The 72,089-nt window shown below is 38.3% G+C and overlaps 2 protein-coding genes across 2 annotated transcripts; one reads left to right on the forward strand and one right to left on the reverse strand.

The window, feature by feature from the left end:
* Window positions 1-6,834: 6,834 nt before the first annotated feature.
* Window positions 6,835-32,901, forward strand: LOC139720443 (BTB/POZ domain-containing protein kctd15-like). Its single transcript, XM_071631802.1, has 3 exons — window positions 6,835-6,903; window positions 18,856-18,921; window positions 32,005-32,901. Exons 1-3 carry the CDS (start codon window positions 6,835-6,837, stop codon window positions 32,899-32,901), a joined length of 1,032 nt encoding a protein of 343 aa, XP_071487903.1.
* A 27,666-nt stretch (window positions 32,902-60,567) lies between these two features.
* LOC139720517 (neuropilin and tolloid-like protein 2) lies at window positions 60,568-69,770 on the reverse strand. The gene is made up of 7 exons (XM_071631870.1): window positions 69,663-69,770; window positions 66,194-66,445; window positions 65,375-65,434; window positions 63,948-64,081; window positions 63,247-63,475; window positions 62,611-62,727; window positions 60,568-61,143 (listed from the first exon to the last, which is right to left on the reverse strand). The coding sequence occupies exons 1-7, from the start codon at window positions 69,733-69,735 to the stop codon at window positions 60,578-60,580; spliced, it is 1,431 nt and encodes a 476-aa protein (XP_071487971.1). The 5' UTR covers window positions 69,736-69,770; the 3' UTR covers window positions 60,568-60,577.
* Between the last annotated feature and the right edge of the window lie 2,319 nt (window positions 69,771-72,089).

Raw genomic sequence — 72,089 nt, forward strand, 5'->3', positions numbered from 1 at the left:
GCCAACAAAAGTGCTTTTTGGGATCTAAACGAAAACGAAAGGACACATCGCCGCTGTCATTCGCAAGGTGATTCTTTTCATGAGAGATTCTTCACTGATTACATACTTTTTGTCTGTTTGAATCAGCGTGTTATACCGTTATTAAAGGGGTTAGGCCTACTGAAAACCAGAGCGAAAAAGATAGTGGACGGGTTGCGCTTTACTACGATGAAATGTCTTCCGTAATGTTTGGGTCACTTAAAAATTCACATCCCTAGTCTAAACATTTGCATTTGCTTTGCTGATAGTTTGGATGTTAACAGTATTATGTCACGACTTTCACCTTATATGCCAGTACTGTGATGTCATGATGGGAATATCGCTCCCAATTATGACAACATGAGGATGTCAATGAGTTTTAGTCGGAAAACACTCATGTTTCTTTCCGATATTTCAGTAAGTGTTGTAAGTAAGCCAGTTAGTAAATGAATAAGTAGTTTAAAGTCGATGAAAACTAATGACGTAATGGGAATAGTTTGCAAGTAAATAGCAACATGGGATAGTATTATTTTGACGGTACGTTTTATGACTATTCAGTCGGAGATCTAGCCTCCCGGCGATATTTTAAATTTTAATATCAAGATACGGTACAAAATAACAGCTGACAGGCGTGGTTATTTGTGTATGTTTTGTTCGTGGTTGTGTTTGTGTTTCTTTCTCTCATTTGCACCATGAGATAGAACGTCTGTCTTCAACTTAATCCTCTCAGACCACGAAATGACGATGTATTGACCATTTCATGCAGTCGAGTTGTCAGTGGTAACGACGGAGTTAAATCTGCCTCCTCCGTGACGAGATAAGGAACTCATAAGCCACTGTATCGTTTTTTTTTCTTTTCTTATCTTTTTTCATTCATTGCCAATACGAAGGGTATTCAAAGACTGACCGAAATGAAAACCTTTTTTTTTTTTTTTTTTTTTGCTCAACAAAGTGTAATGACAGCAATGGTATCTTAGCAGTAATTGCATTCAATTCGTTTTCCAAACAGACCGCAAGGAAAATATTGATAACGCGTAGAGATAGGTGCACGGGATGGCTGTATTAATGGCAGTGGTTTTCTCAGACTTTTCAAATTGGATGCAATTTTTCATTCATGACTGCCGACTCATTTGCGGCTCCTGACTAGGTAGAAGAAGAAGAAAAAGAAGAAGGGGAAAATAATAACTACCCCCTCGTGGGTCAAAAGCCGAAAACGCGACAATGCGAGGGGTCAGTGGATATCACCGTCAAAGCCGCCGATTTCTCAAGCGGCTGACTTCGCATTTAACCCACCGACATGACAATGACTTAAATAAACGTACTTTTGCTCTCCAGTGACAACAACAACAATAGCGCATAGAGTGTGGAATTACCGGAGAACCAAGAATTAAACGAACACGAGGCACGTTACCACTAACAGTTGCTTTCTATGGTTTATGGGATAGGGAGGAAAGGAGGAGGGGGGGGGGGTATGATGTCTGCATATTAGAGTGTGTTCATTATTATGGCCAACATGAGTGCAAGTGAACAGTACCATTGTGATGATGTTATCTGACTCCGAGATAACAGAGGATATATTATTTGCTTGTTTGTTTACTTTCTTTTCTTTGCTTAATTTTGTTTGTTGGTTGGTTGTATGTGCTTGTTTCTTCGTCTCCTTCCTTTTTCCCATTTTTGTGTGCGTGTGTATATGAGAACCTGAGTACTGCAGATGAGGACGATTAGATTTAAATGTTATTTATAGTAATGATGATATTCCCTTGATTTTGTATTTATTTATTAATTGGCTATCTATAACTTTTATCTGATTCGTTATTTTCATTTCTATTGCCCAAACTCTGGTTCCGATATATATATGATCATATTTTTATGTATATACTTATGTGTATGTATATATTCTCTTATGTATAACTGCTGAGAAATACGTTCTTCTTTCACAATCACGAAAATTATTTTGTCCCTTAGTGAGTACTTTCGCCTCCTACTGATGGCTTCTTCAGACTGTTTATATCAAATTATGTTTATATTGTATACTTCATATATTCTGCACTCTGGAAACACATTTTCAATCTAGCTGAGGAGTTTGGTAATGATTTCCTTCATAATGTTTCGTTTCTTCCATTGATTAACTCTCTCCCGTAACAGTTTTGCTGAAAGTCCCTGTACCCAAGGAGCTTGAAGCTCCTTGCTGTACCCGCCCTTTCAACACTGTGTGTAATGCTTGTCTGTCAGGAGTAGGCCCAGGGACAGGGGCATTCCGCAAGTGGCGTCGAAATTAATACGCACTTGGCTATTGTGGAATGGTGAGGTCATTGGTGGCAAATCAAAAAGAGGCGCGATATCGCATCCACGGTCTATTATAACATCGTTGTTATAGGCCGCTTTTAAAGTTCACTCTAAGTATTACACCCTCTCCCCCACCCCTCACCTCCCCTCCTCACCCCCTTCCGCCTTTCCTCGCACATAATAGGCCTTATACATTCACCTTTTAGGCCTATGCTGGAAAAAAATAACAACGACGGTGTGATCACGTTTGAATAGTAAGGCGGCACATAAGCAATTTAAGACGTTATTGTTGGCATTTGGTATAGTACTTTGCCTTTAGGTCTTTGACTTTCAACTTGTTCAGTATCCAGTACGTCACTATCTTACCCTTCCCAGTCCCAGATGTGTAAGAAAATGTTAGATGGCGGATGAACAACAAACTCTTAAAAACAAACTGAGGAAATGTCCGTAGTCAATAGATATCACTTTTACCATTTCTGCGGAATGCTGTTTTGTTTGTTTATTTGTATCTTTTCTCATACTGGCGCTTGAGCTTTAGATGAGAAACCGCTGAAAAAAAGGTGACCTCTCTTTCCTTCCGTTGATAAAGTGTCTTCGTGAACTCTTAAGTCAAATTACAACAACAAGAACTAAATAGGACGGAAATTTCATGAAAATTGGACAAAGAAAAGAGAGCATATTGGAAATGTAACGATTCACTGACGTCCGATGTCAGACGCGTTTGCAAGTTACACATTTATATTTATGATATAATCACTATAGGCCTATTAATATATGTATATGCAGGGTGCAAACGCGGCGAAGTAGTCCCGCCTCACATCCAACTGGGCCCCATGGAAAATCAGCTAACGCAGCTGAGTATGGGCTATCTAGCCATCTTATACAAATGGAAAATGAAACAAACAAACGAGCAAACAAACAAAAAACAGACAAACTTCTGTCGGTTTGTATCAAACGAAATTTTTGCATCTTATCAGAATTATTATTGCTATGTCGTCACAATGTCATGATAATTTTGTGTAAAGCGTGTAAAATGATTTTTTTTTTTATTTGATCATCGATGGCGAGAAGATTCAGTGCATGTGTATTTTATTGTGTGTGCGCCCAAGCCAAAGGGGTCGAGACTTGTGGGGTGCTGATGTAATCGCCTCAAAATAGCATTTGCCTATGAGCTCAGCCTGCCACCAAAAAGAACTACTGTTGCTACCTGTGAAAATGCGCAACTACAAGATCACGTGAGTTGCATATTCCTCCGCCTTTATCAGAACTATTATCTTTGTAGCTTTCTCTTTTTCCTTGATAATCACAACCCAACTTGAACATGAACTGAAGAACCTCATAAGGACCGGACTTTGATTGAGTATCATGATTGATCTATATTCGGTAGTCTTTTGATGTATTTATAGCTCGAAAGCGTCATCGATAATTAGGTCAATTCATAAATCGTCAGAGTGAGAGCACAATAGAAAGAGATATCCATAAAACAAAAATCACGTTCAAAAGCAAGGTAGAAAATAATATCAAAAGCCGACTATTCACTGTGTTGGATTTCGTTTTTAAGGAGTGGACGCCACTGGTACAGCTTCCTTTGGTTTCTGTATCATTTTCTACAGCTCTTTCCAATCCGATGGGCATTTTCTTTTTCTTTTTGATTGTTTGTTTTTTGTTTGATGTTATTTCTTGTTGTTTAAAGGAATGCTAAAGTTTTGGTTGAGATGAGGGATTAAGATTCTAACTTTATATAAGATAATGAGAAAGCTCTCATGAAATATTAAAGAGCATACAATTCCAAGAGGATTTCAAAGTTTATTTGATGAAAATCGGTTTTGGAATGACTAAGATATCCAAAAACAAAATAAAACAAAGTGGTCCTGCTGAAAGGTGGTTCCCCTTTTATTAAGACGTCTTTGAATATTGGATATCTCTGTCATTTCAAAACCAACTTTTGTCTCATAAACTTTGAATTCCTCTGAGAATGTATGCCCTTTCATATTTCATATAATGATAATTTCTCATTATCTCATTACAAACGTTGGAAACCTAAAGCCCCATCTCGACCAAAACTATACCATGCCTTTAATGTTTTTGTTTTTGCTTTGTTTGTTTGTTTGTTTGTTTGCTTTTTTTGCATGCTTGGTAATCAGGTTATAATGTCTAAATAGTTTGTGATCTCAATGCATGGTATCATGGACAAGAGAAGAAGCAAGCACAGAACGCCGTAACCGTGTCTTCAAAAACAGGGATTTTTTTTTTCATAGCTGTTTTCACTGCTAGGCTGTGAATTACACTGCATAACACCATAATTATCATCGAATGGCACTCTTATTGCCTCCTCACATTTTCAACAATCTCAAAACAGTCATAATAAAACTTTAGATGAGCGCTAAACTTTATAGATGAGCGCATGGTTTGTGTTGTCAGATGTACACGCATACAACTATGTAATACCAAGAAACATGTTGAGCCACTGCGAGATTGACCTGTACCGTTGCCAAACAAGGAGAGAAAAAAAGAAAATGCCTCTGTTAGTAAAAAAAAAAAGTAAATATGGTAAGTAAATAAAGTTTTCTTTCGTTGAATGAAAAATGGGGAAAAATGTTGGGTAGAGCGATTTATATTATGGAATGCTTCAACCAGTACGGAACGCGGAGCGTGTCCCTGTTTGTTTGTTTTTTTCTCTCTCTCTCTCTTTCCATTTTAGCCAAGGATAAAGAATCAGAAAGCGTTTTATACCCTTCTTATGCGTATGGCATTTGACTTTTCCCCTCGTATCCATTATAGCAGACTAGCCTAAGGAATTGTCGTCCGTCCTCTACCTTGTGTAGCATCTGCAAAACGGCAACTTCTGTAGGCGTCTAGGCACGCATCATGAAAATGAGTTTATGCAATTCCTCATAATCGCCCGAAGGCAAGATTAGGAGGAAATTGTAAAGGAAGCATTTATGCGAACTCATCGCCAGAGAGGGATAAGAGTGAAGGGGCTCGAAAGCAGATCTGGAAAAAGAATAAACTTTTCCCTGTTTTTCAAATCCCCCAAATCTGTGCTCGCAAGAAATTCCATATCGCGATAAAAAGTATATGGCGCGGGGGATTCGCGTTATGGATAAGAATGATTTTAACCAGTCCTTGGCCATCTCCATGTTGGCCTTCCAGAAAAATCCCTGCACAATAATGCTTCTCAGGAATCCTTTTTAGAACTATTTACGTATCAGCACCTTAAGAAGGATTTGTAATGCGTAATGATGGTAATAATCATTTCATGATATGAATAAAACAAAATGCACCGTAGTTATAAGCTGTAAGAAACAATATTATGAATTATTCAGCGTCGATTGTCATCCTGCTCCAACAGACAAGATTTTCTCACGAAAAGTGAGGAGTATAAACAGGGAGAGGGGAAAGTTAGTTGTTCACTTCGAGTGCATATTATGAGGGCGCTTAAACACATTTCTTTGAAGGTTATCGCTTTTCGTTTGCATCTTGATTTAGACTTATACGTCCGATTTGTAACAGTACAAATTTCTTGGAAGGGGGGGGGGAACCCATGCTGGATAAAGTATACTGATAAAAAAACACAATTCGAAATGGCAGTTACATACCATGCGCATCATATTCATTGGTCTTGGAATGAAAGATAACGTTTTCTTGTCTTAATCGATGTTGGAAAGGCAATCGCGCTGTTGATGATATAGATGACTATGGTAACAAAATTCGAGTTTAAACAAACATATAAACAAACAAACTAGTGATGCCAAAAAGTTCGAGAAACACACATTACGTACTACGTAGTTACTTCAATGTCAGTGTCATGCGGTTTTCAATACATTGTTACGTAATAACTATATGTTGACATAATGTATGTAGGATGTACATATTCATATAGGAATGCACACACAAACACACACATAATTATGTGATATGTTATTTGTTTATCTATTTATTTATTTATTTATGTATTTATGTATTTATTTATTCATGTATGTATTTATTTATCTATTTATTTATTTATTTATTTATTTATTTATTTATTTATTTATTTATTTAATTATTTATTAGTTTATTTGTTTATATGTTTTCTATTGAAGGACATACACCAATGATAAAATGATATCGCCAGAGATTGAATATGGATGTGTCAGCGATGCTCACTCGAGGAAGTAATGATAAGATTTGTCGGTCACCCTTCTCCGGCGAAAAACGATTACATTCCCCTCTTTAAACATTTAAAAGGCTTGGCCTGGTATGTGGCTTATTTACGGAGCTCACACAAGTGTTAGAGCGACGGATGTATTGTGCCTTCGTAACAACCAAGACAATAACATGTCCTTGCTCGCTGCGAAGTTTGTATCAAGTGACTTTTTCGTTTTTCATTCACTCTTTTTCTCCTTGTGTCCCAATCATCTCTGCTTGTTTTGCCATTAACTTGTTTCCTATTATTTTTTCCATCTTTTATTCTCCTCACCCGAATAACAACTCCCCTTTTCGCTTATTTTTCCCCTTATTCTATCTCGATGTGTTACAGATTCACCAATGACCTCTGTGTGTGATTCTCGTGGACACAGCCCACTAAAATCTACCTCAGAATTCACGGAAACAAAGGTAATACCTCTCTCTCTCTCTCAGTCGCATTCATTTCTACAACACCTCACTTCGGGGTATAACCACAATTCAGAGTTTTAAACCATGCGCCTAACATGGAGATGGAGAGTTAAACGGATGGTACAGTTTCGGTTGGGATGGGGCTTCTGGTTTCCAACATATTTTATGATGCTTTTTTGAGGTAATGAGAAACCTCTTACGAAATATGAAAGAGCTTATATTCTAAGAGTAAGTGAAAGTTGTTTTTTTTTAAGTTTATTTGATGAAAATTGGTTTTGAAATGGCTGAGATATCCAAAACAAAGCAATCCTAATAAAAGGTGAGACCCACCTTTTATGAGGATCGCTTTGTACTACTTTCAGAGTAAGTGAAAGTTGTTTTTTTTTTAAGTTTATTTGATGAAAATTGGTTTTGAAATGGCTGAGATATCCAAAACAAACCAATCCTAATAAAAGGTGAGACCCACCTTTTATGAGGATCGCTTTGTACTACTTTGTTTCGGGATATTTCTTTCATTTCATTTTTTCAAAACCGATTTTTATCAAATAGACTTTGAATTCCTCTTAGAATTGTATGCTCTTTAACATTTCATAAAGTGGTTTATAAGTATCTTGCAAAAAGTTAAAAGCTGAATCCTCACCTCAACCAATACTATAAAATCCCTTTAGTTTGCAAACGTTCCTTACACTGTTGTATATCGTTTTCTCTTAGTTGTTGTTTTTGTTGATGTCTGTCACTGCACGCGTGCAGAGATTCGTGTGTACGTTCTTGAAATTTCGTAATAGCTTTTTGGTTACAATAGGTCCTCGATAGGTATGAATTCAATCTTTATATTTTGGGTTAACTCTGGCGTTTTGCATTTACCTTGTCCAATATGCGCACAAGCGGGCGCACTCCCAGACAGTCGACATCGAGACAGACACAGACCACAACACAGACACACATGCACGCACACCACACACACACGCACACACACACACACACACACACACACACACACACACACACACACACACACATGAACACACGCACGCCATCAGCCGTAATCTTAAAAAAAACAGACAAACAGAAGAACTAAAAGCGTCAGTTGACATAATCAGTCCATTACTGGCATTGATGTTTTTTTTTTTTCTCATTGTCATGGTATTCTACACCAGCGTCATCATTATTTTGTTGTTGTTGTTGTTGATGTTGTTGTTGTTATTGGAAAAAAAATCACGACAGGCAAGATTTGTCTTGAAATACAAACCAACTCTACATAGTTTCACATCAGTGATGATGGGTCCATACCGCTGATGTGGACTGGAGTGCCGACCTGAGAGTGATCAGGACGCGCCATAATTAAACTTCGGTTCCTCCGCGGCACCCAGAATTAAACATCCATCATTGGTTGTCATCGTCACTATGTCGTCATGAATATGAAGTGGACATGCAGCCTCTTTCCAGGCAGGCAGTGTGATGGTGGATTTTGCTTTTCGTAATGCACAGCTGAATTTTGCGCGCGACTGTATAGAGTACGTTTCTCGCCGTTGTAACTTGGTAACGGGGCCTTAAAGTCAGGAAAGCGTTCGACCGTGATGGCTCACTTCTTTTTCTGTTCTGTCCTTCTTTCTTTGCTGTCCATTTTGTTTTCTGTAAAAAAAAACCCTAGCATAGTCACCTGCTATCTAAACTGTGTGACAAATACTGAAAAAGCACTCTACCAACAATATCTGGCCTCAGCGACTTCAGCAAATAGCCCGAGGCCTGCACGGGATATTGTCATCGGAGATGAAGGTATGAAACGCCTCGAGCAGAATTCCACAAATAAGGGCGATGGTGGATATTATGATAATGTACCGCAAGCACTTCTTTATACGCGCTACCACGGGCATGTACATAAGTCTATAGCGTATTCAGTTACACGTAAATTGTATGTGAAATAATGGTGTGAATAGTCGTGTTGTATTGCGATCTGTGAACACGATGGGATGAATAATAATATACACGAGGTCATCAATGACGCAATAATATTCGTGCACGACGCGACAATGATACATGTACGGAGCGTTGAGTTTTCATGCTAAAAGCAATCTCCATGTCCTGAACACCATAACATGTCGGCCTCTTCTTGCTCGTGGTGTGTGAGTTTGAAACTGTCTCAGGTCCTACAAAATACAAATACATATGTTCACTTGCATTATTTATGATACCATGATTCAAATGAAATGAAATTCAAATGAAATTTTATTTCCAATAACACATGTTTGTTGTCGATACAAATTCAAAGAAAACCCAACGAACAATGTATTGTATATATCATATATCATTTATGATACCATGATTCAAATGAAATGAAATTCAAATGAAATTTTATTTCCAATAACACATGTTTGTTGTCGATAAGGATTCAAAGAAAACCCAACGAACAATGTATTACAACAACAAAAATATGCATATATTATGGAACTATATTTGTTCAAATTATTGCGTTAATGAAAAAGCGTTTATGATCATCACTTATCAATTTTGTTCTAAACAATATTTAGTAATATCATATCATTACTTTTAATACTGTAATATTTTATTGCTTTATAGAGTATTACAGCATCATACATGCAGTCCATTTGTCTATAAATATTGGTAGTTATTATACACTGACTATCTTAAAATTGTAAGTTATTTGTTTATTTGAGCTGCATTATAAACCACAATTTATATCATGATGTGTTGTTAGCAGATTACATTGACAACAAGAACACGGATATTCCTACGCCCCCGTAGCTCATTTTAAGAACATGAAAAGAAAATGAAACCCAATCACACAATTATGTGGATGAGTGAATGCAGCAATACTAATAGAACGCATGTCATCAGTCACTTTCGAGGAGAATCGGACAATCCGTTGAAACGTTTTGAATTTTTGAATTTACGGTGCAGCCATCGCTGGATGAGAAGTCTACGATCATTCATGACGTCACGTATGTACAACGATATAAAAATAATATAAAGACAATTCCAAAACATTTCATTTTTAATGAAAAATACACATTCCCTCGACTTCTCTTCCCCTCTTCTCATGGCTGAATTAGACCTTTACGTGCTCATAACTTTTGGACGGATTGCCCGATTTTCCTCAAACTTTAATTGCTGCATGGTGTTCTACTAATATTGCTGCATTCCCTCAATTCACATATATATTTGGGATTCATTCTCCTTCGAGGGTGGTTTGGAGCTCCTTTAAGGCTTGTTTGGAGCTGCAATCTAAAGCAAGTTTCAAAATTTCCTTGACCTCCTGTTTGCTCGACACCAATTACGTCCCACTTATCATGTGGGGAAAATACCCCCAATAACCTAGCTGCAAGAGTGGAGGAGATCTATAAACTCACTTTTGGTGTAACCGCAGATCAAATTGTATAGAGTGTTACCCCTCTCGCACGTCTAGATTCACCAGAGTTGATGGATTAGATTTTTAAGGTCATGTGACCACTTTGAGGGCAGTGTTACTTTCCCCTGATGTATAATTATCACGTCTTCTGTATATTTGGCAAATATGGCAATTAACAATATGACCTACTCAAAACGATTCATCATTAGGCCTAATCATTAATCGTGACCCAGACTCCCTGTATTTAAGACAACATAATTATGAGAAGGTAAAGAATCCAACCAGCCCCGGGCCCTGTTGCAGAAAAATATGCACTCAGACATAAAACCAAACGTAAGTCAGGTATCGGCCAATCAGAATTTAGTATTCAGAGACTTAAGTTTGATTCTGTGACTTACGTTTGATCTCAGCTTTTATGTAGCTTTTATGTAGCTGATGGGCCCAGCTGATTAGGTAGAAGGAATTCACCTTTAAGAATATTATGGAGTATCCTATTTCTTCATTTTAAAGGGATCATAACCAACGTATTAATATACTCTTGTACAAGATTCTGACATGTACTGCAGTTAGAACCGCATCTTTCAAACACCTTGTGTGCTTTGAGTGTCGCTTAGCACAGAAAACCCCACAGTGGTGTAATACAGTCCAAACTCCATAGCACAGGAAGGGTTAACCAAATAACATACAGGAATTCATTCTCTTTGATCAGCCTTCACAAAGTGAATGTGATTGATAATCATAATCATAATGATAATGGTAATAGCGATGATTATGATCATTCACTTTGATGATGGGAATCAAAACGATCATGCTGTGTCTTTTTGCATTTGTTTCGATATGTCAGATCGATGAAGGTGTAGATTCTATTTCCAATGAGAATATTCTTTGATAATTTCTGCACAGTAAAATACTCGGAATCAGTGAAATATTAGATGAAGATCACCCATCTTCCTTTATTCCTACCTGATTATATGCTATGATAAATGTTATCATTTTTCCTATTCGTCTAATACCAAAGTAAAGTTGTTTACTATAAGATATGGAAAAATACACAATGGTAGGGTGCTCAGTATCATTCCTCATTCCTCATTTCCTCGATAAAAAGGCGCGAATATTGCTGAAGCACATTATTTTATATTCATGCATGACACAATGCCCACTCCCTGCACACACACTCACACACTCACCTACAGGCCACTCACATTACATGTAGACACCCACACACACGCACATACACACAGACAGTTCTCTAGGGCTTGTATTTCTTACCAAATGTATTTCATCATCTTTAAAGCATGTCAGTGGCAACTTTGTAACTTTCTAATTTTCAGACGCCTGAATAAATAAATCCAAATGAATCGCGTGTTATCGGGCCGAGGGCAAAGAAAACATAAGATTTTCAAAAACACCCAAGTTACCCTGAGGGGCTAAGCTTTCCAGCGCCATGTTTTCCGTAGCCACTGTTTGGCGCTGCTCTGGTTGTCAGTATTATTCGAGGGGATTATGAAGTACTGAGGCTGACAGACTTCACTTAATCCCCTCCATTCTCATACCCCCTCCCTCCTTTTTTCCCCCTCTTTTACCCCCACGGGGCTTGCAGAAAGGGGAGGGAAAAATGATGCAGTAAAACATGTCCGGTGTTCACGTCCGACGTGTCAACCCTTGCGACTGTTGTTTAAAGAAATGTTAGCCGTTCCACTGTTTAGTTTTTTAGTGTAAATTCAAATCATGCACGAACGTTCAACTAAGCCTGGGCATTTTGTTTGTTTCGCTTTTATGCAAAACTGATATACAAAAAAAAAAAGCGCAGAAAGAGCGAAGCATGACATGGGTTTGTGTGCTTTGATGGATAAATTTAAGGAAACTGAGAAGATAATGGCGAGATAAGTATGCACATGCAGCAAAGTGACACCATTTCGAACGCGCTCGTCAGCGTCAGGTCAGGGCCTTTGATACTTATTACGAGTTTGGTCAATTTGTTACAATGACCGCCGTATCGCCGATGGCCCAAGTGCGCGCGTGTCGACGGCGAACGTGTTGCTAACATATCGAAAAAGGCTCGCGCGGTCGACAACATGAAGCCCAGTCTGAAACCGAGTCTGAGCAAAATCAAACCACACTACTGAAAATAACCATCGCAAGATATAATGACCCAGGCACTGACATGATCCAGTCGCTTTCTCTCTTCCCTCTCTCTCTCTCTCTCTTGTTGCGACTGTGAGTCCTGTCCGCTTTATTTGATTTTACTTCATTTCACTTGGTTTGTTTATTTTCATTTTCAATTAAGAATGTATAAGTGTATAAAACATATCATGCAAACAAAGCAATATACACATTCTACATATATCCAAATATGATATATAAACACAATAAATTGTGAAGCCTATAGATTCGTTATAATTAATACACTTTATGATATATAATAGTATAATTAATACACTTTATTGCTTCATAAATACAACAAATTGTGTAATTACAGACGAGGAATGTTTCGGTAATAATCATTAATGACTATAATATTGTATGATACAGTAAGGCAATATAAAACAGAAATTTGATAAACATGGTTTTTCATGATGAATGTTTATATGTTTTAAGAAGGGCATAAATTGTTGTAAACGAAAGTTATACACTGCATTACATGAGGAAGAAATACCGACTCTGATTTGTCTGTCCTATTCTTGTTTCTATTTCATCAAACTCTGCTAATTCTATATTAGAGTAGCAAACACTTTAAAAGGGAAACCGCTCACTTTACTTTATGTACTAAAGTCGAACAAAGTAATCAATGAAAGTTGCATCAGATTTGTAAAAAAATCAGAAAAGCGTAGAATTTTACAGTTTCAAATGATGTTTCCATACTGGCGTACCAATCACAATAACATAATATATGCCGATTTAACACATGAACTGCTGAAGGTATCTTTGACATTTCTAGTTTTTGTTTTGTTTTGTTTTGTTTTGTTTTTTTGACCACGGAAAGTTTTGGAAATTATTCAAAAATATAATCTATCATTAATATCATGTTTATGTCATGTTATGCACCATTTTGAGGACGATAAATTGGAAGCATTCGCTAACAAAATTTCCTTTCAATAAATTTCAAATATCATTCCAATTATTTATTCTCAATATGAACTTTCATATTGAAAAAAAAAATCCCCAATATGCAAAATTGAAATATTTACGAATTTTCTTTTATAGTTTTCCCATTTTTTTTCCCACTAAAAGTTTTAGAAATTATTCAAAAATATAATCTATCATTAATATCATGTTTATGTCATGTTATGCATCATTTTGAGGACGATAAATAGGAAGCATTCGCTTACAAAATTTCCTTTTAATAAATTTCAAATATCATTCCAATTATTTATCATCAACATGAACTTTCATATTGAAAAATCCCCAATACGCAAAATTGAAATATTTACAAATTTTACAAATTTTCTTTTATAGTTTTCCAATTTTTTTTTCACTGAAAGTTTGGGAAATTATTCAAAAATATAATCTATCATTAATATCATGTTTATGTCATGTTATGCATCATTTTGAGGACGATAGATAGGAAGCATTCGCTTACAAAATTTCTTTTTAATAAATTTCAAATATCATTCCAATTATTTATCATCAACATGAACTTTCATATTGAAAAATCCCCAATACGCAAAATTGAAATATTTACAAATTTTACAAATTTTCTTTTACAGTTTTCCAATTTTTTTTCACTGAAAGTTTGGGAAATTATTCAAAAATATAATCTATCATTAATATCATGTTTATTTCATGTTATGCACCATTTTGAGGAAGATAGATTGGCAGCATTCGCAAACAAAATTTCCTTTTAATAAATTTCAAATATCATTCCAGTTATATATTCCTAACATTAACTTTCATATTGAAAAAAATCCCAAATACGCAAAACTGAAATATTTACAAATTTTCCTATGTAGTTTTCCAATATTTTCCCTAATTTTGCAGATTGGTACCCTAGGAAACCAATAGAGAAATTTCTAGGTATCTATTTCTTATCATTGCTGAGATTATTGCATAGATGTCTGCAATGTCCGCATAGTCCCATATGAATATTTTCGGTGGTACTTTGTGAAAAAGCGCATATTTTTGCATCATTTGTAGATGTGAAATTTCATTATTTTGATAAAACCCATTTTTATTCTGCACTAGTTAGCTTTGTTTATGCGCAATGACGGTCTTGTATTCAAGGGGGAATTCCGGACCATTGGAACATTTTACAATCTCAACGCTGACAATTTATCGAAATCAATAAAAACTCAAAATCGACGATAAATTCATTGTATCATTTATATATATCAAAAGCAATAAGGGCCAAGTATCAAGCCTTGGGGGACTCCACATGGGATATTTCACATGGATGGATCGTGACCTTGTATGCACACAAATTGTTGCCTGTATCAGATAAATAACTGCTAAAAACAGGAGTGTGTAAGGCCTCGTATACCATAATTATCTAATTCTGTAAGAAGTGTTTTATCATCACTGGCATCGAATGCCTTTTAAGTATACTGTAATCCACACATATGGCAATTACATGCTCTTTTGGGGAGAGTTGTTTTGTAACCTCATGTATTAACTCCAGAATAGCAAAATCAGTTGATCAGTTGAAAATTGTTCTCAAATGTTGCTAACTGTCAAAAACGAGCTTAATCTTATATACACAATCCTTACTAAAACTTTCGAAATAGAAGATAAGAATGAGATAATTTCTTACCTGTGTTTTTATATATATATATATATTTATCACTTTTCCAATCTTTAACAGATTCGGGCATACTCCATTCGATAAGACATGAATATCATAGAAGAAGATGCACTTGAATAAATTATCTGTTTGAGTAATTTCATACTGAATCTATCATATCCAGTTAAAGTCTTAGATTGAAATGATTTTAAAATATTGATAATTTCATTTTGTGCTGCAGCGTTAGAATATTGTTTTTGTTGATGGACTTGACAAAAATTTAGAAAAATGTAAATTATCACAATGTGTCTTTGAAGCTAAATCAAATAAAAAAAAAAGAATACGAGTTATATGCATTTGCAATATCAGAGGGTTTTTCAATTCTTTATCATTTTCATGTATATCTTATGATATAATCTTTGATTTTGATGAACTTATTTCGATATTGTTGAGATTAATACAATTAAATACATTTGCTTTACACACACACACACACATACACATAATATGATACATATATACAAAATATAACTTATTACGGGTTTTGATTGAATTGAATTTTCCGTGTGTTATCCAATGATTTTTTTTCTTTTTTTTTTGCAGATTAACATGGCTTACTATTTACCAAAGGTATGTTGGCACAACACACACACACACACACACATGCACACACACAAACAAACAAACAAAAAACCAGGCAAATGATCAGATAGATCATAATTTTGATTTGTTTGATTTGATTTGATTTGATTTGATTTGATTTGATTTGATTTATTGGTTTCTGTATCATCATTGCACATGTACACATTCATGTACAAACATAAATATAATAATATATATAAGTATTTTCTTGTTCATTGCCTGTGTACAATGTACAGCAAAAGTACAACAAAACATACAACAATGAATAATACAGAGGGGCTACAGCATAAGCGGAGCTTGATTTGCTTGCAGCCCCCGTAGCCTAACATAATATTATTATATACATCGGAAGGAGAATAGGAGGGAGGGATGACTTGCATAGAGATAGGATAGTAGAAAGGAGAAAGGGAAAGGAGAGGTTTGTCTGCTTTCACTAAAGGTTTATACAAAGTAAAGTCACCTGTATCACTGGTTAACAAGACATGACAAAATATTTCCTCACCGAGGTACAGGTGGACAGTTGATACAGGTCATGGTCAGTTACATAATCATTATTACATAATAGATTAATTGCGTCGATATTTCTAAAAGATATCATTATTACCATCTTTATCAAAAATAGATATTGAATAATATATCATCAATAAGTGGTGAAAATTATGTGGATATCCTGATTGGTTTGTCAGTGCTTGGAAAAAAATAACTATATAATATACCCAAAATTTTACTGTTATCATTAACATTTTAATCAATTGAATTACTGACACTGGAAGAATTGATGGAATCAAGTTCAGTAGATTTCATTAAATAAATATTTTGTAAAAAATCTCACGTCATTACTATTCAATTTTCCAACTAATTTTTCAATTCAATTCAATTCAATTTAATTCGATTCAATGATTTATTGTCTGATTTAAAAAAAAAAAAACTTTGCCAAACTCATTCCTAATTTCTATAGAAACGTCTTTAATTTCTTGAACATATAGATATATATCTTTATTTATCTTGACCTAAATCTGTATCTTTTTGGAAGGAGGATAAAAATTCTTGAATAGTATAAAATTGACAACCTTTATGTTCAGGTTGACTATTCAAAAAGTCCATATCACCTAAATCTGAATTCTGTAAAAATAAACATTGCTTCCTAATGGCCATTCGTTGACAATAAGATACTGTGCATGCGTCCCGTAAAGAATATTGTGTCACGGCGAAATTGAGAACTAGGACATGAGAGAAATATGGAGGTTCAAGGCTTCGAAAGTTTTCCTAGAAAGCAGATATGGGCCACAATTTCTTCAAACATATTAATAGAGGTGGCGTCAAGGTCTGACAAGTCTCCCATTTGCTCGCACATAACTTTATTTATATATCTTTACCGATAATTGACCCCACCCCCTTTATATAGGAATTCCAAAAGAAGATGAAGATGCAATAACTTTGTATTCTCATTATGTTGATATGTTCATACATCCCTATAACACATAGAATTGTTTAAGATTTGTAACCATGTATGTATAGCAGGGATGAGTTTTTATATCAAAAGGGAATTAGGGGAATAAGTGACTGATTCGTTTACATTCAGATAAAGAATTCATAAGAGTATCATTCATAATCCCCCGGGAGAGTTGCAAAGCGATGAAATCATCACCACCTCATAACTCCCTTATTATTGTATCTGATATCTCTCTTTCGTGAAAAATATGCGAGGGCGTAGGCTTTCCTGACTCATCTTAGTTTGTTCAATTTTAACGAAACGTCTGCCGCTCTGTGTGCTTAATTTTCTCTATTCATTAAGCTCAAACTTGTACATGGAGTAGCATGTATACTTTAATGAATAATTCAAAGCAAGAGGTTATGCCCTCCGCTGAAAATCATTCAGGAATCACGAGTTTTAAGCAAGGCATTTTACGGCTGTTCAGTGTATCGACCCTCGCCGGAGCTGATTGTTATTGCATAAACCGAGTGACAAATTTAGTGATGAAAAGAGATCTTCACCTAATTTGAATAGACTATTCAATTTGGACCGATATTACTGTTTCATGAAAAGAACTGAATCTAAATACAATTTTTATCCGATTTTGTTGAAATGTACTAACTTTTTGAGTTTTTCAAAGTTTACTTATCTTACTCTGTATGAGAAGCGGAGTTTCTGTTCATTGAAAGAAAGTTGATGAAAGCTGGTCTATACTTGGATGACGCTATCTCGAGAACGGTCTAAGAAGATACGAAAGGACTTTCCTGGAATAGTTTTATGTCAATATCCCATCAAAGTTTCAAGGAGAATTGATTATTAATATTTCAAGCCTGTCATTCGTATGGTGACGTAAGAGGGTTTGTTTTTGTTATTTTTTCTTTGCCTTTTGATATCAAAGCTAAACACTTTTTCCTTGATGAAGGGCTGTTTGAAAAAATAATACATGTAGTAGTAAAAAAACTGTTCAACTATTCACATTTCAACAACATTCAATCATCAAAAGGCTTGTAGAATGAACTCAATCAACATGATCAATATTCAGTTGAAGTGTAACAGGGAAAATAAAGTGGGCACCATCGGTAGAGCTATAACAGGTGCATTTTGATAATAGTCTTTGGGAATAATGAAGAAATACTAGCTATATTGAAAAAGATCAAATCATGCGAAAATGATGATTCTTTGTTGTCAAAAGACATTCATTCAGAACCTGACTTCAAATAGCATTATCCCCTGTTGACATAGAAAAGAGGACATGAAGTTTTTTGTTTCATTCCGACACTCCCCCCCCCCCCCCTCCAGATCTGCTGGCTTTCAATATTCCTTGTTGGGGGAAATAAGAAGTGGCCCTATCGATTTATGATCCTCATCGGTCATTATAGAACACATGGAACAATTTAGGTGCATGACAAAGCTTCATTTATCACTATTGATTTTGATTACGAAATATATAACAAAGATAAGAGGAATGAGGTTGTGAATGCCTTTTTGAAACAAAGTATAGTGTTTTTGAGGAGAAAGCATTTGAAGATCATTTATTTTAATCTCATCTTGATCAAGTATTGACAAGTACAGAAATAAGAGTTAAACACGTAAAGTACTGAAGAGCACAATAGGGTAAAATTACCACTTGAAATCGTTAATGCTAAACACTGTTCTCTACAACAGTGGTGAAGCTGTCGTCTTTCTCGTGTTATCTTTACACCAACAAGTGCAATAACCGATGTTCCCGTTTTTTCCCCTTTCTTTTGCCAGATGTCGAATGGAAAAACTTCATCGGAGTTTTCCTCCCCCTATGCCATGGACATTGGCGAACAAAAGGTGAGATCCTCAATGGCCTTGTCTCCATTGACTAATGAGCTCTATCCGTCAGAATTCAGGTATTGAGCTCACTCCTTAACGAGATTCCCCTTTTGGCTAGTCGTGGTATGCTTCGTAGTTTAACGACACCGAGGCAATTCCCCCGCTGAGTAATCTGCGACAAAATGGAAACGTGGTCCGTGGCCCACTTGAATGTGCTCTTTACCGGATAATGATGATACGTACACTGTCATGTAATCGCTTCATTTGTGGGGCAAGTATCGCCAGTGCTATCCTTATTCCGAATTTAGACACTCCGTCGGCGCCGCTGATGCTCTGCGCGCGTGCTGCCCGCCTGCGTCGTTCGGAATCACAATCCACGTTGTTTAATTAAATCACGCACACGGGATACCCGGCGCACGCTCACCGCCTTCTCTTATTCGTCGTTTCTCGTTACGGCGTATAAGCAGTCGCAACAGCACAATCGAACCGCAATATACAGCAACAAAAATCCATTGAATTCGCGCGTGCGTGCGGTGGCGGGAATTCATGAAGATGTAGAGAAGGGTGGGGGAAATTTACGAAGATTGATAACTCTGAGTGTTTAATTATATTTTTATACCGCAACTCCACAGCAGCAGACAATGTTTTGAAACAGTAATCCCTGTCTTTTGGTACTCACAGAGTTAATAAGATCGGTTACTGCTAAGGCCACGCGTCTTTAATATTTGTGAGCGTAAGAAAACTTGCCTATTAGCTGTGTCGCTTACGAGGTCCTTATTACTCAACAGGTGGTAGTTCTTTCAGTATAAATGTTTGAAAAAAAAAACACCGACTGGTATGATTATAATTATCATATGCATAAACCAATCATAATATTTTACAGAGACAACGATAATCTCAATGCAAATTTCAAACTAAATTTAGAAATATACTTTCCTAGAATAAAAGTATAATGTAAGTCAAATTACATCAAACGTAAAATCAAACAAAATAATCAACATCATTATTCTATAAAGTTCTCTTGCACAGTGTATTTGTCTTAGATTATAATAGTATATAGGCCTATATGAATTTCACATATACGTGTGTGTGTATAATGTGCAAGTTTATAGTTCAGTTCAACTGACATTTATTTCCATTCGTCCACAAAAAGAGTTACAAAAATACAACACATACATAACACAATTATCTTATAGTTTTGTAGAAAACACGTAATAAAAGAATAGTGAAGTATTATTAACTATACATGCAATTTCATATTATATAATATACGTGTGTGTGTGTGCGTATGTGCGTATGTATGTATACAGAATGGAGTGTAGTGCATTACCATGACCTGTATCATATAATTATGTTATGTTTTGCTGTCTTCTATCATACATCAGTTCAAAATGCACTTGCCAGAAACATCAAGACATCTGTCACGAGCAAGTTAAATGTGAATTCAAAATCAAAGCTATTCATGTATCTACCAGACAATGATCGTTCAAATTGCACTAAAGGGCGGAAAGGCTTTAAAATTGACAAACTTTTGTGATATATCAAAAGAGAACCTTCCATGAGGCTGGACAGAAATTACTCTTAATAATAATCTTATATCTTGGAGTTAAAAAATATTTACCAATTTCAGTTGTAATATTGAGGTTGGAATCATCTGAATTCTTTGTACTTTACACAATGGTATACAAACGCACACAAGAAGAGAAAGACATAATGCAATATTAAACTATGTTGCACACATAAGCCAGTTCGGAGTTCGCGTATATGCACATAGGTACAATATTGACCTTTTTAATATTATTTAACAGTTGGCTAGGCTCTTCATTCGTTTTCAATATGACAATGCATAAGCTTGCCTTACGTAACACTTTATGAGATTCAAGGATTATGTTCATACAAAGGATGAACTTGCGTAGACCAGGTGACCAGAATGGGGAAATCATCCAATTCATTATTTTGCATCAACCAAATTTTTCTTTTAATATTGCCATAAAACATTCCTTGTTGTCAGGTGCATGTGCTGGCAAGCGCCATTCGTAAGGGTCACATGAATAATCATTATCACAGATTCTAATCTCAGTGAATTTAGAATACAACATAGCTGCTGGTCCAAAATGACCTTTTTTTCTGCTCACGTGCAGAGTTGAACTCTGTAGTGGCTTATTTGATAACAAAAATCGATACAAAGTGAAAAATGTGCAGAGAAGATGGACAATTTTTAGAGAGGGCGCCCCAGCTATTAAAGGTGCGATATGAGTGAGGACGAAGGGAGAGGTATTTTTGGATTAAAGTCTAAAGCCCCGTTTTAACAGATTCTTTCAAACTAGAGTTACCGCGGCAGTGTTCGGGTATTCTTTTTGTCACCCTGGCTGTTAAAACGGTTGTTGCTCGGACGTTGTCGCTGTAACTTTTGCTTTTTGCTTTCGTAATCTCCTGTTGTTTTATTGTCCAAGGCGAGAAATTGGTTCTCCGTACGTTGTCGCGATGTTGCCGCGGTAAGGTCTATTAAAACAGGACTTTAGTTTAGACTGGAGAGACATGTCGTATGATTTGAAAACGACAATTCAACGAAATTGATATTTTGGGCGTACGAGACTTCGAGGATAAAAAAAAAACACCGGAAAGTTTTCAAAATGAAATTCAACTCCAAATCGAAGATGGCAAGTGAGACTATTGCTATCAAACAAACATGAGTGTTATATAAAAACAAAAATATGAATAGAATTACACGTAGGAGAAGAAAGACATTATATTCTTAATATAGATGAGACACAACCGTATAGATTATGCAAATTAGATTAGATAGCAGCGCCATCGCCTTATTAATCCTCTATAGCCCTAACAAAAATTTCTCACATTCTTTTTGTGTACTGAAATCACAAGAGTTTGTGTCCATTGCGTGAAAGTATACTAACACATTTCATGCGTACATTCGTTGAAAAAAAAAATGTTGCTCCTGGCAACCAGAAAACCGTTCCAACTGGTTGCCTGGCATAGCAAGAACTAGGGAATGTAAACTACTAATATGCACCGGGCATTCAAAAAGGAAAATAATAGCCTGTTACTACATGTCCTCAGAGGAAGAATACCACCAGTACGAATACACTTGTAAACCGGTCTATTACAATCCGTGATGATGAAAGTACAAATCCAATCCAAATCTTCTTCTTTTTTTAATCAATCGAGACTTACAAAATTAGGAAGGATGTATAAAAAGAATATCATTTCAAAGAAAGTAAGAAAAAAAGGAAACCGAAAAAGCTACTTTTTGTCAAGCTGTCCAGGGCAGCGTTTCATGAAACTTGTCAGTCACTGACGACTGTTATAAGCTACTGAAATCCTTACATCTGATAGGATGAGAGCAGATTTGCCAGTGAAAATCACTGACATGCCCATCCCCCCCCCCCCCCGCCACTTCCTTGAAGAGGACATGGACTATAAGTGAAGCGTGCGCGCTGGTGATTTTTGTTCCATATATTATAGATCAAGTAACAAAACAAGAAAGCTGCAGAAAATTGCATTTCATACTTACTCATTTTAATTTCACAATAAATCGTAAGTGAATCACGAATAAGTTGTTATAGAAGGACAGCATGCACTCCTAACTGTGTATTGCTAGAAATCTCATTATACAAGCCATGTATAGTAATGATAGTATTTTCCCCTGCATGCTGCATTATGCACATTACGAGCAAAAATCGACTAGGCTTTGCTTGAAGCTAACGATTGCACATTTGTCTTTGAGATCCGAGGGTCACAAACATGTTAAAACATTGTAATGGTTAAATGACACCATTTATTTAAGAATTCAAGCAAGTGCATTATTTGTTTGCCGTTGTTTTTTTAAAGACAGTGAGTGGACCGTAATCACTGCAGAAAGTGGTAGTATAATGAGAGATTATGAGAAAGGTTATTGCTTATGGCGCTGTGAGTCAGCTCTTCCAGCGTGTTACAGGGAGGATGTACAAAGTCTGTCTTGGCCAATGTGACATCTAATTCATCATTATAGGCACGTCTATGACGTGTCTCTATCATGTTACAAAAAAAGGAAAAAAATGCATGGTGATGCTCAAGACACATCAAGGACGGTAATGTTGGCTGGCATCATGTAGATCACAGGAAGTGAACTCTTTCACAGAACTATACTGAACAAGCATACAAAGGAACACTCACGTATTAAAGGCATAATTTACCATTTGCAGATGACACAAAAACCCAGCATCAGTGCTTCAAAATAGTTCTAAAATGTCAGTTAGGGATAGAAACACCCAATGTAAAAATTTGAATCATGTTAAGTATATTGTTAAATATAAAAAATGTGAACAATAGTCATAATAAATATGTTTCCAGACTAAACCGTCTACAGTTATGGTTTATTGAGAAAAATAGTGATATCTCCTTATATTTTAGGCTTTATTGCGAAAATTTTATGTGGTAAGATGTTTTGTGATACAACTGACCTACATGTATGCATTAAATGTGATATCTTGAACATTTTTGAATCACTGTTCCCAAAGGTAAACAGGACCTTTCAGGTGCAAGACTTTTGAATAGACGTACCCAAGAGCACACGTAAGACTTTTTATAACAGATGTATATTTAGGATGCTGTGTGATATTTTGCATATTAGTTGTTACTTTTCTTATTTCAACCGTAGGATTTCGTTCCTATTTTAAATCCGCTGTTGCTCTCGTGCCATTACAGAAGAAAGGTCTATTTTTTGTTCAATTCACATTCCCTTTACAAACCTCTGCCACGTGACCGATGAGAGGGAAAAATGATTATTTTTTTTTTCCATAAGAAAGCTACCAAAATCGAATTAACAACAATTTACACGTTTCACACAAATCTCAGGTCGATTTGACCAATGGCCATTGTGTGCTGATACAGGTTGAACTAGGTCGATAGATTTTGAGTACTGTGCTGGAAAAATCCCGCTTCTTGCAGCACCGATACGAGAGAACGTTCCTAGATTTTATCCGGTAATGCAAATCAGAACCATGTTCAGATTTAAAAAAAAAATCAACGCCCATTTTAGAGCTCTCCACTCTCCACTCCCACCATCTCCCCATCTAGAATTTTTGCCTCCATCTCTCTCTCTCTCTTTCTCTCCTCTCTTTCTTTTTCCTTTCCCATTCTCTTTTCTCTCTCTGTTCTCTGTCCCTTTCTCTGTCTTACCTCTCTTTATCATTATCCCCCTTTACTCCCCCTCTCTCCTGTCACCCACCTTCTCGCTCTCCCTCTTCTGTCTTCTATTTTCCCTCTCTCTCTCTATCAATCTTGTTCTCTTTCTTACCCATCCTACTTTTCTCAACGACGAGTTCAATGTTCAGAGAGTAAACATGGATTAGGTTAGCAGATTACACATGTCATTTCTCCCCCTTTCTGCCCGGGGACAACCCAGAAAAATTTTTCCTCGAAAGAAACAGAAGCGCGCAAACACCAGGCAGCCGGAAAATGTTGAAATCGGGCTTGTCTCCGCTTATTTCATAGAGCGCCCCCAGGACATATCTGAGGCATATGCACATACAAAGCGCAGGGGAGATAAGATAGAAAGGTTTTTTTTTTTTTTCTTCCCCTCCCCCCAACTAAAGTCTGCTCCCAAGGTTTCTGTGTGGTGCTTTCCACAGGGTGTAGAGAGAGAAATATCCTCCCAAATCAACCCTCTAACCCTCTATCCCTACAATTCATCTCACAGTCCCACTCTTCCTCGGTGTGACCTTATATTAAAGCGACCTTTTTAAATCTTATTTTCCATCTAAACTGCCATCCACATTTATTTATCTTCCAAAGCATTACGTGGGACTTTAATGAAAGGATGTCAAATGCAAATGCATACACTAACCTGCTAACTCGGAGACAGACAGAATACATAATCATTTATATGTATTATGTGCGGCTGCGGCATGTATATATCTGACACTGTTTCGCAGTAATATGTATTCTATAGGGTGCACGTCCCGAGTTCGACACACACGAGTCATACAGCCCATGAGCACGACACCAGGCAAATATGGCCCATGAGTCCGAAACTAGGCACACGAAGCCCACGAGTCCGACACTAGGCAAACAAGGCCCATCAGGTCGACACTAAGCAATAAAGGCCCACGAGTTCGACACACTAAGCCCCATGTATTGTCGGCGCCGTGGGGCCTAGTGTTCGTTTTTGCCTCTATAGTGTTGGGCTCATGAGCTGTATGACTCGTGGGCTGTATGACTCTTGGACATTTTTTTTTTTCAATGTCGAACTCATGGGCCGTATGACGCGTAGGTGTCGGTCTTGTGGGATGATTCCGTTATAATTACGCATATTTTATATAGGCCTACATACATCTATGCTTGTCGCCATGCGAAGTGATTAGCGAAAAATCTATGCCAGATTTCTATTTCGATAAGGCTCACTGGAGAATCTCATACCATGAAACTAATCAGCATGACTTAACCTCTTATTCGTTTAAGTTTTCTTCTCTGATTTTCCTGGCATTGTCAAATCACCCAAAGATCTGCACCCCTGGTGAATCCAGTGACGGCATATACAGTCATTGCGGAATACGTTTCGACATGCGTGTAATCCAAACAGTATTCGTGTTATTACACTGACATACACCTTGAAAAGGGGCGCGTAACACCATCGCTGTACTATCACAATCAGTGAAAGTGCCCATACAGGCTGTGTCACGCAGTGGAGTTACACTGACGAGGACGAGGCTATTTCTTCACCCCAGTGTATAGAATAACAACTCGTCTAGCTTCATAGTGCCATTGTCCGGACTGTCCAATCCGTGACGCATTCTTGAATTCAGCATGGGTCGACTCGGCGAGGCTGGAGGCTCGGGACGAATCATCATCGCACCCTCTCTATAAAAACCACCCAAGATCCCCGCCCCTTCTTAATCTTACCCCGATGAATCAAAACCGGCCCCGTGTTTCGTCCACTGACATTGGGATTGAGAGATAGAGAAGGAAATATCTACAGATAAGAAGAGAGAAGGACAGATGTAGAGAGTGAGAGAATATTGAGAGAACTGCGAAATATGAGGGGGAAAAACGAATAAGTGTAGACATTGGGGGTGCACAGTAGTAGGAGAGTGTTACGAGTCGGTGCCGACATTTTTGCTAAGCTCTGACCTTAAAGCTGAGTGATAAATACGCGGCAACGCCACGGGCGCGTTAGAGGCAAGATGTCGGTGTTCGAGTCCCCTCATCCGGTATGCGACTTACTGCCTAGGCTTGTCTCAAGTCGGTTAATGGATTAGGCAGCGGATTGGCCCGTAAAGATAATTATGATAATGCGGAAGACTTGCACTACGCGCAAGTCCTGAAATATCACGTTTGTGTGAAAGCCTTACTCTGTCCTATGCTGCTTGCCTCTCTTTGACTGACAAGGGCACCAGTTTCAATGACGATTAGGTAGATAATGATGATAATAATCGTTATGACTTATCACTATCATAATAACTGTTATTGTTTTTATTTTATTTATAATAATGATAATAACAGTAATAACAATATTGTTACATATTATCATTATCAGCATCGTTATTATTATTATTGTTATTATTATTATTATTATTATCATCATCATCATTATCATTATTGTTTTTGTTATTGTTATCATGGATAATCTTATTACTTTATGATTATCATTGTTATTATTCCATCATTGATACAATTATTACTCCTACTACTACAACTGTTTGTATCTTAATTACCACTGCCATTGTCATTGTCATTGTTATCGTCATAATCGGGGACAGTAGGAAGAGTAGTAGCAACACCAATCACATCCTCTACGACAAGTACTACAACAATAACAACAATAGCATCCCTACCTTGCACTCGCCAGCATACCTTACAGCAGAAGAACACACCTGGTAAAACACCTTTACTTTGTTCTAAACCCCTCCTATAAAGTTTCATATATTTCTTTCTGTTTTTTTTCACAATTGCCCCTGCCACTGTAATGTTACCGAGGCTAGGACATCATTTCGCCGTACTTCCCCTCGGGTCGTAGCTCAATAGACATACCACTCGATTTGTGCGCACCTCCCACGGTCCATTTTTGTTTTGTTCTGTTTTGTTTTTGTTGTTTTCACTGAGGGCGAATGTAAGATCAGATGTAGCGATTGTGGTATCGATTGAGGAGCGCCCGATAGGAGCAATCGGTGCGCCATGGAACAATTCAATCGTTTTTTGTATTGCCTCGGTAGTGACCCAAAATACCTCATAGCAAAATGATTCAGGGTTAACTATAATTTCGAGAGTGTGCAGTAAAGTATTCAAAGGGCCTATAAGAATATAATTCCTGCTATACGGAAATGCTGGAAATGGGGAAGAATGGTAAAAAGCAATGCTTGTTGGATGCATCCCCCCCCCCACACACACACACACGCACACACACACACGTCATACAACAAACCACATGATTGGTATACTGCTATACATTAAAAAAATGAATTACGAAACAAACTATGGAAACCTAAGTGACCCGAAAAAACACCCTGGACAAATCCCTACACTAAGATTATGACGACCGAACAAAGTAACGTAAACTTCCTGAACTCATATTGCTTAATCAATTCTCTAAGACTGCTGCAGTCTGAGTCTTGAATATTTCAGACAAAGAATGCAAACGTTGACAATTTGATCTGCATGAATTACAAGGCCTTTACACTGAGATGTTTGAGCCTGATTATCATGATTTCAAATTTGCCGTTTACGATACAAAGCTTTACTTCAATAAAATTTTGCATGTCATTTCGTACTTACAGACGCTGAAAACAGCATGATCTTTCAATTATGATAGAAAATGTGGACGAACTTCATAAATGTGAAATCTTCTCTCAAAATCTTGTAGAAAAACACGTAAAAATAAAACTCCCTGTCGCTATACAATCGTAACAAATCGTGATAGTGGCGTCGTTATCATCCGGAAGTAAATTGTAGGGTCAAATATCTGATGACGTATACTTCCCTTTCGGGGATCGACAGCCAATAGTATGCAGCCTCTCTTCCACGTGACAGAACTGTCCTTACTTTGCCTGACCCCTCCCTCGTCCCTCTTCTTTCTGCGACACATTTTGCCCGACGGTTTCCCGATGATGTGTCAGCAGCGAGAGGAGAAGGCTGCGGGTCATTTGCTATCATACCTGTCACGCCTTCCCCTAATGCATGATTTTGCGTCTTTCGCGCGCTCTGGCCAAGGGCAGAACCGGTGCAGTTAGTTTCGAACCGGATTGAATGCCTTGCTTCGTCTGTTGTTGTTTTTGTTGATTATGATTTTGCTCTGTCGATTTCTTTCTTTCTTCTATATTTTTTTTTCTCGTCTCGTTCTTACGTTTTTCTGCTTCCTCCTCATCTTCATCTTCATCTTCGTCGTGGTCGTTGTCTTGTTCTTCTTCCATCTCCAACTCACTGTTACTCTTCATCTCCTGTTCCTTTATTCCTATTTGTTATTCGACTCTCCAATATGATTTGGTGGAATCTGTTCACATGATATGAAGCATTGTTTTAATCGCACAAAAGTGACTACAGATTAAAGAGCATAATTCAAACCTCTTTTGCCAAACTAGTCTACGACGCAGCCCATTTAATATTTGTAAGGAGCAGTGTCACTCGTTTCAGAATAATATTGCGGTTTAACATCTTGAAAACGTCATTCAGGAAATTTTCAGTTTCTTAGATAAAAAGTTAAAGTACGAAATGATAAAGAATAATCTGAATATTTACAAGAAGGAGAATTGAATACACATGTGCCAAATTTGTATCATGCCTTTCAGCAACAAATTTTATAATACAATGTAATTATGAAAACTTCTCGTCAGGCCTTATTAGCTGCTTAAATTCGGACGCTACACACTCTAAGAGATACTGTATCCCATGAAATCAAACATTCGTACTAGTTCACACACATACACAACACATATCCACACACACACACACACACGCGCGCGCGCGCACACACATACACACAAACACACACACATACTACGGTCGCGAGTCTTAGGCTTGGCGCAAGCCTCGGGTGTTTCGCTGGCGAAATGGGGGCAGGAGCGGGGTTCCAGAAGCACTGCAGCAATGCCAACAATGGTAAGAGAACCGCCTCCGTAATGCGGAGGTCATTACTCGATAATGACCCGTTGCGACGAAATGTTATCAGTTACCCAGTCTAATACAAGGGGTTGATTGATGCGACGTTGCTCCCGTCACAGTTCGAAAATAGCCAACTTGAGAGGAGAGAGAAAGGGAAAGAAGTGATATGATATGTAGGAAATGGACAACAATTGACTGGGGAATGAGACTAAGTCCATGATGCGCGTTTCGAAAGGGGCTGTGGGAATCCGTCTACTGTTAATGGTAACCCGACAGAGCCCGATAGAAATATCGCCGCGAGGGTGTTTCGGGGGGAAAGGATTAGCTATTCATACGATGAAGAATAAATCCCATAAAGCGAGCTGAATGCGAATGCAGAAATAGCCCGTATGAATTATTGCCGATTGTGTCAAGAGTGGATGGACTGTGCAGCGCCTTATACGTTTTGTCCCTTACTCCTATTTCATGTTTATAGGGGTTATAAAGTGGTATTGGGGATAGAAGTATGTATGAAGATAGGCCATGTTATCGCGTCTGTTGAGATGCGCTGGTTATTGGCGACGGCTTTTGTCGAGATGGGGGCGCGCCCCCGGGGCAGACATTTTGCCACGGAAGTCGTGGTGAGAAGATGTCACGGGGCCCTTGAAAAGAGTCTTTGAGAGATGACGATTAGTTATCTATCTCTCCTTCTTTCTCGAGATGTTCTCGCGTATTAATGCGGTTCGGAGAGATGGGCCACGCGAGGCTGCCGAGCCAGATGACTTGGAAATTAAGGGAAGGAGGAGAGAAGGCACTGAAAGTGACAAAGAGATGAAGTAGATGGATAGATAGATATATTATAGAGAGTGAGAGAGAGGGAAGGAGGGAGGGAGAGAGGGGGAGTCAAGGAATAGCGAAGCAGTCAATCAGTCATAGATGAATAGATAGACAGCCTGTTCGTCAGTCGCCCCAAAACAGACAGAAGGACTTACAGTCAGACAGTCAAACATGCTTTCGGGGAAAAGGAAAGTATGGAAGTTTAATTTTCTTTATTTTTTAATCATTTGATTGTCAATTCAGTAAAAAAAAATGTCATATGGTGATTGGATTTTCAAGGTAATTCATTGACCCCCCCCCAAAAAAAAAAAAAAAAAATGTGAAAAAAAGGTAGATTGTGTCATAGTTTATCCTATCCAAAACAAGCAAGCAAACAAACAGAACTTTCAGTGCATCAAGGCAGAGAATCAGGGAATATGATATGACGTGCATTTGAAGACAAATAAGAGGGAAGAGTCAAAACTAGTTGCATCCGCCAGGTTGTATTGATTCAAACCTTAGTCGGGTTCAACTCTCGTGCAACTGTTACATCATTATATAAGCTGCGCATGCGCTGCGTTAGTCTGTAATCCAGGCGCTGTGAGCTACACCCAGCGTTTCACCAGGGGAACTTATCCGCTTTGTTAATAATAATAATTCACACTATTTATAAGTGCTTATCACATTGAAATGTCTCTAAGCGCTGATAAATATTCTATAAACCCTTTTGAAAAGGAACAAGTCGCATGGCATCCGCGATCAACAGCCGATGTGAAATAAGCTAATAGCGTTAATCTACGAATCATACACACTGCAGATTCCAGAGAATGCTGTTCTACGTAAATAGTCCTTAAATCCGCCATGTCCGTACCGGGAGCTAAATGTCACAGATCTACCGCAGATCTATAGATACATTCTGTATCAAACTGTATAGATGCAACGCCTCTACATACATTGTGCCAATGTTATCATATGAGCGAAATATAATATATCTGAGACATCTCTTTGGCGATCAGTGCCAGTCTGCAAGTCACCACGAAGCCATTAAAGAGAATGTTCCATACTTGCCAAGCGTCTTCAAAGTAACATCGAAAAGGCTTCCAGTGTTCCGTGTAAATGTCGAAGAGCGAGGAAAGACAGGGAGAGAGAGAGAGAGAGAGAGAGAGAACGATGGACAGATAAATAAAGAGATAGATAGACGGCGTGTGAGGGTATTACCGTGACGTAGAGTAGAAAATGAAATAATTTATGGACCTGGACACGAGAAACATGAACTGACTTGACATGAAAAATCTTACTTCCTTGGTGTGGTTGTAAAATATGAAAATGGAAAATGGATATGCAGATGTGTAAGTTTGATGATTATGTTCATGCATGGAATGCCAGTTTTCACAGTAAACGATTTCAAGGTAGTCGAATTTTGGAATCCCCAATTTTAAACTGAACTGTCTCTTTCCTCTGTTTGTACGGGATAAGAACTTTCTCATTATCTGTCTCGTTTGAGGAAATCGTAGCTTGTCATTCGCATTCAGGGGTTCTACGGTGTTAATGATATGCAAATGATATGTATTGTATGCAGAAAAGTGTTGTTGAATATCCGTGTATCCTCGAAATAACGACTCATTTACAGAGACGAGGAACACACATTATTCAAGAATGAACTTGCGAGGTCTAATGAGGAAGTATTCTAACTCTGAGTATGATTTCATTTCCGTCACATTATACAGTCGGACCCATGAATGTGTATTTCCCCCCTGTAGAACCTTGAATGGTAGCCAGAGCCACCCGCATACCCTGCGGCCAATCTCCCCACTCCGTTTCCCCTGCGCCCGCCTTGCTCTCTCCCTCCCTCTCTCTCTCACCATCTCCCCTTTCTCCGAGTGGGCGAATAGAACTCATGGTGATACGGTCGTGTACATTGTAGGGCCGCTAAGAAACACTCAATTGGTTGTTAGTCACAAAAGGACGTATTTATTGTCTGCTTCCTCTACTTAACTTCACGTATCGGCATCAATGCTGAAAGCGATACAGTGCCACCATAAGAATAGAGAGCTAGATAGAAACTAAGATAAGGAAGAAAGAGAGAGAGATGTAAAGATACAAATCCATCTAAAATGAATCCTTATGACACGTCTGGCATGGATGTCTCTTTGACGTATGTTACATTCTCCTAACAATACGTTGCTTCTTTCTCAATCTTTTGTGTTGTGACAGATATCTACGTCATTCATGTCGGGCGTCAAGCGGAAGATGTCTTCATCTCTGTCGCCCTCACCGGTGACCACACCCACTGGGAATTCGGGGACGCCCCCACCCACCTCCACTGGTATGACGACTCCTACCACCACGCAGCACCAGTCGTCCACGCAGCACGCGGGCGTGCCCCGGGTGGCGCCCAACACGCGCTACACAGCACCCGTCCACATCGACGTCGGGGGCCAGATCTACACCAGCACCCTGGAGACCCTGACGCGATTCCCTGAGTCGCGGCTGAGCAAGTTGTTCACCGGCCACATCCCCATCATCCTGGACAGTCTGAAGCAGCACTACTTCATCGACCGTGACGGCCATCTCTTCCGCTACATCCTCAACTTTATGCGCACCTCCCGTCTGCTACTTCCAGACGACTTCAACGAGATGGAGGCCCTGTATGAAGAAGCTCGTTATTACGCTTTGACGCCGATGATGGAAGCCTTGGAACAGCTCAGACCATCGGCGGATAGCGCCAGGTCCACGACTGAGAAACGGGACAAGACCCCGGCCATCAAGGTGGAAAGCGGTAGCACCGGCCAGGAGTGTGTCATCGTTCACACCTCGCCTGACTGTGTCGAGCGCATCTCCCTCAGCGGCGACAAGAACATCATCTACGAGCTCTTCCCAGAGGTCGGTAGCATCTTCTGCCACTCTAGCCCCACCACGGCCGGATGGGCTCAGGACTGCACGTACGTCATCAGGTTCCCACTCAACGGATTCTGCAAGCTGAACACGGTGCAGGTTCTGCAGCGATTTCTCCAGAACAATTTCGGCGTGATTGCGTCGACTGGGGGTGGCATTGAGGGCTCGCAGTTCAGCGAGTACGTCTTGTGCAGGAAGTATGGACAGCTTACGTAACTATTTCCATGAGTGTGTGCGCCATGCGCCGACGTATGCACAAGTCCGCGCCTATCGCATTGATCAGAAACAACTGCACATACAGCACACGGACGCCTGTGGTATAGAAAATCAAAGAAACACCATAGGAAGGGACGTCTGTTGTAAAGGGAAATCAAACACTTACACAGAAATGGGGCTGTCTGCTGTTTGGAGAAGAACAATCCCATAGCAACATCGTTTGTTGTTTAGGGAAATCATGACAACTGCATAGCACGAGACGCCTGCTGTTGAGGGAAATCAAAACAAGGACGTAGCGACTTACGCATGTTGTTTAGGGAAATTAACGAAGCACCATAGCAATGGACGCCTGGTGTGAAGGGGAAGCAATGTGACAAACATCCTTTATCTACTTGACATCATCCGCGCAAATCATGTTATTCAATTATTGTTATCCGGGCTCCTCTCTCACGAATATTACTTATGAAAAAGGTTAACCCATCGTACATCATGCAGGAGGGAAAACAACAACAATTCTTTGAAAACTTCTGATAACAGTATTATGTGTCGGAAGCAATTGTCGTGTTATCTATTCATAAAAAATTCAAAAAAAAATTGAAATTGATGTGTTTTTTTGTGGAAAGTGAAAGTCCAGCTACAATCACAAACGCGCATACCAACAGGAATGTAATAAGTAGCTGTGAGGCCTGTGTTAACTGTACATCTTTGTGAAATTCACCACCGGTTCTGACATGGCAAGCAACACCGAGTATGGGGGAGGGGCAGGGAAGGGGGGCGAAAAATAGACGAAAACACACGTTTATCGTATTTATGCCTCTTGAAAATTATTATAAATCACAAAACTGGAAAGGGAACTTACGTCCTGCGACGTTTCGCCGATTAACAATCAGCTACTTCTGGCGTCCTTCTAGTGGAAGAATGGTCATTCTAATAATATATATAATATATCTATATATATTCTATGTGTGAAGTCGTCCAGTTTTGTGATTTAAAATAATTTTGGAGTTACACATCGACTGGATGAATGATAATCTATATCAGTTTATACCTTCTGTTTTGTCGCGAGAGATGAAGCTTGGTTCTCATTTTGGATATAAAGAGAACGATTTAAAGAAAATGACGATGAAATTACTTCTCACAGTCTTAATGATATTGGTGCACAAACATTAATCTAATGGGGATAACAGTTTAATTTCAAACGGCTTGTCAGTGTCAACACTTACACTACATAAGAATCACTTGACACTGAGGCATTGAATATGGGAAAAGGAAATAGAAAGTGATATTCTCCCGTTCCTATGAACGAAGCCTTGATTATAATATAGTCGATGGTACATGCATATGTAATTCTGTTTGAATGCAGAATTTATCTTCGTGCTGCCTCCAACGGCGAGTCATAGATTAATTATTACAAACACTATTAGGTTTTGCACTATATATTTGTATGACCAACCGCATGCAATGTGATCATAGTGAAAGATGTGCAGCTACAATCACACTATGCGATATAAACAAAAGAAAACAACTTCAGATTTAATGTCATAGTGTTTTCATATGAACTTATCAAAGTGTACTATATGTAACATACAAGCGTTTATCATAGTGTACATAGCAGGACGATTTATGCCCTAGCAAGCGTAGGTGTGAAGTGCAGTTATTTTCTTTTCTTTTTGTTTTTCATTCGTAGAATTTGTTTTATAACTCACACCAGAATTCAACGACAAGAATTCTATGATGCCTTTTCATTTACCATCTCGCAAGTTGTGAAGACTTCTTTATCCGTTACAACTCATTTTTTTTTTCATTCGTTGTCCGCCTGTGTAGATACGAGGTCACTGTGCACCAAGATTAATTGTATCTATTAGAAAAGAAAAAATAAAGCCAAATAATGATGATGATCATGTTTCTTTCTGAATCTCTATAGACGCTTTGTTTTCCACTACGAGCAATCACCAGATGAATAAAAAGCATTATCCGCATGTCAAATACTTTCAAGTGGCGCCCGATAGTCAACGTCTTCATCTTATGTGTCATGAGTGTTGTCCTCTTATGACTATCCTTTATCATCATCAATCCTATCACTTCCTGTCCACCCAATGTACCCCATTTCTCTACCCCTACTTTCCCCACTCCCTTCTCCCACTCCACTCCCACATCCAAATTTGATAGTCAGTATACATCTCCTGACAATCATCTTCGTTCCGTATATGAAAGATGTGCAAGCCACAAATCGACATTTAAAGGGGAATTCCACAGCAGTTCAATATTAGTCTTAACAGGGAGTAAAATTTTCAAAGCACAACATTGTAAATCTGATCAAAATCGGATGGAAAATAAGGAAGTTATGACATTTTCAAGTTTCGCTAATTTTTCAGGAAACAGTTCTTGAACAGTCAATGAGAGTATGTTAACAGTGAAGTAATGATGTCATCCCCTCACAACTTGCCATACTGTTTGTACATAAAATTTTGACATTTCCCAGTTTTCACTGAAACGAAATTAAGCTCCAGTCTCAAATTCTATATTATATCTTTAACTGATCATTATTCTGAAGTTATTCAGCCAAGGATAACATGTTTTAAACTTCAAAAACAGAAACAATGAATTTTCGTCAATTTTTTTTATACGCGATTAATGGAAAATTGTGAGGTGATGACGTTATCAGCTCACTCATAATTTTGTATCTTCATTTCAACTGTACTAAAACGTTCTACAGAAATTAGTGAAACTTCACAGTTTTATAACTTCCGAAATTTTGTCCAATGTCGGTCAAATTTTCACTGTTGTATAAGAGTCGTAATTTTTAACCCTTTCTTTTTAACATCAGATTATATAACTGGACTGGAATTCCTCTTTAAAGTAGACGAAAAGAATCACACAAATGACGTCATAGTCACCTGATAACGAAGACTCTTTCGAGATGCCCACTCAACGCTAGTCTGACTTTTAGACCCTCTGCTTGCACTATTTTGCTGTACAGAATATTGACGCCCTCAACGTCGAAAACTGGATCAGTTTAAGGGGCATTTTTGGGAAGGGACAAATATAAGGCAAAGGGTCTGGAAACAAGACTATGAAAAGTCAACGTTAGTTGAAGGATTCCGTAACTTATTGTAATCGTCCTAACTTTCTAGTGCCCGCATGGCTAAAATTTTCACAGATCTTTTGCTCTCGCCTCATGATGCACATAACATCTAACTCTCGTAGAATATCAATTTCCTCATTTTACTTTCTTTCTTCCTTTGGGAGGGGGGGGGGGTTGGGTGGGGATAAGACCACAAATCATCTAACAGCCATTCAATAAAGTTCTTGCTAAACAATCTACACAGATGCGTTCCAAACTCATGTGCTTATCATAACTAGAGAACATAACTAAAGAACATAAGACAACAGTGGTATACCAAATAATCAAATAACGAACAAGTTTAGCAACAATATTAGTTATCTATTTTAGCTCTGAAGAATCGAACTCCCCTGCACGTAGATGTGTATGCCTTATAAGTATATCTTTGAACTTAAATTCAAACAAGTTGAAATGATGACATTATACGATTTAACCCCGTCTTTGCTAGGGACTTTGGACGGTGTGTCCAACGCTATGTGGGGTTTTCTGTGCCATCCGGCACTCAAAGCGCACAAAAGGATTAAATTGATTTCATTTTGCGATGCTTTAATAAAAGAGTAGGTATTTGCATATACTGCATGACTTCCTCACTGTCAGAAATGATACGTCCATCGGAAAGATGAACATTGATGAAGACAATCGAGATATGTTAAAGCTTGAAAGATACATTTGTGCTATAAGGCCTATCAACATTTGAGGTGTGTCATGGTATGTAGTTTATTCAAAGTCTTCATGCCCGTTTTGGTAGAAGAATTTCAGTGTGCTTGTATTAACCCCAAGATTTGGTAGTGTCTAGGATGTGAAGTTGAAAGGTTGAAGAGAAACATAATTGCCATCGAAACTATACAACATGAAGGAAACATCTGTGCGTTAGCGTCGGATATACAGTCGAAAAACATTTGAAATTTTGTAATGAAAAACTACAAAGATATGTGAAGTCACATCTATACAGTGTTGTATCGGATCTTTCAGTCGACGAAGAAATGCAAAGTTTAATAAAAACTACAACAACAAACAGTAACATAATATATGTCAGTATCGGATTTGTAAAAGTCGAAGAGAGAGAGAAAAAAAATCATATTTCCATCAAGATGAACACAAAGTAAAGTCACATCTGTACATCGGGAAAAAGAGAAACACGGTAAGTGTTATTTGTTTGTTTTCATAGATGCTGAGGTACCCGTTGTGAACCATTCATCATGTTACTCTTGTTTTCCTTCTTTTCTTCTTTTTCTTTATGTGGGCTTCTTTTGTTCCCGCATGGGTTTTCTTAGCCCCCGGCCCCAGACGTGACTTCGGGCTAAAATGGGCTGCAGTCGCCGCCGCTATTATGCTCGTGTAATTCGTCACGGATGGACAGCGAAAATGTTACTAATGAGCAGCATCCTTCACTCTCTCTCTCTCTCTCTCTCTCTCTCTCTCCATCTCTCTCTCTCTCTTCCTCTCTCTCTCTGTGTCTCTCCCTATCTCTATATACTCTCCCTCTCCGTCCCTCTCAACTTTAAAAGCGATTGCTTTAAAATTGCCAAGAGATATGCGTTTAATTTTAGGAACAAATTGTTGTTTGCTGCATGTATAAACATTTTTGCCAAGACTATGTTATAGGAAGAGATATGATAGATATAAATATGGATGTATTTAAAGACATGGATATAGATTCTTGTTCAAATGTATGCATATTTATGCATGGCTTTAGATGGGCATTTACGGTACGTAAAGGAAAAAATCAGAGATGGAAAAGACACAGCATACTTTAGTGTAGCAATGGCCATACGTAGACATCCATGTATGTTTAAAGGAAATCCGTCAAAATATGAGACAATTTGTTTTCGAAGCCCTTATTCTGTGAATCACCTGACATGACGTTCAGTGGACACCTTGGAAGGATAATTCATGTGCCTAAAACAACAGTGAGTATATCAATATATTCTTTATATCTTCTTTTTTTTTTTGGTCTTTTATTGGGGGATACTTTGTAATAAGTCATTGGTATTCCTAAAACTATTGTCCCGATTACTTTGCTCATGAAAAGCCAAGAATCACAATTATCATAATACGCATTTTTGATAGGTTTACGGAGAGTATAAGCCCATCACTGAAGTTTAAGGAATCAATCATTAGTTTTTGTCAGAACGGATCAATTTTGGAATCATTTTCGCACAATTTCACCGTCACGTGGCCGTTATGTCATTTCAGGTTATCTTTTTATCGGGCATACTATTACTAGTATATACAGACAAAGATGGCTACACGTTCATGGTTTTGGCAAACTCTCTAACACTAGATATCCGTGTACTCTCACTCATTTGTTGATCTATTATTAGGATTTAACCCCCTTACAACGATCGTTTCCTTGAAAATAATCTCGACATTTGACCGTCTGGAAGTATTATTGCTCATTTGAGGTGTTGCAGTCTAAGATTTATGCGTATAAATCCTTATGGTTCATTATAATTTCACAAAAAGTAGATTTAGTTGAATGCAAATTCATTATTTCTCAATTCCCACACCAGATGAAATGTTTTCCTAAGCGATGTTGTATAGAACCTCTATTATAGTTCGGGATCATTAAATGACCGAAATATTAGCATTAGAAAAGGCTTTTATGATATCACACGTTAGCATGTTACAAAGTTGTTGTAACATCATCTAACTAGATATTGCACTTCGCCGCCAGGGAGGTGTCATAATGTACTCTCAGAAAAGACACCGATGCTTAGGTAGCAAGCCATATCATTCAACAGCTTATATTCTTCCAAGTCGCCTCATCAAGATTTCTCGTTGGAAACAGAAACTTGTTGCGGACGAGCCTAATGCCGTCACAGAGACGATCATTTTTTTGTTTTCCCTTTGCGACTGTGTTGGGCGTCGTGTTTACGGCAGCACGCGCGGTGGAACCTGTGTGTCACGGCACAAAGAGAGTGAATCACGAAGTCCCCATCATCGGCGAATCACCTGACCTTTCTATCAATAATTATCCCGAAAAATCGCTCCGAGCAAGTAAAGCAATGCCGAGAAGAATAGGAAAACAACCAGCGCGGAGTCTTTTGTATTGTTTTATTTTCTTTCTTTTTTTTCGTCGCTGTCTTGTGTAATGTTTCGTTTTCTCCTCCCTCTGAGCGTGAATAGCTGACTTGCCTCTTGTGTTCCGATTCGCTCGGTCGAATTGTGGTCACGCTAAATGTTCACCAAAGACCCGTTTGCATAGCGGTCGATGCATCGGTAGGGCACTTTGAAGATTGGGGCAAAATAAAGCCCTTCATGAGAGCACCTACAAGTTGCTGTCAGTCGGGATGTTTTCGTCCAATATTTACACAAACGTTTTTATATTTCCAGCAAACGGCTATTATACGGAGATGTAAGATCAAATCGGCTGCATTCTGTATTTTGTTCGGTAAACAGTTTTGAGCATCAGTCCTTGGGCATCCCTACGAAGGCAAGCACTAAAATCAAACAGCAAAGAAAAGAAAAAAAGAGTGTTATAGAGTGTCGAATATCTAGATCTTCGCTATAAGCTCTGCATGTCGTTAAAGTAAAGCGCGTTAAATATTCATAGGCCATGCTGCCCAGTCTTATGGCAGAAAGACAATACATTCCGATTTGCAGCTTTGAGTTCCAAAAACTGTGATTCGTTCGAAGAATGTGCTGAAGTAAGATTTCACTTATTATGCCTAACTTTATCATGTTCAAAAAAAACCACAGATCATCACAGGATCAGCAAGGTTGTTTCATTCCTTCTTTGTTTGTTTGTTTGTTTGTTTGTTTGTTTGTTTGTTAGGCTACAATGGATACTTTGATTCCCACATATTTTTTTTTAAACTCATTTATCTTTCGAGAAACTTCGCGCTATCAACATGCTCAAGCGGTTCTTACCACTGAGGGAAGAGGGTAGTCCGCCTCTTCAACTAATCTGTCCCCCCCCCCCCCACTTTCTGCAAGTGAGCTGTAAAACTCTTCCTGAGAACTAAAAGCTAGCATTTGTTTTATCTCCATATATGTTACACGGATAATGTCCATGATAATGATATCATCGTTATTACTGTTATCATTCAATATCACTGAGATTATTACAGGTACAATAATGAAATATGATGACAATCATAATGACGTATAGTAATAATGATAATAATATTAACAATAATATCTCCTGCTAATTACATTATTTTGTTCCTTATCTTTATCACTATCATCATAACCATCATCACCATCATCACCATAATTTTTTATTATCACTGAGGAATACAAACATGCCAGTCCAAAGACTTAATCAAGAAGGTCTTTGCTCTCACCTCCACTTCTCACATCAACTGACTATAATTCTATTAAACGTCAGTACTTAAATTCTGTGTTATTATTCATTCTCTTTTGTAGCATAGAAGAATGATGTAAGCAATACATTTGAAAATGCATAGAGTTTGTAACAATAGCTGAACACTGAAATAATGAAAAATTGTAAGAAATAATAACACTGAAGTGTACATGTAATGTAAGAAAAAGGAGGGACCCACTGAAAATATTATAATGCTTGTAAAATAGGTGGGACCCTCTGAGGAGGAGTAACAACATAGAAATAGATTCGGAAGCCCACTATAAGAAGACGTAACAGACATGAAAAAAAAAACAACAACGACATGGGACTTCTCAAATCATGCAAATACAACGACCCTTCAACTCGCTCTGTAAATAAGCATGTGACCGTGCATTCAACGACCACGAGGTGACATACGATCTATGCACTATAATTCTCTTTGAAACAACAATGTTTGCTGATGTTTGTGTAAGGGCGGTGACAATTTGAATAGTGCGTAACTCTCACATACACAAGAACGTTTCCTTCTCAAATTTAATCCCCTTTTTTCAATCAAATAAGCCTACCTTTTTCAAATTGTCATACATTCTCAAAACTGTAATACCTTGATCAAATTCAACACGTTTGTTAAAGTATAACTTTTCAAATTGTATTTATAGACCTACGTTTGTCAACCTGTAGTATACCTATTTCAAATTCAATACCTTTTTGAAATGATAATACTTTTGTCAAATTCAACACGTTTGTTAAATCATAACTTTTCATACTGTATTTTAGTTTTGTCAACCTGTAGTATACCTATTTCAAATTCAATACCTTTTTGAAATGATAATACTTTTGTCAAATTCAACACGTTTGTTAAATCATAACTTTTCATATTGTATTTTAGTTTTGTCAACCTGTATTACCTATTTCAAATTAAATTCCTCTTTGAAATTGTAATACCTTTCTCAAATTATAATAAGTTCAATTCACCCAGACAAGTCATCGAAGTTTCATGTCTAAGTCTTGTATCTTTACACAAGATACAAACGAGATCAAAATGTCGAAGTTAATGTTGTTGTTCTTTTCTGTAGCGTTGATAAGTAAAGACTATCATTATCTTTTTTTAATCAACGTTGAATTCTCTCGACAATAGAAAACATACTCGTGACAATGCAAACTTTTGACAACTCATCCTAAACTGGGTGCATATCAGTATTCTCCATACAGTTTTATGACACGCCTAGTCACAAGTTGCGCCCCGATTCGACGAAGTGACAACTGTTTTGTTCCCCTCGTTTTCAGTAATATTCTCTGGTGATAAAAGTTCCAGAAAGTTATTATTTGAGAGGAAGCAAGACCCTAATCTTCTCGAAAAGAGACAAAACAAAGACGTTCAAAACTATAAAAAAAAACAAAAAAAAACTATCTGAACTTGCTGTGTAAATGACTAAATCAGCAAATATACTTGCTGTACGTTTGGCACAACAAACAGCTTAATGATGATAATAATAACAACAGCAACAGCAATAATGATATTGATAGTAATGATAAAGATGATGATGACAAAGCCCTCTGGAAGTAGAGTGCTCACACCACTGTGTTTTTGGAAGGTGAAAAACTTCTTGAATATACCCAATAAGATACGTTCAAGTTCACAAAGTTCAGTATCCCATACATTGAGACGGACGTGTGTACAGCTCATAATTAACTGAGCACCCAAACCACCCAAACTGCATGTCGTCTGCATTGGTACTCAGTGATTGAAAAAATATACCACAACACGAAATAATCTGCTTTGGCCAGAGTTCTATTTAGCCTCTTATACCAAACTTACCCATGAGAATACATGGATAAATTCCCATTTTCTTCTCATACGAAAACTGATCCTGCATTTTTTTTTTGGGATCATAAGTATAGTCAAAGTAGGGGGAAAAGTTCTTATTGTGTATGTGCAGCCCTATCCTGTATATATATATATATATATATATATATATATATATATAGGTATATATATACACATATATGTATAGGTATATGTATATATGTATATAGGTATATATATACACATATATGTATAGGTATATATATATATATATATATATATATATATATATATATATAAGATATCATACCTGACTTATGTTTGATTGCATCTTTTTATGCAACAGCTAGGGCCCTCGATAAGTGGATAGATATAAAATAAATAGATAGATAGATAGATAAATAGATAGATAGATTGACACTTGTATACTAGTACCTGCAAAATACACATATTAGCTTTAGGGAGTTTCATATTGAAAGGAAAGATCATCTTCAAACATAGCGTAATCATGAATGTAACACGTAGACATAGAAGTTATTGGATTAAGAGAACGAATAATGCAAGATTTTAGAAAACAAAGCTTTACTGTAAAAAGAGTAATTTTTTCATGCATTAATGACTACGAACTATGATTAACAGCATTTACATTTGAGCAACTTCGAAGTAACCTCAAAGGCTCTTATGTCATGGACGCAGCAATTTGTTCAGGAAAGTGCAACAACAGTTTGATAACAAGATTATATTAAATGGTTTTACTGTCCTTTCTTTTAAACAGGTTAATTATTTCTCCTTTTAAATTGAACTTCGAATTGAACATAAATGTTGTCAAATGGACAGTGTAACGGTAATCACTGACGACACAAGTCATCAAATGTTTTATGCAATCGCCGCTCGAGGTTCACTCCAAGAAAAAAATCGGTGTTCATCTCCTGGACTCATGCACAGTCGAAAGTAGTCTTTAGTGTACAATCTGTTTTCTATGCTCTTGGGTAGACCGGTAAAAAAAGAAAGAAAAGAAAATAAGAAAGGAAGCAAGCAAGGAAAGCAGGGAAAAAAGAAATATTGTTCAGTGTAACTGCTGGCTAGTCACAAGTAGGTTAATTAGAGTCCTGTAACCGATTTTTTTTTTTTTTGTACGACTTAATTTTTCGAACTGAATAGGGTGTGCAAAAGAAGGCTTTATGGCTTTCTAATCAGATTGTATTCACACCCGACGAGGTTGTAAAATTAAGTTACGCCGTATTGTAATCTTCTCTGATATCCCATTAGAAGTCTAATCATAACACGTTAGAGCAGCGTCAAAGTGGATATGCGAGTCCGCAGTGGCAATGTGGGATGACAGGTGTCCAAAACTTGAAAGGAATACAGTAACGGCTGGTCTACAGGGCGGATGTCCTCGCTATATATGTATATAGCCTATATTGTGGTTGCGTGCTGTGAGGGGTGTCTTCGTATTGCAATCTATATGTTGATGATGTCTATCAATGGTGTCCTCACATTGCAGTCAATATTGATGATGTCTATCAATGGTGTCCTCACATTGCAGTCAATATTGATGATGTCTATCAATGATGTCCTCACAATGCAGTCAATATTGATGATGTCTATTGATAGTGTCCTAGCACGGCATTCCATGATGATGATGTCTATTGATAGTGTCCTCGCACTGCATTCCATGCTGATGATGTCTGTTGATGGTGTCCTAGCACTGCATTCCATGATGATGATGATAGATGTCTTCGGCGATGCCTTTGGTGATGTTGTGTTACGATGGGTGTGGGTTGAGTTTTCTCGCATTACATTCTATGCATGTTAACTTGATGGTGTATATTGATTTGAGTTTTCGTTATCAAGCCTGCAATTATGATGCTGTGTATGTTGGGTTCTCGTATTGCACTCCATATTGATGATGTCGATTGAAGATGGTGATCCCGCTTTAAGTCACTGGAGATGTTGTGCTTCGATGGATGTCCTCGCATTGCCGCCCATGCTGATGGTGTATATTGATGGATGCCTCGTACTTCAGCCAATGATGACACTGTCTAATGATTGGCATCCCCCTAACGTTGTGTTGCGATGAGTATCCTCGAATAGCATCCCTCTTTAAAGGGGACCTCCAGATGATTTTCAGACTTTTACATTTGAACAACTATAAATTAGTCAAACTGAGTACAGAGTTTCAGAATTTATAGTGATTGGGATAAGTAATGAGAATGTTTTCAAAATTTATTATGAATTGCAATGAACAAGGATGATGACATGACAGCCTCACCATAAGAATGCATGAGTTGGGGCTCAAGGAAGCAGAACAAAAGAAAAAGGTATGCATGGATTTTTCACAGGTGAACTCGTTGAGCAAGTGGTATTATAATGGAATTACACTGCTACATTTCTGAAATATATGAGGCTCTGATGTCATCATCACTGTTCAGTGTAATTTGTTTAAGATTTTCAATTTATTGGTTTCTCTGCTCAAGGACCACAATAAATTCCACGGATCTATACATGGAGCAGTTGATTTATGCACTCCATGATGTGAAATTATGAAAATCGTCCGGAATGCCCCTTTAATAATGTGTTACCATGAGAATCCTCACATTGAAGCCTGTGCAGACGGCGCGTGATGATGGCTGTTCCCTCATTCAGTCTTTTGGCGGTGCTGGATGATGAGGGTATCCTCGTTTGGAACATTTAACCTTTGACGTTTCTTTTTTTTTTTTGGGGGGGGGGGCGGGGGAGAGCGGGGTGTTTTGGTTACTTTTGATATGACCTTTGACGTTTCTTTTCTTTTTTTGGGGGGGGGGGGAGAGCGGGGTGTTTTGGTTACTTTTGATATGTATGTTTTGGTAAATCACTCGAAATAGGTGTCTGCACAAGTTCATAAAAACAGTTTTTGTGAGGACAATATCATTGTTCAATGCTAGTGTTTGAGTGTGACCAGATACGAGGGAGTACTTTTGCCCCCCTCCCCATTAACACAAATACAAACATATATAGTTCTATATTTTCTCCATTACTCATTTATATTCATACTTATAGTGGCGCTAAATATATGTCTTCTTCCCTAAGATGATTAGAAATTGATACCTGAACCATGGAGAGCGTTTTTTTTTTTTGTTAAACACAATTTTGGGAGTTTTACCGAAAAGACTGCATACCCATAGGCCTACAAGCTTTATGCTGAAGCTTGCAGGGAACATGTTAGCAACCATCGAAAGTAAATAAGGATGCAATAGTCTTATGTGAGGGCCGTGAGCATGGCAGGTAAAAAAAAAACAACAACAACCAAACGACTAGCTTGTAGCTAGAAGTTTTCAACTTTGCAGGTATGCATTGCCGCAATCTGACAAATTGTTGGTCGTATAAGTGTGATGCTGCATGATGCTAATTCGACTCTAGCAGATGGAATAAAATCGAGGGCAGACGGTAGAAAATTTCATAAATGTCAGACCATGATGGTCCCTGGGTACGGCCCATGGTCTGACAAACAACATGAAAATTGTGAAATTTTAAATCTACCCTTGTTTTCACGTAACATTGATATTGGTGATAATCATAATGCTATATTTTTATAGATGAGAGGGGGCAGTGTTATCACCATCTTAAATCACTTCTATTATTTTTTTATCACAATCTGATTATAAAAACCTTTTTTTCATGAAAGTCATTTTTTCATGAAAATTTATAGCAACGGCAACTCTTGACCAAGAATTTACAGAAGCCAGGTGAAAATGTATTTAAGAATCGAATAGAGGACAGTCCGTTTAGCGATGAAGGTAAAAGAAAATGGGATTTTGTCCAGGCACTTCTAATTTCTACAGTTTTTTTGCTTTATAGAGGAACACGGAATGTCAGAAGGACTCTCACGCACCCACCGATATCTTTTTTTTTTTTTTTGGGGGGGGGGGGGACAAAATGGTGTAAGTAATAATCATCAAATGCATATGGGCAGTCAATGTCTGACCATATCTGGGTTGAGTGATGATGAATCTTGAATGTCCCCGGAAAATAGAACAAGCTCACCAAACTGTGAGGTTAAAGATGAAATTCACGGAATGACCAAAAAAAAAATATATATATATATATATATATGTATATATATCTATTTTGTTGATGGTAATTGTGAATGATATTGTAGGGTTAGAATTAAAGTACATAAAACTGAACTTGTGAAATGTGATAATCGGGAAAGTGATACATCAAGGAGCATGTTAGTATTCTTTTGAGAATCCTTACATTTCTTGACTTGACCGCTCGGTATGGCGGCGTAAAGTGATATTCAAGACAGGACTTATACCTTTGTAAGTATAATAATGTCATAATAATAACCGGAATTAGAAGCGTCTGATCCGGCCGATCTCAAACTCATCATTCCTCATGAGGATGATACGTGCATTTTCTTTTAACTAGCTGGCTTTTGACTAAGGACTGCGATGTCGATATGATAAACCAAGCCTCTTTAGAGCATTCGACTCTACTCGAAAATGTTAAGGAGCTCTAAAAATACTTCTCCACTATTATCTGTCATCTTTGTTCGCGATTTATTTCCCCTCGCTCACTTTTCTCTCCCTTTCTTCCCCTCTTCCTGAAACCGAAACTGAAAGGAAGGCAAATAAAAAGAGGGTGGCGGGGAAAAATGTATCCATGTCAAATTTTGAGGTTGTTTTGCTGGCTCTGGCGCAGGTTAATTTAAATTAAGAGCTCCGTTTTGCCCGAATGCTTCACTTGGAAGGTTCTTATTTTTGTTCTTTTCTTTCCACTCTTCCATCATGTTCGTCCTCGTTGATTCCCCGGGCGGGTTGCGGGGCCTCTCCCGCTGCTGCAGCGCAGCCGGCTATGAAGGATGTCTTATTTTGAAAATTAGTAACATAGGCCTTATTTTCCCCCTGCCTCGGGACGAGTATTTATCACTGTTAGAAACTGTCACAGTATATCTTGCCGCCAAGGGGCAGCGCGTGTTAGCTATTATGCCCTACAAGCCTAAGAGCGATCGCTAGTGCCAGTGTATGTGTGCATGTGTATGGCTTCCCTTTTGACATCGCTCCAGTAACTGCAGCCCACGACCCAAAGGAAATAATTAGCTACATAGTGAATGTGTGTGTGGGTGAGTGTGTGCGTGTGCAACGGTACATGCGTGTATATTGCTGCTTTCTTGAAGTGTGTGTGTGTGTGTCGTTTACAGTTTTAACAGAATTGCTGGTTACTAGTACGTTTGATGTTTGGTTGTGTGTGAATGTGTATGTGCGTCTGTGTGTGTGTGTGTGTGTGTGTGTGTGTGTGTGTGTGTGTGTGTGTGTGTATGTGTGTGTGTGTGGGGGGTGTATGTGTGTGTGGGGGTGTGAACGTATGTGTGTGATGGAGTATGTGCTGTTGTTTTATTGTCACCGATGTTCTGATACATGTTATGTTGTAGCTGTCAACTTTGAGTATACTAAGTATTGATCAATACATTGGGCGTGAGAGCTAGAGTTTGGTGTATGTCGACATCAGGCAGAATTTTTGCGATCCATGGAATATTTATTTTTGTCTGTTTGTTTTGTTTAATGACATTTTTTTTTTTTTGTGAAACGTCCATTTCAGACAAGTCGAATCGGGGCCTTCCCTGGCGTAGAGGGCCCACTTTAATCTTTAACTTTCTTGCGATGCCGAAAAACATACATGTATTATGCTATTTATCAAGTACCGAATAGTTTTGTTCTCTCTCCAATTCTCATCGGGTTATGTTTTATGTCAAGTTATGCATGAGATCATTTTGATAACACTGATAACGTTCCATTTCAAAGTTTGTTGCTTTGTTTATTCAATTTCAGACCAAATCTAATTTACGATAAACAACAATTTATTTAACGTTTTGGGTGAATGATTAAAGACTAGAGAGGCAAGTCCTTTCGACCAGCCCCTTACCAAAATTAGATGAGAAAGTCACGGTCAACAGCGTCATCACACCAGGTGAATGGTCTTGAAAGCCGAGAATGAGACCCAAATATACATGTGGATTGAGCGAATGCAGAAATACTAGTAGAACACATTTGTGAATAGTTAGGAAGGAAGATCTGAATGGAACAGATTGAAAATGGAAAGAGATTGAAAGAAAAAATTTTGATTAGTTCTTAAAGTTTCGGTGCCGCCATCGCTGGATGAGAAAATTACAACATTTCGTGACGGATGGACAGCGATATAAAGAAAGCATAAAGGGAACTCAACTTTTTTTCCCCATTTTGTTAACAGAAAATGAAGAAGCACTTGGCTTATCTCTTTCAGAAAACAAGGGAAATACCATCAACACTATGAAAGTACATGTATCTAGGGAATGGAATGCGTACTTTTCATTTAAAAAAAAATCAAATTTTGTAGAATTCTCTTTTTATTTTCTTTCTATCGTTGTCCATGCGTGACGTCAGGCACTGGTGTTGTCTTTTCATGCTGTGATGGCGGCACCAAAACCTTAAAAATCATAACTTTTCAGGGGCCGATCCAGGAATTCCGCAAAGGGTGGACGCTTATGCAAAATTAAATGGGGAGGGGGGCACACGAAACCCCCCCCCCCCATTTTTTTTTTTATTTCTTTCGTTTTAACCAAAAGTAAAATGGGGGTGTGGGCCCGGTGCGCCACCTCTGGATCCGCCACTGCTTTTGAACGGAGTATTAGATTTTCCTCAAACATCACTGATGTGTTCTACTAATCTACTGCATTTACTCAATTCATGACTGTCAGTAGAGACAGAGCACTGTATTGGTTGTGATTAGGCCATCAGCAGGCCACTAGATACCATCTTGCAATCGCTCAAATGATTTAATTCTACAATGACTATAATCTACGCGAATGTGTTCAATATGCGTCAACAATATTGATATATTGTTGTCTGACCCCTAAAGTTTGCGACATTCATTGTACACCATTTGACTTGCACACCTGTTAAAAACACCTGTTTAAAAAGCAATGTCAACAACTCGCGTTTGAGTCCCGAAGTAATGATGCCACAGTTTTTTGTTTTAGCCCGGGATGGAACCAGGTGCGAGTATGATTAGCAGAACAATAGTGTTCATGAATATTCGGCCCAGGTGAGGTTGTTTTGAACCAGTTCGTTGAAATCTACAACTTCTCCGTGCCTGCACAATGTAACTCACGCATTCTTCTCACATTATTCAGCTTCCACCACCTGTTGTTACTTTGATTGTCAGAGTGACGCTCCGCCAAAACTTTAATACTCTTTATAAATAACTGTGTACACGATTTACACCACAGACAGTTTAACAGTTTTTCACAATAACAACTAGAAAGAGTGTAGGCCTGCTGATTTTCGATGCAATTCAGCAAAACTTTCAACTACACGGTCCAAATACTAGTATCTTGGACCATAAGCAGTTTTCCGCTCATTTTGCTCTATAATTGCTACTCGCTGTTAAAGGCATTATTTACCATTTGCACATGAAATAAAAACTGAGCTTTAGTGCCTGAAAATATTACGGATAGAAACAACCAATGTAAAAATTTGAATCAGTATTTCAATGTCAAGTATACAAAACGTGAACAATAATTATAATAAAAATGTGTCTAGACTAAACCGTCTATACAGTTATGGTTTAGTGAGAAAAATAGTGATATCTCCTTACATTTAGGTTTTATTAGGAAATTTTTACATGGTAGGATGTTTTGTGATACAACTGACCGACACATATGCATCAAAAGTAATATCTCGAACATTTTTTTTTTAATCACTGCTCCCAATAGTAAACAATACCTTTAATATACGACGACGCGTTTGTCGATTTGGCAATAACTAAGATTGAAATGAATGAAATAATTCCTGACCTCACATCAAGAGCGATATTTCGGTTAAAAAAAAGAAAAGAAAGAAAAAAAGAGCTGCACTGAGAAAGAGAGTGAGTGAGTGAGTGAGCGGGAGATGGCGCTATCCGAATATTGGCGTTCGCTCTCTTCGAGCCGAAGTCGTTCACTTGCCGACGGCTAACGCAAATGTGCCCACGTAATGATGTCAAGTAGGAATGGAAAAGGCTCCCCCAGCCTGCTGCTACTCGAAGAAAGGCTTTCAGGAAGTTGCAAAATGTACATCTGAGACGAAAAATACGGAACTACTTCAATCTTTTTTGTTTTGTTTCAAAGCCATTTTTAAAGTAAGTTGATGAACTAACTCCGGCCCATACACACTGCCGTACCAACAGTTGCGGAAGTTTATGACATAGAACATTCAGACAAGATTAGCGCTGTGGGTTTGCGACAAGCTTTCTACCAGTGATTGACGGGAAAGAATTTCTGAACAAAATAAGCTTTACATGAACTCTACGTAGTTCGTCTACTGAAGATTTCGAAGGACTAGATTTTTCTGTGGCGTAGGTACACTCTCTGTTCACATCATAATGGGCTAAGATGCACGTATTCTTGCCTTGAGTCCCTGCCTCGAGTACCGTAAGTAAAGGATTTGATCAAAGCCACCAAAACTCATGAAATTGTAATGACCGCGTGCAACAGGTCGATTTACTTGGCATCTCTCCAGAGGGGGAAAAGCAGATAATATACGGGCGTGACAACTGCACGATTGCATGTAAAGTCGCCTTTTGAGATCTAGCAAACGGGTCTAGAGCATAACTATGACTACCCTACTCACAGAAACATATTCTGATTTTTGCTAAACTTGTTGGCTGCCGTAATCAATGGTATGATTGTTGAGTTGTTGTTATATTACTCAGCAAGTAAAATGTAATAGTGTGACGTTGAATTGTGGCCTATATACGTATATATATATATATATATATATATATATATATATATATATATATGTGTGTGTGTGTGTGTGTGTGTATGTATATATGTACATATATATACACACACTTGTATACACACTGCAGTTTTGATGCTGTTTATGGAAAAATATAAATCGGGCCCTATTGAAATGTAATTTGCCCTAGGCAATACTTAGTTCAAATCAGTCGATATCATAACCTGCTCAACGTTGTTATCGGTACAATTGTATTTAGATTCATGCTAATAAAATGTCTCCACAAGGGAGTTCATAATGTCTCCTTACAGGGGCTTGTTTTCGTTTCCTTGTTCTTGTCCTTGTCCTTGTTATAGTCTTTTCTCTCTGTCCGTTTCGTCTGACGTCATGGTGCCAAAATTTTTATGCATGGAGTCTTTTACTGACATTGATATGCTCTTCCTTATCTTCTAGAGTTAAAGTTAAGCTTTGCTTTCTTGTGGATTTCTCTTTTCCATATATACAGTTAAACCATATAATCTCATTTGCTTACATACGTGTTGTTCATTTATCGAAATATACAGACAAAATCACTGTGATTGTATTATGTATTCTTAGAATTTGTGTGATTTGAAATTCTTTATTCATGAGAATTTTAGGTATATTATTGACCTTGTATTATGGAATTAAAATTATTTGAGTTGAATTGAATTGAAAAACGAAAAGAAATAACGACGCAGAAATAGATTGAACAGTAAATATTAGAAAAGGTTCCACTGAAAATCTGTTTGCTTGCTCAGGAAGAGTGCCGTATTTGTGTGTGTGTTGTGTGTGTGTGTGTGTGTGTGTGTGTGTGTGTGTGTGTGTGTGTGTGTGTACACGTGTCTGACTTCATACCCTCTTGTACAAGTGCGCATGATGGTATATTATACATGTGTAATTTATTGTGTTATCATCGTCCGCTGATGAACATGACGAACGGGATAATATTAGAAATAGATCAGAAAGTGATTTGATGCGAAAGAAGCAGAAAAGAGTTGGTGTTGTGACGTGACAATCAAAACTAAGTAATGAGCATTCTCAATATTCGCAAAGACACGAAAATTTGAGCTGAAGGCAGAGATCTCCAAGCGAAGAAAATCGACGCGCACAGTGTTGAGTCTTATACATTCCCTTCAACTATCTTCTCGACACTCCAGCCCTCACCGTCACCCCGAGGGTGTGGTTAGGAGGGAAGATGGGATGGCAATGATGCTAATGTATTATTTGTGTGCCCACCGATGTGGGACGTGAATTAAACATCCCGCCAAGCAGAAAGGGGGCCTGACTTAATATACACTTGACACTGTATCCCCCATTTGGTAATTTGATTGCATGTAAGAGACAGAAAGGGGAAGGGAGGTGTGTGTTGGAGATGGAGAGAATGAAGGAAAGAATTTGGATGCCACTAGCCGTATACATAATGCCCAGTAAGAGGAATTTTGAAAACATGAAATCTTAGCTACATTTAAAACCAATTTAATGTCCTCGTCCCATGGTAGCGCGACAAATGTTGAGGTAATGTCTCCGTATGTAGGAGGTGATGACACGACCACGGTCGATGTGTGACATTTTCTTCAACCCTAGTTAGATATAGTCAGAAGCTAAGCCTCACTATCACCGTCATGGACCCTTCCCTCTTCGGTCTATTCTTCACTTTTTCCCTCCGTTTTGGATTGAAGGAAACAGTGTAACCAGGAGGAGGAGAAGGAAAAAAGAAGAAGAAAGGGATACCTACTTAAGTTAAACAATACCGATAAATGGTAATATAATGAAAACGTTACTATACTTGCCTGCTAAATATTGAACTTTCCCACTGGGTTAATGAGCGCTACACCTGGTTTCAGTGAGTATAGTGCTACTTCATCTCTCGTTCTCCCTCTCCCTTTCTCCCTCTCTTTCTTTATATATATATATATATATATCTCTCTATATCTATCTATATATATATATATATATATATATATCTCATATGAACAAAAAATTGAAAGCATATATATTATATAGGAAAATTGATGGTCTTTCTATTCTGATGTCGCAGTACAGCATAAGACGATGCCATTTATTTTTATCTACATGGTGACGATTACCTTGAATGAGGTGAGCTGGTAAATCCCACATTCCAGATAATTCCCAGATAAATCCCTGATAAACTGTGCTATTAGAATGAAATTTGAAATGATAAAAGGACATTTCAGCCGTGATTTAGATTAATGAGCAGCTATCGTTATTTACTAGTACTGGGTGTTACAAAAAACATTTCCCACTTTTGATCCTTAATAGTTCGAAAACTGTGTAACAGATAACACTGTCACTGATATGAGTAACAGCTGAATGGTGTACAATTTAGTTGGAGGTAATTTCAATTTGAAAGCATTAATCAGTTTCATGAAATCCATGATTGATTTTAAAGTTAAGCTCCAGATTTTGGTCAAATTCGAACCCTCTGTACAAAATTGAACTTTACACAGGAACCAATGATATGTATGTGAGTGTGTGCTTGCAATGACCCTGAACAATAGACATGAATACCACGAATACCACCTTTTCAGAGCTCTGCTGACTAGGCTTATGGTCTCTGGCTCTAAGGCACATGAATGCTTTCTTGATAGTTTATGATGGACTGCCCTGGGCACTGCTAGTCTGAATTCATGGTAAGGGGTAAAACGCATGCACATGAAAAAGTAAGCACATGATTTCAAGTGCTTGCATACACTACATTTAAGGATGAATAAAGACTAGCTGTGATAGTCGAATTTCTCATGAATATGAAATAGAGCATTCAGACCCTGGGCATTGTTCAGGACCATTGTCTGGGTGTTAACCACACAGTCCCATACACACCAACTGGGGGGCATTTCATGAAGCGCTTTGGTCAGATATTTTTCCGACAAACTGTTACAAGCTACTGAAATCCTTGCATCTGATTGGCTGAGAGCAAATTATCCATTGTCCGACAACTTTGTCGGACAAAATGTTTCATGAAATGCCCCCCTGAACCCTGTGCAAAGTTAAAGTTTTGTACAGAGGGTTGAAAGTAGAGCAATATCTGAACCCTAACTTCAAAATAAATCTTGAATTTAATGAAACTAACTTAGGCTTCTTTCATTTGTAAATCACTTCCATCAAAATTGTACACTATTCAGTTATTGCTCATATCAGTGGCAGTGTTATCTGATTTGTAGTTGTTGTTTTTTTTTTCAACTATTAAGGATCAAAAGTGGGAAATGTTTTTTGTAACACCTAGTATATGACCTTCTGGCTCATCACTACGATTTTGACATTTCACTTCAATCTTGGTACCGCTGGACATTTATTCCAGAGGATTTTTTTTTTTTTTGGGGGGGGGGGGGATGACCATGGACAGAAAAATCTCTAGTTAAGATTTGATAGGTTAAAATAAGATTCACACCAAGAAAGAGAGAAGAAAGGTTGTGGTTGAGAAGTGAATATGCTTTAGTAGCCTGGTCTTATTTTCTGCACATGTATAGAACATCGAAGTGATGATTTCAGTCTTTTTAGCTCGCCAGGGGGGTATTTCACGAAGAATTTAAGTCGAACTTAAGATTTAAGATTGACTAAAAAATATGGTATGCCACCGGTTTCCCTGTTCAATTTTATTATCCTAATCACCATCCACTTCAAATGATCATTAATGTTTACAGAAACTCCTCTGTTATTTATTTCATCTTGTATTATCAATGGCTACATGAAAAAAGTCCCCAAAATATTCATTTTCATGAGAAAGTTTAGCAACATTGAAGACACACACAGCGTGCCATAATTTTTAGTCAATCTAAGATCGACTTGGCTTCTTTGTGAAACAGGTCCCAGGTGAGGTTGTTTAGAACCCGTTCCCATGGCGATGAATGGCTATGACATTACACCTTGGTACCCTTTGTCTCTCTGTGTGAAACGTGTAAGCATTACAATAAATAATTGTGTACCTTGTTAACCCATAACACTTCAACCACAAACTGAAGCCAAGTAGTCGATTCGGGAAGGATAAAAGCATCATTTATTGATAATATTGCATTGATAATTTTGTGTTTCATTTTTTTTTTCGTAAAGATACCATACACGTAGCAACATTGATTAATACACACCAGGGTGATAGAAAGAACCTGATTATCATAAGCAATTAAGAATCGATATCATTTATGGTCATGGCTGCTTCTTTCCGGCCCCATTACTATAATAAAAAGGAAACGATAGGAAAATTGATACATCATTGTTTGTTCACAGACACATACATCAACAAAGACCACGAAAGACATCCATTACATTAGTGAAAATACAACGCATCTGCAGTCATCTCTGGTTTAGCTATTTGCACACCAAGCCGTGCGTAAAGGGGACCTCCAGGTTATTTAGGAAGACTTTTGTTTCTCTGTTTGTTTGTTTATTCGTTTTTGCTTTAAATGCACATACCCATGAACTATCAGTGGCATGACCATGATTTCTGTACAGAGAAAAAGGAGAAACAACTGATAAAATTATTATTATAATTCATAACGGGCATTGTTATAAATTCCGTAACTGACTGTCGTCTGTTGTATCTTGTACGTATTGATACGCGCACGTTCCGTGTGTAATCCTTTTAAATTATAGGGTCCATGGAATCGATACTGTTTAAGAGATTTTGGCTCAGGACCGGCTAGAAGTGCTGCAGAAAATAGACTTTAAGGGCAGTACTCGTACAATCTATTTGTCTCTTCTCATCGCGCTTTCGCACCGACAACGAAGGAGAAACGACTGCTCCCGAAATCTAACATTTGCAGTCATGTGCCAGTAAATTGCATTTTTCTCCATTTTGCGCCGGGGTCAAAATGAATAACTTTGTCTTCTTAGATCACAGACATTCTTTTTAAAAGAGAAAAGTCTTGCAATGCCTACTTCGGCTCTGTGGAATCTGTGGGTGGCCAGAAATATCAGACAGAGGGAGCCCTTCAAGATGATTCATTGTGAAACTACAGCAATACACTGTCTCCAATATTGAGCAGCGGAATCGGGCGAGTATTCGGAAAGCAATAATGGTCACGTAAATATTAAAGAGTCACCTCACAAAGCCTTATAAAGTGCAGTGCCGCTGCATGATTAAAATTATTCGATTAAATCGAGTTAATTAAAAAACACAGAAGTTGATAGAAATTTCGTTCAAATTTCTAATTGATTCTCACTGGCATAAATTATCATAGTCAAAAAGTTTTCAACATGTTGACGAAATACAGTGTAGTGTGAGTCCGTCCTCAGCACGTCATGAATATGCAAATCATATGTTCCTGCTAATGGGGCTATGATGTCATCATTGCCCCACAACTCTCTCACTGGCATGTACGTGAAAATAAAAACAAAAAATACAAGGAAAATTATACTTTGTCGTAGAACTGGGAACATATATCACTGCCCCCCCCCCCCCCCCCGAAGTCATCATGCATTAATGTACTATTTAAGCACACAAAAAATTTGTAGTGAATTTTACGAGCTGTCGCTTTTTTTTTATTTCGTTTCTAAAGCATTGTGTGTGTGTGTGTGTGTGTGTGTGTGCGCGCGAAATTTTGTGTGTATGTCAGTGGGAAGCTTGTGAGGCTATGACATCATCATCTCATCTAATTTGCATACTCATTTGGTTCGCTACTGACATCGATGTTCCGTGAAACTTTCACATTCAATAACTTTCTTATTATTGTTTTTACCATTACAATGTTTAACTTGTAAAAAAAAATAACTCTCATTACCACATTCAAACTAAGTTTGGAGTAAACGCCTTAAAAGGAAAAACGCCTTAAAAGGAAAAAAAAACACTCTTTCTTACAACTCGATGGAATTGGAAGGAGGAAACTTAACCAACCTTCTTCCAGGTTACTACATGTAGATATAAATTATGTTTCTTAATCAAAGGTACTCTTATTCTTTTAATTTGATGCACTAAGTGGGGATTGTCTTCACAAGTATGTCATAATATCATTTAGATTATACGGTGCAACACGTAGGAGCGAAACGTAGCACACTGACATATCAATTTCGAGAACTCCGATACAAAAAAAAAATAACATTGAAAAAGAAACAGTCAAATAAGAAAGACATTAAAATTGTTTGGTGTACAAGGCTACAATCTTAGAAAAACAGTACAAAAACTGACTTCCGAGTACGATGTTGACCTCTCGAGCAATACTGTATGATGGTGTAGCTTTCACGATTAAAATCCTCGCCTGCAAATACGAACTGATACAAAATGACACACACTCACAACTCACAAACGAACGCGCATGCGCACGCAGTCATACACATACATGCAGGCATTGTTCGAAAAACTGGGACTTTGATTATAATAGATGCTTGACTTTGTTTGTCTGTTTGTTTTGCTGCATAGAAGTTGCTAAAAAAAATAATCGCTTCAAACAGTCTTCCGTTTCAAAGTGTATGTAAGCCTACTGAGTTTTTGGGGACCTGCCCTGCTTTAATACGCGATGAATGAAGGGTATGTTCCACTGTCTCTGTATGTCCAGAGGTGTATGTTATCCTGAAAGCCCTGTCTCTGCAAAATGTAGGACATTTTACTAGTAACAACGACAGGTCGTCGTCGATAGAGGGCTCACCACATTCATAGAGCGATGAAATGGTGAGTTTCGTTGCTACAGCTATCACTACTTCACTGCTCAACAACAGGATAGAATGTTAATATTACCGACAATAAGCTACTTTAGTCCTTGTAGATATGGATCAACTGTTTATCTAGTTATTCTTCTGCATCTAAGCATGTCCAAAGTCACGTTTTAAAGATTACAATCTTTGAAAGATTTTTACAGATAAAATCTACACGTAAAATCTTCAAATCACTCAATTCTTGGCTAAATCAACAGTTCATCACTTTCAACTCATTTGTTTTGATAATACTAGCCTCTGATAACCTGTCACATTTCTCCTACGATACTTTTCTCTTTCTTCACGTAAACAACGTGGCATATATTACTTTTGTAAACGTTGACTTTCGTCAGTTACAAATTTTGGCAATAACATAAGTACTGCGCCTAATGATAGGTACATGTACTACAAAATTGCAACTTTTTTGATAAGCTTTCATTCCATTATAAATCTTAGTCCTCATCCGTAAACCTATTTATATAGATATATTTCTATGTCTATACCATACTTAAACAGAGATACACCTGTATGACATGAGACATTGTTATGCATCCCTTTTAAGTGAGATCCAATTGCACAAAGTTGTTTTTGTTGTTGCTGTTGTTTTTGTTTTGATTTGAAAGGAACTCTGCCTAGCGGGCAATTTGCTCCAGAAAAACCTGATGATTAAATCAACAAAACTTATCCAATTATTTTATACATTGACTATTAAATATGGGACTGTCTTACCACGTCATCTAATCTCATTTCAAAAAAAAATTTTCCCCCATATATTTATTAGCAATAATGTTTGTCAACCAAGGTGACATTTGGCATTTGTTTGTATATCGATGGAAGCACAAAATTTACAGAAAAACAAATAACAATTTATTTTGTACTGTTTCTCTCTAATCTTGTGGTGTGTTTCACAGCCTGCAATCTCCTCTACCTACTTTTGATACGCTGCGTTTACACCATGGTCCCGGCGGCCACGGCAGTCACGTTTTAGGCCACCGTGTATTAAACGGGATGGACGTGAGAGAACGCGGAAAGACGGGATAGGCAAACGTGACAGGCCGTAATTGCCGTGGATGCCGTGTCAGATTTTTAAACTGTCAAAAAATTTGCCACGATGATGAACCTTGTATAGTGTAATAAATCGAGGTGAACGCAACAAAACACGACGGCACGTGATAGGCCGTAACATAACTAGGAGGCGGTCCGTAGCGGAACGCAACAGAAAATATTGATAGTCTAGGCTGACCGGACGCCGTGAGAACAGCGTATGATAGCTTAAATGGTCACCGGGGCGAGGAGATTAGAATACGAAGAGGGGGGGGGGGGGGGGGGGGGACAGGAGAATATCTCATTTTTACCCACGGCGCACTACGTTCCGAGCAAACGGGGCTGCTGTGGCCGCAACAAAGCGTGACAGCACATAATAGGCCGTAACAAAACTTTAAGGCGGTTTGTAGTGGGACGCGACGGAAAATATTGTGAGAACGGTGTCTGATAGCTACATGTTCACCAGACAGCTGCCGGAGCTAGGACTAGAACAAACGGAGGGGAAAAAGGAGAATATCCCATCTAGCCACGGCGCATTACGTTTCGGGAAAACGGGCCTGCCGTGGCCGCCGGGAACATGGTGTAAACGCAGCATACCTCAAGCAGGATGTGAAATGCTATTTCAAGGAGTTTATGACTAAAAGTCTTCAAACCCTTCAGGTAGGACATTCTGGCTGTTTCCGCTTCGATTATCCACCTAGTATCTATATATGTACTGTATTTTATAGTAACGACTTAATGTTCATGCGTCGAAATATCAACAGTACTCAAACAGACCATGTATTTTAATGCTGGAAAATTTTCAAACTAAGTTTTCTTATGAGAATTCCCATCACAATATTCCTCATTAAATAAAAACAAACAAACAAACCAAAAGCGAAATAATCTTCCCAAACGCAATAACCACAACGTCGTCATAAGACGGTAGCATTTCGATACCTTATAATCTCTAAGGATAAAACGGCGTACATTGAACATGATTCGAAGGCTTATATTAAACGAACCGGGAGTTTCAGGGTTGTACATAAACTTAAACCATGACTTATAACATCATATAAGAACAAGAACAAGAACAATATAAGAATTTACGGTACCGTTACGCAGATAGAAATCGTCGAGTGAAAAAAAAAATCGGAGAGAAAAATGTGGTTGCAGACGAATAATAGACGAACTCTTCCCGTTGGACCTGATAGTTTTCACTTGCCAAGCAATATAATCCTGTGCGAATGAGACATCCAAGAAAATATCCATTCGGTTAATACCGTTTTTGAAACATTAGTATATCATACGCACCTCTTCAACTGGCTATATTTACATTTCATGTAGGAAACGTCATTTTGTTGCCGAATAAGACCTGCCTAAAAACCCGTTACCAGACGGCAATACTAATTCTGATTAATCTGTGAAAACGTACAGTAAGATACAAAACGTCATCTTTGTCCAGTTTGCATGATCCAATGTCACTCTGTTGCTAGGTGACACACAATGCGTTTGTTCACGTGTGCATGTATGATGTGGCGTTTGAAGACATGTATGTTGCAAGTTGAGATTGTGTTGGCTAGCTCTGTTTCTTGAAATGTTTCTCCTCGCTCTATCAGGCGCCAAATGCTATCTTGAAACGAGAACAAGAACGCATTAAGTTTTCTTGGAAGATACGCGATGATTATGTGCTGTTCCGATTGGCAAACACAAGAGTTTGTTAACCTCGACAAACGCAGCGACGGAGCGCAAGCAAGGTGGTAGAGAGAGACGTACGAATGTCGTACATAATAACAGATTCGCTCTGTCATATTTCAGGTGATCTTCAACCCTGGCAGTTAGCGCGGTTTGCCACTCAAATGTGGCAGATCTTCCCATGTGCTCATCTGCATGGGATAGCCATCGCAACTTTTCCCCTTTGGTACCTCCATCTCATTCATCGAATTGCGTCGTTTGACCGCTAAGGACGTATCCATTGTAAATGCATCATCAAAGACTGCATCAGCGTGGTGTCACACGTGCACCTGTATGTCCTTTGTGGGGTAGGTGACGTGCGCAGTTCGTGGATGATCGCTAAACGACTGTCTCGTCCACACGTTGTTCGAATGGCCGGCCCGGCCCAGCCTCCCTTCGCCACCACTCCCGTGAGCGTGCGCACCCCCAAACCTGTCCATCATGTGCTCCACGTAGTCGCTGACCTGCGACGTCAGCGAGGCCCTACCGGGGGCGAGATGGCGACCCGACGACGAGGTTGTAGTCGTAGTCGTGGTCGCCCCGCGGCTGGCTGTGTCGTCGGAGAAGCCTCGTCCCTTGTCCCATGAGGTGTAGTTATCCTTGGCCTCGCCCATCGGTGAGAGTTCGTGCGTGTCGGCGGCCGCCTCGTTGTCCATCATGTACTGCACGGCCTGTTTCTCCGCTTTTCTTCGCGTCGACATCGCCTTGGCGCGCTCGCGAGTGCGGAGCCACGAGTGTCGACACGACAGGCAGATGGTAATAGCAGTGACGAGGAGAATGACGGACATCATACAGCCCAGGACGGTGTCGATTTTGCCATCAAGGAGCGCTGGCGTTTCTGTCTCTGTGAGGGAAAATGCAGACAACAGAGAGCTTCACGTGTGAGTTTCTTCAATTTGTCTCCCTCTACAAATTAAATTTGTTAAGATCGCAACTGCTGATTTGTAAATTAACAAACATGTCGGAAAAAAGGAACCAGTGGGACTCGAACCTTTCATCTACTGCTTTCCGGGCTGCGACACTACCACCAGGCAGTCCCTGGCTTTTCTGACATGTTTGACAGATCAGCAGTTTCGATCTTAACAAATTTAATTTGTAGAGGGAGACAAATTGAAGAAACTTACACCTGAACCTTCACCCCTCTGAATAAAATATTTCTTTCATTTATCAGAGAGCTTGTACGACACGAGGATTTAGTTGTTGTATAGCACTATACCTCTCCTCAATTCTGAGCCGTAAGTATCAGGGAATTCGAAGTAATGCTTTTCATGACTGAAATTAAAATTTGTTTCCTTTATAAAAATAGATTTCATCTTTACCTCACCGCAGATAAAGACTTTGCTTGATTTTCATTTCATTCTAATTTCCTTGTACCTTGTTAGTTATATTCGCTCAGGAAGGTAATTTTCGCATTCTTTTTCTTCCTACTTTTGTCTTTCATTCCTCACTCCTCCTTCCCTTAAAAAAAAGGCAACGTCTGTTTCACAGGGGACAGTGCATAAACGATGCCTTTGCCTTTTGGTGTGTCGTGTAGTTTATTCTATTAGTGTACCCATACAGTTACTATTCAGTAGCTGTATAAGTATAATAAGTCATTATCTCTTGCAAGTATTCACTCTCGTAGCTTCGTATCATGTTCATTTCCTGCAGATGATGTTTGATTTCAAAATGGCCCGAATTCACGAAGGTGGTACAAATGAAACCATGGTTTAAACCATGGACAAAAACCATCGAGCGCCAAGTGTCGCATGGAATATTTCGTTACGAAATCAGTCATTTCGTCGATGAAATGATTATTTTGTAACGAAATGACAACATTTTGTAACCAAATGAACATTTCGTCCACGAAACGATAATTTCGTTAACGAAACGGTCATTTTGTCGACGAAATATTCCGTGCGACACTTGGCGCTCCATGGTTTTTGTCCATGGTTTAAACCATGGTTTCATTTGTACCACCTTCGTGAATTCGGGCCAATGTGTCACAGTAGATTGACTCATTGCTGAGAACTAGGATAAAACAAGAACCACCGTAATTTCATCACTTTGCCCTCATCCGGCCACAATGAAAAGGATGGAATGCGCAGATTGTGACTAAAATAATAAACAAACGGTTTCTAAAAGAGTCACACAGTCATCAAGCTTTTTGAAACATCATTTTGAGTCCATAGTCTAGTCGTGCTGGACTTTCCTTTAAATACTTAGGTAAACAGTAGGTGAAGAAAAGGCCAACTGTTGAGTTACCGCGGTAATGACATTGGTAGTATACCGCCGCAGCGGTGAGGTTGCGGTCAAATGATCGTGATCTTACCGCACTCCTGTTCGTCGTAGGCAAAGTTGTAGCAGTTTCTCTTGCCGTTACACACCAGATCGTTGCTAATACACATATACTGGCCACAGGCGAAGTAGATGCTTTGATTGCACTCGACTGTTATGTACAGAAAACAAAACAAAAAACGGAAAACAATGCAGAGATGAACCCCCAGTGGAACATCAAAAACTTGTTATCTTCAAAAGCTAGAGAATAGCTTTGAAAAAAAAGGTATAAAGTCCTTGATCGTTTACGTTCAGTCATAATATGATTTAGACAATAATCGCTGAGAGACGATGAAATTAAGAGGTGAAAGAACTAGAATATGCTTAAAACAGAATGAAGCAATACTATGATTATGCTCAGCCCATTCCACTAAGCGGTTGCTGCGTAAGATATGTAAAAAGATTTTAGTGCGTCTGCTTATCCTTCTTTGATCTAGGGATGGTTCGTAACCGATCAATAGCATAACGTAATAATAGAGCTGTTTTCAATTAATTACACACGAATCGCAATGTTAAACCCGTAATAAAAGCCCAGGTCTTCTTATCTCTCTTCCTCACCCTCTTCGCCCCCATCCATTATCCACTCATCCCACCTACGACCTAAGACCCAACGACTGAACTCAAAACTCACAGTCCTTGTAAGCTGTGAACACCACGTGCCAGTAATTGTCCAAGTTCTCCTCCGTTGCTTTAAAGCGGATGTAGGCCCGGTTACTGGTTGTCATGACAACAGGAGCGGAGGTGCTGCAGAACTCCCTCATCAGTTTTTCCTTCATGGGATACTTGTCGTAGATCAGAATCTGGTTCTTGTGGCACTCGTTCAGACTTTTGAGAGAAAACTCGTCAAAGTCTATCATAATCTGTCAGAAATGAAGTAAGGTATTACGGTAAAGCAGCTTTAAACTAAAAAAAAAATCATATCATAATATATATGACACGTATTTACATCCTTAATTTGCCACATAGGTCATATTCAGGATATAATGAATTAACACAAGTCAACATGCACTTGCATAGTAGTTCCTTTAACTGGTGTGCAACGTAGGTTTAGCCAAGGCCGTTACGAGCCATTAGGTTTAGTGATGGTGTAAGTCATGTTGGGGTTTTCTGCAGTTGCTACTTTTGTTGCCTCGTTCACAGGAATCCGATACATTGTGGTCACTTGTGTTCTTACAAGGTTTCCGAAGTTGACCTGTGTGATCAAAGACAAGTGAAAAATGTTTTTCAAGACTTCTGTCGGGGCAGTTGCTCCATAAGCTTCATATCAATTATTATTGGGTACATTAGGACGCTACTTATTGGCCCATCTTCAGAGGAGTTACTCTAACCCACCTTGTTGTTGGGCGGAACGGTTATTTCCCAAGTGCAGTCGAGACCAATCGGCCATCTTCGGGCGGCCCTGAGAGAATCATAGACTACCTTCGGCGAGAACTCTCCATCGATGCCGCTGACGTTGTAGAAGCATTCTAAGGCGAGATGAAATATCATTGAACACCGAATGTATAAGAAATGTTGGAATTGTCCCACAACTTTAGTTGTAACATTCATTGAAACAGAAGTTGGCATGAAGAAAGTGTTGCTTGTTTATTTGTTTGTTTGTTTGTTTGTTTGTTTGTTTGTTTGTTTGTTTCATCATTTCATCTGAGAAGATGGCTGGGTAGCCCGTATTCAGCTACACTAAGCTGGTCTTCCATGGGGTCCAGTTATGGATGGAAGGCGAGACCATTTCACCGGGTTAAACACCCTGCTCTTTGCGATGAATAAATGAAGCGGGATCTTTTCAGTGCATGAGTCGTGACTCTCTCTCTCTCACACGGGACCTCCTTTTTATGTCCTATCCGAGGGACAGAGTGTTTTGCCTCTTACTAGAGGGGACGGTATGATGATTACACACAACATTGCTCGGTGGGACCCGGGAATCGAACCGGGGTCCTTTGGATCGTGAGGCAGACGCGCTACCGACTGAGCTAACTCACCGCCCAGAAACGCCTAAACAGAAACGCCCAGACAGAATGTGATGCTGTTGATAGAACGAAATTAATTACTCATCTCTAGGCATCATTGCAACGATCTTCATATTACACACTTGGTATCTGGAAGTAACAATAAATGTGAAAAAATAACAACAGCCACAACAAAAACAACGTCAACAAAGTCGTAATTTTTCATTACCAAACCGAGGTCTGCTCTCATAAGAAACTCACTTCAGATATTCAGAGGCACCACATCCCCTACCAACCGTATGACAACACAAACATCTTCGCAGTCGATTGGCTCTAGCAATCACCTGTTGCCGTTTTACGTTAATTACTTGAGATGAATTTATACTTATACTTCAAGATCATTTACAAAATCTGAAATGCCTTTAGAAATCAGGACAATGTTTGTATTCAAATTTCCATCCAGCACATCTTATCTTTACAGAAGGTGTCATTACAATGATATGAAACGAGGTGACCAACATCTTTAAAAAAGATAGATCTATAGTATCTGGGCAAGCTGACAAAGGTCTTAAGCCAACAAGAAGATCAATAAGTACTACAATGGACTTCCGTTATAACGAAGTCCTCGGGACCGGCAGTTTTCTTTCGTTATATCGACATTTCGTTATAAGCAAGGAAATAAACAATAAGAATACATGGAGTGGATAACGTTGCGGCCCGAATTTTTACTTCGTTGTAACCGGAATTTCGTTATAACCGTATTCGTTATAAAGGGAGTGCACTGTATAATTTAACTATTGATCCTTTTTTTATTACCGTCTGGCCCGTGAAGGCGCTTTCCCGTGTTGGTTCTGCTTCCATCATGTGGGTTGGGATCTGAGGAGTGGTGAGCATCAGTGGAGGAACAAGAAGAAAGGACAAAACAGAGCCATTTTACTTACAATAGCCAGCAAAAGGTACTAGAAAAAAGGAAAATGGAGACATACTGGAAAGATAATAGATATCTTCTAGATATCTGCCCTCTATTTCATTCAGAATTCTAACAGTAAATGAAGCGAGCTAAATGAACATAATATGCTGAAGTCCTCAGAGGAAAACGAATATCCACGACATTACCCATTAATTGATTAATTAATGGCCAATAGGAAAGGTTATTACCAGGTCCGAGGGGAAATATGACAATGAGCAACCTTGTGATGAAGTTTCACGTCAGGCGCCCGGCCTATGCGTCTGTGTATTTGAATATTCATCATGACCTATTTTCTCCCTTCTATATTCCATTTGATCCTATCTTTTTATTTGTTTTCTAGCTATCCTTATCTTTCAGTGAGTACCTCCATCTTTTCGCAGAATATATACCAGTGGTAAGTTTGTGTGTATGTGTTTTTTGGTTGATCGTCCGTAGACATGAAGGAACTATCATTTTTGCTTGCTTCCTGTGTATTAAACAAAGGAATGCCCAATTTTAATCAACGCTGATCAATGCTTTCTGTTGTAAAAAATTGAAATAAAATTTTAATTAAATTGAATCGGATCGAATGGAATTGAATTGAACTGAAGTAAATTCACCTAAATTGAAATAGTATTTCTAACAACAGGAAATCTTGCCCTACGTTGCAAATACTAATATCTGACCTGGCAGGTATCTGAACTCCCCGATGAAGCCCGAGTCTTCCAGCATACTGTCCGTCTTGAAAAACATGAGTAGAAACCGGCCGGTGGAGACGATGCGAGGGGGCAGGTCGTCGCCGCAGTACCGGTGGTTGATGACGGGCGAGAAGCCGTAGCGGCCGTCGTGCATCTCGATGTAGTCGAACTCGCAGTTGTCCGAGTCCTCCAGCTTGAAGGACGAGTGGAAGACGAGCTCGATGACTTCGTTCTCGCCAGCTGAATGTTGGAAATAATTTGAGGTGAGATAGATAAGTAGATATATAGATAGATAGATAGATACATACATACATACATACATACATACATACGTACATACAAGCAGGAGAATATTAATCAGAGGGGTGAAGGCTGAGGTGTAAATTTTCTGCAATTGTCTCCCTCTACAAACGGAATTTGTAAGATCGCAACTGCTGCTCCATAATTTTGACAAACATGTCGGAAAAAACTAACCACGGGACTCCAACCTGCCATCTATTGCTTTCCGGGAAGCGACACTACCACCAGGCCATCCCTGGTTGTCGGTGGTGACACGATGAACTTGGAACAAATACCCAAGCTCCAAAAATCCGACATTGTTGTGTTTAACTGACCAAGGCGGACAAGGCATTAATTAAAGCAAGAGAATATAAAGTAGAGGTGTGAAGGTTAAGGACTACGGTGAGAATTTTCTTCAATTTGTCTCTCTCTGCAAATTTAAGATCGCAACTTCTGATCTATGATTTCTATGGTTCCTTTTTTTTCCCGACATGTTTGTTAAAATTATAAATCAGCAGTTGCGATCTTACAAATTTCATTTGTAGAGGGAGACAAATTGAAGAAAATTCACACCTCACACATACATACAATGACAGGTAGATGGCACAGTTCAACGACACAGTCAGTGCGAGTACTCGGAGCACAACCATGCACTAAAATATTCAGAGCGGATACAAAAACGGGTGAAAAACAGAAGAAACTTCCAACTAATCTAGAAGGGAAATGAAATGGCAAGGAATGTTAAATAGCAGCTAGGCAGCAATGGCATATGCTAAAAAGTAAGTGTTAGAATAAAGCAGGGAAAGAAAAATAAATCTCATAATATGCATTTCGTTGGACCTGGTCAAGTTTTGCGTACTTCTAATGATGATAACCAACTCGCGTTAGTTTCACACTCGAGAACGTTCTATTAGAGTGAGCAAATAGTTTCCCACTCATTCCCTAAATAAATTTCTCATTTATTATCAACTGAAAATGGGTGTTGAGTTCTTACAAACAAAACAAGACACGTTAACACAACGTGAAACAAACAAAACAGCGATGTTCAAAAAAAAAAAAGGAAAAAAAAGATAGAGTTCTCCCAGAGTTCCGCGAACTACTAGTACTCCTCGAAATTAAATCAATCCCGTTACCATGGTTTCCACGCACAAAGCCACCCACGGTGGATTGGTGGAGATTATATCGATTATCATTTAGCAGGGATTCCTTGAACCCGTGTATGCTGATGGATGTTAAAAAGGTACTAAATTTATTCAAAGGTAAAACGGTACAGGAATGTCACGTGAAGCAATATTATCTACTAAATGATTCACGCAAAGTTCGAGAGTATTGGAGGTTTCAGTTTTGGACGTCTTGAGTTGTTAGAGTTCCTTTCTAATTAGATATCTCGTTGAATTGTGCTATGTACCTCTCATTTGCAAAATATACTAATTTTGCGTGACGCACATTCAACGCTCATGACAATGATTACATACAAGTAAATTATTAGAATACATATACATTGTAATAACAAAACTCAAAACGTGGTGTTCAATAACAGCAATGAAACAAATCCCCTTCATGGTCACATTACAATTGATAATGTTACTCTTCAATAAACTAATTGTACCAAATTTCTTGATTCATTCATTGATAATGATATTTCGTGGAAATCCCAAATTAATTGTTTATACAAATTACATTCAATCAATACCGGAATTCTTGACAAATTTAAAGATATACAATGCATTTCCCACTAATACTCTGCAAACGTTGTTTGGTACCTTATATATAGTTAACTCATGTATAATGGTATTCTAGCGTGGGGAAATAGTTCATCATTTCTTCTTGACAAGATTCTTCTCATCCAGAAACGTACTTCTTATCCAGAAACGTAATATCAGAATAGTTTAAAAAAACCGTTTTTTCCCATGATCATACAAACACGTTATTCTTTTCAAATATGATATTCAAAATAGGTGATTCATTTTTGTACAACGTTGGCGTATTCATGCATAAATAATCCACACAATCATAACCTCCCCGGTGCATTTTAGCCATGCTTAGAAGAAACGACGAATCCCATGCTTATCCAACCCGACACAACCATTTTTTTCCATTTACCACTCAGAACAACAGATATTGCCCAGAAAATAATCAAGTAAAACGGTCCTAAAGTCTGGAAGATCTCCGTAATGGCGTCCATATCAGCCATTCCATCTCCATTTCCAAAAGCTGATTAAAATCTTTATTGCTAAAAAGGTACTGCAGTCAAACCTGCCTTAGCGGCCACCCGTCTACAGAGTCACCTATCGCATACGGCCACCAAAAAAAAAAAAAAAAAAAAAAAATCCCTCCGAGAGAAAAGCCATGTTATAGACCCTGTCTGTAGCGGCCACCTATCATTACCGGTCATCTTTTTTCATCTCCCTTGGGTGACCGCTAAAGACAGGTTTGACTGTACAGTGAAATCATTTCATCCACATGCGAATAACAACAATACAGTTTCGTTATCCTTTGGTGTTCGGGCAGACGGAGATTCAATTTGACATGTGTAAAATATATTTTTATTTTTCCGGAATTACAGAGGTGTTTACTAATTTAAAAACATCATGGAACTTTTTACGTAACTTTTTTTCTTTCAGTCCGTTGTTGCTGTTGTTGTTTTTTTTTCTTAATTAGCAGATGTAATACTACACAATTTTGATATCTCTATCCTTATGAATGATCAATGTTTCATGAAGTTTGTTCTGCATATTGTTTAATCTGAAGACACACTCAATCGAAGGATTACTTTCAAACATTGCTTTTAATTGGTTCTGGCATATTTCACACTTGTACAATTGTCCACTTGTACAAATATACAGAAATGCACACAAATACACAATGAAAATAACAAAATCAGAGACTTAATCTTTGCTCGTACATGTAATATGATATAGACATACAGGCACCAAAAGGTAATGGCATACATGTGAACAGTATATATTTCGAGGTACAAGGGGAGGGGACCGTCTTTAATAAGTAGTGTGCTTGACTGGGATGACGTTCTCGGGTAACATGATACATAAGAAAGATCAAAGTTCTATTTGGAACTTAAGGAGGAACGACAAAAAATAAAATCACTTTGACCTGAATCTTACATGTGTGAGTTGGTGAGGGGATGTATTTTAATGTTTTTATGCGATCGAGTACTCACCTTCAAAAAGATACAGGCACTCTTCATTGTTGTCGTATTTCTCCTTGTCGGGATGGTTGGGGCTCGCGAACATGCCCGACTTTTCATAGGGGTAGTAGCGCTCCTCACAGCGCGTGGCCAGGTCGTAAAAATTTGGTGACGGGAAACGAAATCTTGGACCATCGTCGGCTGTGGCAGGAAAATAACAAAGAAATCATGTAAATTAAAAAAAAAACCATTCATACTTGATCTATCCATACATAAATAATAAAAAAGAAACAGATAAAGAAACGTTTATATAACATGTATAGTATATATATGTTTATACAGTATTATATGTATATGCATATGCACATAATGTATGCATAATATCCATTGATATTTTAAATCTAGAGAAATTGATGTAAGTGTATACATTTTTGTTGATGCACATCACCATTCGTATAAATGAATATATAATAATAAATAGACAGATAGAGAGCGAGAAAACATTCAGCAATTAAAGTTATAATTTCAAAATCATCTTCAATCCAAAAAAGCACATTCTCATAGAATTATAATATGCAGATGTTTAATTGTTTTCCAACATCTGAACCGATCATTACCTTATCGGTGAAATTGCCTATATAGAACACCCTTGTTGTGGCGACAATTTTTTTTTTCTGAGGTGAAGCGGGGGGGGGGGGGGGGAAACGGGTGATAAAATTGGATCCTGGAGATAGCAGTAAGAATATTATATATATATTTTTTTAGTGTATTATGTGTATATATCCGAGCATAGTTATGTCTTAGTATAGGCGTCTTTACATATTGTTGTAGTAAACCTCTGCTCATCCTTCCCTTCTTGCGGTAAATTAAAGCTTCGCTGGGCTGCGCACCATGGATAAAAATAAAATTCATGTATCCACGCTAAATCTAGTATCTCTCATGTTCTTACACACCAGATGGTGCTCCTCGAGCTAATAATCTAAATTAACGAGTGATATAGTATAGGCATCTCGAAGGTCCTGTCTGACATTTTTCGGCCCTCGTGCACCTAATTATGCACCCTCAAAACACACGCGCTGAAGACAAGTAAACACAATAAGCGGCCTCTACGTCACTCGTGATCAAGAGCCTCCTCGTTAAAGTCTGCAGGGAGGACAGAATACCATCGCTAGTCTCAACTCAAGAATTCCCGCGCGCCATCGATCAATTCCAGATAATATTCCACTTGTCCACCCTCACACCCCGTCGTTTGAATAGAAAAGAAGAGATGGGGTTATGGGGGAGGGGGAGGGGGAGGAGGGGCATCGTCGCCAGAAGAGACAACATCAGACGTGACTTCACGTGGTTGGCAGTTCCTGATTGACGATATTCTCCGGCCAGATGTATCGGCATTGCGTGTGGGATTTACTTCCGACGAACCCTTCCCCACCCCTACCCAACGCCTCCCCCTCTTTTCCCTCACCATTATCTCATTATATCGAAACTATCAGCTCGAATGCAGACATAATTTTCCACCGCAGCAGATTATCATACACCTATCTACAAACTGCGAATGCCAAGCATTCGAATCACGTTCCAATATTCTAGGCCTCCATTTCGTTGAAGATTTTGATTGTCGTCAACAATGATTGCAACTCTCATCGTTGCTTATCAATTTTGTGAGAGATTTTTGGTTGTCACATTACGTTTATTGAATTCCCATTCTGGGTTCTTTTTGAATGAACTCGGTAACAGGGTCCAGGCATCGCGTCGATGTTGCATGGTCAGTTGTATGGTCTTCCAACCCCCAACCCCCTTGACCACACACACAAAAAAAAGAAAATTCCTTCCCATAACATTAGACAGGACGGCTGGGCGGAAAGTAGGGATAGGCTCTCTGAGTCTCCTTATTACATGACTAACAATTCAATTATAGATATTAAAATATCTGTATGATAGAGATTCAACGTCCTACTGATGACGAGGTATTTTCTTATAACGGCTGTGCTACAAAGTGTACGTTGTTATCATTATCATTATTAGTCTCTAAAATGTCTGAATTATCTGGTAGTGTCGACGCAAACGTCGAATAGTTCGTATCGATCTTAAACCGGAAATTGAATGTTATCAGTAAATGAGCAGTCATTGTATCTCACGTCACACTTCATTTCCTCTTATGAAAACTACCATGATGGTCTCTAAGATTGAGAAGGCTTTCACCTAAGTAAAGCAGAATTCGCTCTGGAAAAATATGCGTGCGCGCCCTGCTGGAAAGAACACAGTGTGAGAAACACCGTGCGAAACACAGTGTGAAATCTCTTCACACTGTTAAAGGACAAGTTCACCTTCACAGACATGTGGGTTGAGTGAATGCAGCAATATTAGTAGAACACATCAGTGAGAGTTTGAGGAAAATCGGACAATCCGTTCAAAAGTTATGAATTTTTGAAGTTTCTGCTCAGTCACGGCTGGATGAAAAAG

Source organism: Diadema antillarum, unplaced genomic scaffold, assembly GCF_040938485.1.
Source record: "Diadema antillarum isolate AM-2024a unplaced genomic scaffold, OU_Dant_1.0 scf00000128, whole genome shotgun sequence".
Classification (NCBI taxonomy): Eukaryota; Metazoa; Echinodermata; class Echinoidea; order Diadematoida; family Diadematidae; genus Diadema; species Diadema antillarum.

Bases quoted from the DNA above. Each gene is read 5' to 3' on its own strand.
- LOC139720517 (XM_071631870.1), bottom strand. From the start codon at position 69,735: ATGTTCGCGAGCCCCAACCATCCCGACAAGGAGAAATACGACAACAAT. The intron at 64,082-65,374 runs GTAATAAAAAAA...ATCTCGCCTTAG, and splicing joins GCGCCTTCACGGGCCAGACG to AATGCTTCTACAACGTCAGC. The intron at 63,476-63,947 runs GTGGGTTAGAGT...CATTTCTGACAG, and splicing joins CCGTTCCGCCCAACAACAAG to ATTATGATAGACTTTGACGA.
- LOC139720443 (XM_071631802.1), top strand. From the start codon at position 6,835: ATGACCTCTGTGTGTGATTCTCGTGGACACAGCCCACTAAAATCTACC. The intron at 6,904-18,855 runs GTAATACCTCTC...TTCTTTTGCCAG, and splicing joins CAGAATTCACGGAAACAAAG to ATGTCGAATGGAAAAACTTC. The intron at 18,922-32,004 runs GTGAGATCCTCA...GTGTTGTGACAG, and splicing joins TGGACATTGGCGAACAAAAG to ATATCTACGTCATTCATGTC.